A 72,089-nucleotide genomic window follows, 5' to 3' on the forward strand; every position below is an offset into this window, starting at 1 on the left:
AAGATGGACCCGAGATGGAGTCTGAGATGGAGTCCGAGATGGAGTCCGAGATGGAGTCCGAGATGGAGTCCGAAGTCGAGACCGAGACCGGGACCGAGACCGAGACCGAGACCGAGACCGAGACCGAGATCGGGACCGAGACCGAGACCGAGGCCGAGGCCGAGACCGAGCCCGAGCCCGAGTCCGAGTCCGAGTTCGAGTCCGAGTCCGAGTCCGAGTCCGAGTCCGAGTCCGGAGCCTGAGAGGGTGAAAGCCCAAAGCGTTCGTCTCCCAGACCCTGGGGGGTTTGGTGAGCTCCAAAAGTATAGTAGGGGGAGGACTGCAGTGGAGCCAGTTTGGCCAGGAAAGGCCAGTTTGGCCCAGGAAGGCCGGACCCAGTGTTGGGTGATGAGCTGCCCACTGGGAAGTCCAAGACTAGAGTGAACACAGACCGACAAGCGGGGTAGCTTGGTGAAGTGTTCAAGAGCCGGCTCTAGTTCCCCCGGGAGATCGACTGGCCGATGCTCCCAGTCCAAGTGTGGGTGGCACTACCTACTTGGATACCTGTCGTGGCTCAACGGAACCCGCTCTAAGCCCATGGCTAGAGCACCCAAGGACAGAAGGCGAGGAGAGTACCCAGGTGGCTCGCGTAAGGCCACGGTGTTCCGAAATGTTGTCCCAAAGGCCCAGACTGTGGAAAGGAAGAGGAGCAGTCCTCTGGGGTAGTGACCAAGGACACAGTCGTGTGGTGAGGAAGTCCCAGAGGGCCGTGGGACTTAGTGGTCGGGCCTGTGGGTCTCGATCCAGTGGCAGTGTTGGCAAACACGGCCAGGGGCAGGAAGGGACTTAGTGGGGACTGACAGAGGGATATTGGGGAAGGCTATTCCCCTTGTCGGTGGGCATCCTAAGGATGCTAAGGAGTGGATCTGAGATCACCACTCACGGATGGTTTGCCTAGTCTTGGAGAGCCAAGACGGTGATGCAAGTGGTATTGGACTACCAGTGTGGCAAAGGTGATTGGGCATGGCCTTAGCGTAACGGGCTGCTATGTCGGTGGTACCTTTGAGTGTCGGTCATGGGATCGGACACGTGGAGCACTTGGACCAAGTGCAAATGTTGAGTGGCATGGATGCCATTCTCGGGGCTAGCAAGTCCCAAGTCCTGGATTGGACTTATGGAGGTTGTGAATGAGACTCCTCCAAGTGGTCAGAGGAGTGGTTAAGTGACTAAAGTAGAATGGAAAATTTAGTCGTTTACACTATGATAATGACGTTATTGAAGTTCAACAACTAAACACAAGAGTCCAGACTCAGGAAACCATTTAGGAGATGCCAAATCCAAATACTGTTGAACCAGAGGAAATTGTACAGGAAATTCCAGCATAAGAAATTCCATTACCTGCTCCTCACAACCCTCGAAGGGGCCGTTGTGAAGCCTTTCATGAGAGTAAGGACTTTGATTTAGAACATTCTTTTATTCATTCTTGACTTCACTTTTTTTTTAATAGATGTTGTAGAGAGCAGCTATCAATCTTCTTGGCGGACTAAGACATTCTTCCCATCCCTCCCTATGGCTACAGATGATGACCTGGAAGAGCTCTCCTTTGCAGCTATGCATAAACAAGTTAGTAAGCATGAATTTTATCTCCAACTTTTAGTTCTAGTAATTGATTTTCCGATTCGCCCTCTATCCCCAACGGCCAATGTTAGGGAAGTTGCTATTCTCATTGGGGATTACATGCAGCTTTTAGATGCTACTAGTCAAGAGCTTTACATGCTTGATCGGTGGATCCATGGTCTGGGTCAACTCACACCTTATGGGAAGATCGGTTTCATCTTTTTCGATCTTAAGCTCTATTTCGTTAAAGTGGGATTTATTCAGTAAAATGGGACTAGGTACAAATTTTCAAGTATTTGAAAATGACGTGAAATTATATGTTTTCTATCCAAGGGCTAGACATATCTGGGGCATGGTGACTAGCGCGGTGACTTTGTGTCCAGACTGAGTCCATCTGGTTGTATAATAAATCTCATTGTCAAGGTGAACAAGCCGAATCTAAAGCTAAAGAAGAGCGATGGCATGCGCGCACACACTATTTGTTTGTTCATTGAGCGTGTGGTGAGCTTTCCAAGATGAATGTCATTCCTATTAGCTAGACATATAACTTAATGGTGAGAACATTTAGATATTATTCAATGTTATCTTTTTCTAACGAATCAAATTGTGAAGGTGTAGCAAGAGGCATTGCTAGTCTGGAGAAGTCATTTAACTCATTTGACCTTTAGTGTATTTTCATAAAACTAAATAACATTCATATTATTAAGGAATTTCTCTAGTACCTTTTTTTTACGACATAGAGGCTTGCATTTCTTTCAAAGGTGATTTAGTAAAAGGCCTGAGGGCACATGCCATTCTATTTCTCAGACCGGTATTAAAATATACTAGTGCAAAGGGAAAAAGGTATTTGGTGATCAAGTAAATGGCATGAGGGCACACGCCATTATAAGCCTAAGCGCTAGTGGACACCTCCTTTTTGGTACTCTCAGCGGTACTATCATCCTTCTCCGGGTCAGTTGTTTTGCTTTGGATTGTTGTCTCTGACGTTACTGGGGCGTTCTCGATAGTTGTTAATATTGCCGTTTGTTCAAAAAAATAATCACCTGGAGTATAGTACGGGGAGTTTGGAAGACTTATATATTCTACATCTTCACCTATCTCCTTCTCCGTTTCCTTTTCTGCCTCACTTACAGATTTTGTGCTTGCCTTGAGAACGCTCTTCACCCTAAAATATGGAGTTCATTGTGTTATAAAAGGAAACCAACACACACGCTGCAAGGGAATGATGGTACATAAAGCACGTAAGCCCACAATATGGGTTTATGTGCCATTAATATGGGCCACACGCCATATTATTAGATTTATGCACGTGTGATTGGTAAATGCATATGTCACATCATCTTTGTTTTACCTCACACATTATATCAGGCCTAATGAACCATATCACATATGCGCACATGCTATATATATGGAGAAGTATTATGCAAGGATAGAAAAATTCAATGCATGATTGTGGAGAGCAATGGCATGAAGCCACATGCTAAATAACATTTTAGAGAAAGAATTAAAATAAAAACATGCAAACAGTACTGAGTGGACCAAGACTTAGAAGTGCACAATTGAATGAGGTATTTCTAATAAATATTTCACTCACCTCATATAGGAATGGCTACCACTCTCAAATGGCGTATTGCCTCATGCTATCACCTCGCAATTTGTTATAACAATCTGATGAATTCATATTCGGCTTGTTCACCTTGAACTTTAAGTAAGATTTGCTAGAACAACTAAGAATTTATACTTGTTATTTGTATCATCTCACCTAGGAATGGCGTAAGGCCACATGCCATCACACCTCCTCTGATTCAGATTCGGATTGTTCACCTTGAAATAAAATACATTAGAAACTTAGTAAAGGAATATTAATGAATCTCACCTTGAACCCGGGTTATGAATGCTCTTGCTGCATCTCTTGCATGGTCTGGCAAGGTGATGGTGGCACTCTGCTTCCGCATCCAACCATGCACAACATTATCCACCGATATGCTCATGTTGGGATCCCTTGGATTCAGCACCCATCTCTTTTCTAGGCAATCCTTCGTATATCCGGAACTTGGCTTGAACCACTCCACAGTTACATTGAAGGAGTTAGTTTCCACATCCTCCTCTGCATCAGTGATGCAGCGCCCCACCCATATCATTTGTTTTTTATTACTAGGTCTGACAAGCACGACCATTCCTTTGCAGACCTGTACTGGATTGAATGCTGAATCCGGCTTCTTGTTCCTCGGCCCACAATAGTGATCCTCAACATCGTTATCTGTCACTGCATTTCCAGAGGACATTGTTCCGCTACTATCTGGTGCTCTGGGTTCTGGCCAAAAGGACTCTTCCAATTCTTCATATACAACCGGCCCATTTTGGATAGCAGATATAATCTTCTCCCAGTATTTGAGCAAAGGCTTGCACCTCTGAAAATAGGATTCTCCACCAAACACCAACCCCCTCTTCCAGAAGGCAATATGCTGTCTAATCCTGGCCACTATACTTTCCTGGTCTTTGAGTCCATCCGGGTGCATCGGCCGTGGGGAACCCTGAGGAATCATAGGTTCCCCAGTTATGGGATCTCTCTTGAAGAGTTCAATGTCGTCCACTGGCAGCCACACTGTATCCCATTCTCTCATCTTGTACCTCATCACTGGAGCACTGTCACGCATGCTGAAATGAAACTGAAGAGGCTTGGAGTGGCCAATCAGCGTTTCGGATCCGTCCCTGATGTAGCCTCTTACAAACCCCTTAAAGTCTTGAACCTCTGTCAGAAGTGCAGCTTCAATAGTGCCTTTGATGCAATTTTGGAATTCATCGTAGAGTTGTGGGAGGGTGAGGACATTGGATCGCCGGAGGGACTCTGCCAGGTGACTGAACATGGCATCGACGTCTTCATGAGTGTGCCGAACCATGAGAAAGCCAAGTGTAACCGTTTCAAATATGCATTTGGCAACAAGCATCGCCAAGTACGCGAAGACGTACATGTTTTTGTTCTCACTGCCAGCATTGTCTGTTTGGAGCAGAAGATGGGGTGGAAGGCCACATCGGCCGCAAGAACTTCCTTGAGATTCTGCTTCGTTTGGATGAGGCTGTGCATTCACCGGGCGACCAGCCTCGTCGGAATGGCATGAGGCCTCACGTGATAACCCTACAATCTGACGGCCAACATATTCACTGGGATGGCATGGGGCCTCACGCGATACTGCAAGCCTTTGCTCCTCCTCCAGCTGAACCCTGTATGGGGTTTGATCGACAAGGGCCTTATGCAAGGGTTGGCCGTTCAGCTCAGTCTGCGCACTTTGCAGAGACCTTAAGTATTTTGCTAGGGACGCAATCATCATGTTTGCACCCCCGCCACCCCATAGAGGTACAAAGAAGTTCCCATAGTTCTGGGCACCATGCCCATGAGCGATTATGCCAAACAGAGACACAGGCAGCTGCATGGATGAAGAGATTGCCTTGGGGGCAGGATTGAGTCGAGGTAAGCACGTCTTTTTCTGGTCTATTTTGTCGTGGATGATGCAGAGGTAAGAGTCAGGTCTCTCCATGGAGAGAATCCTGTTATGATAATATGCAGTCCTGCAGCTTCTTTGCTCGATGTTGTGGTCGAGCCGCCTTCTAACCAACGTCTCTCGCTCTTGAGCGATGCAAGAATTCTTCGACAAAGCCATTTTGATAGCAGTGCACTCGTCACACTTTGAAAAGCTGGAGTACTTTCCTATACTCACATTCCTGAACCTGTTGCTCCACAATCTACTAAATCTAGATTGGCTCAGCTTCCTGTAGCCATTACTCTGGAGTTCCCGATTCACATCTTCCAATATGGCCCTCTTGGTATACATGGAAGGGAGAACTCGTTGGGTGTCTCGTGTTCCATCTTCCAAGAGGCGGGTTTTATGTGGTTGCTGCTTGCTACATGTCTAGACAAACCTCTTGAAGATTGCCTCTCCATATACAACATGACCCCTGGTTTTGTGAGTACCGTCGTTTCCATGGACTGCCTGTTGAACCCTTTGTTCCTCGAACTCAGTTTTGATTCTGTAGAATGTGGTTCGAGGGACTCCATAAATGATTCTCCATGCCTTCATGCAGACCAAACCCTTCTGGAAGACCATGCCCCCCACCTGATGTTCTGAAGCATCAACAGATGACCGTAATGCCTCATACACAAAATTGCAAGCTGCCTTCCAGGACAATGTCTTGTATCTTGCTCTCTCCTCTTCAATAGCATCCCAATTAGCATGTTGACAGCACCTCCTCTTGCAACAAGCAACTGTCGAGACCATTCAAACCTCTATCGCCATTTTCTGCCTTTTCGGTTCGTTGCTCAGATCCCTTTGGCTGCGCTTTAGGAAGGTGTACTTTCTTTTCCCATGAAGAGATGTTCTGTCATTAGTTGTAGTGGTGTTTGATTGTGAATCCTTCACATTCTCAAACACTAAGTGCCTCAATTTCCACCGCACAATGCTTCCAATAGTCAGACTATTTTCTTCTGTGTCAACAACCTCTAAAATCGCAACTCCAATATCATCCCAGCCCAATTCTTGATTAGCAACCACATCTCTTGGATCGACAACTGTGGCTAAGCCCTCAGCTACCACCTCCCCCTCGTGGTTGTTTAGAAACACCTTTGCCTGAATCCATATAGCACGGTTCTTAAGATCCACGGAGGGAAGATGTGTCGCACTTGCAGAGGCCATTCTGAAAGTGCAGAAAAGAAGTTAAGACCATACAAAAAATGATTGGAGAATGGCCTAAATCATAACATACCAAACAACCTCAATAGCATGAGGCCACATGCCATTATTCAAACATGCTATTGACACCCACATGAAATTTTGCATTCACAAAATTGGCATGAGCCCTCATGCCATTAGTGGTACCACTAATGGCATGAGGCCTCACGCTATCTTTGGCCCCTACTAGCCTATTGCTATATTCCTTTCGCCTTGCTGCAACTGTATATATTTTTGTGTGCGTGATTAGTCACCCATACAAAAATATATACAGTTGCAGCAAGGCAAAAGGAATATGGCAATAGGCTAGCAGGGGCCAAAGATGGCATGAGGCCTCATGCCATCTTGATATACACACAGCTGCAGGCAAGTAAAAACATACATGACAATACGCTAGCCATGAAATTGCAAGGGCCCAAGATGGCATGTGGCCTCATGCCATTTCTAAATGTGGTCCTAAGCCATTCCATGGTGAACATACCAGGAAGCACAAGTGCCGAATATCAAGAGGAAGCGGTAGCCACACCAAAGACAGTGCCGCTCGCAACACCGCAACTGCTCGTAGCGCCGCTCGCAAAAATTGCCACTCGCATATACTGCCGCTTGCAATGGCGCTCGCAATGCCGCAACCGCTCGTAGACGCATAAACCACAGCTCACAACGCTGCTTACACAAGCAGCGCTCACTGCGCTCAGCGGAACCAAGAACACAGCGCACAAAAATGATAGACCTAGGAATGAGTTCGAGAATTCAAAAATAACACACGCTTGAACGTCACATCAAATCCTCTGACAAACCAGATCTTATAATTCCTCTGACAAATTTCAAACTGAGTAGCTTCTAGACTTTGCTGTCGGAGGTTGAACTTTGTCACATCATGTCCTTGCCTCGATCCAGCTGTGCATGTCAGTGATTCGAACTTTGCCATGCCATGTCAGCGATCCGTGCCAAGATTATTCGCCGTGTAAAGGAATAATTATGTTGTGTGTGTACGTCCATTTATGGCAATATAAGGCCACACGCCATTCAAAGAATAATGCTAGTCGAGCATTTTTTGGTGCATTTTTGGGTTCAAAATTGCATGAGCCCACACGCTACAAAGTTTACCTGTACCAAAAATAGAAACAGCTTTATTTACTTGGGAATTTAAGTGGTTGAGGCATAAACCATAAACCATAAACCATAGGACCATAAACACATTTCAATAGAGAGGGTCCTTTTATTTCATACCTCGTTACGTAGATCTTGGTGAAACCAGAGTTAGTGAAGTTGGTTTCTTGTGATCCCGCATGTGATTGTGATGTCCCTTTGCAGTGTCGATGGAAAGGTCAATGCACACCAAACTGTAGAATTTTGGAGCAAAATAACGGTCGGATCTATGGCAAATGCCCCTGAAACATTGTAAGGCTCGTGTGGTCTCATGTGGTGTCCGATCGAGATGCTTCTTTGCAGGGTTATCAAGAAGGACATTATATACCATTCTTTATTTAGCTGAACATCTGGCATTTTTGGAAATACAAGATGCTTTGGAATATCCAATCATGCATGGTATAAATATAGCGAGGGTATTAAATGATATCCCAATCATGATCTTTCTTTTGGATTTCGTGTGCATGCAGTCCGAGGAATGATGACGTTGCGGATTTCTTTTGGATTTCACGTGCATGCATGCGCGCGGCGATCTAGAAATTAATGGTGGCGCCCAAGTCTGAGGAATGATGACGTTGCGGGATTACCAACCGTCGTGACATTTCGTGCGTGTGAGGTTAGGTTTTGCATTTTGCTTCGTACTCGCGCTCGCACACTCGCGCGTGTGAGGTTAGGTTTTGCATCGTACTCGCGCTCCCACTCGCGATCACGCTCACATTCGCGCTCATCTACCTTCTCTACAGGTTTCTCGTGTGCATCGGCGTCCACTCGCGCTTGCATCACACTCGCGCTCGCATCGCGCTCCTGTGCATCGGCGTCCACTTCAAGACACACCCAGTTTGTAACTTCGCCGCCAACTCCGCCGCCCACTCTGCCACCCACACGCAGCCCACTTGGCATCCCGGGAGATTTCAGCGCCACTCTCCAACTATAAGTGGCAGAGTAGCCTTGCTGCTACGATCCGCTGCACACACAGTGCACATTTGCTAGCGAGTCCGGCCTCGATTGTCACGGCCTCCATTCGGCTTCAAATGGTAAATCTTTTAGGCCAAGTAGAAAATGGCATGAGGCCACATGCCATTCAGTAGCAACATTGGCATGCACCGATTGGGCTCTCGAGTGCAGTCCGGTTACAGATGGCGTGTAGCCTCACGCCATCTTAGGATGCAGCCTCAAGACATCTGATGCAGTGGTGAATGGCGTGTGGCCTCACGTTATTTCCAGCTACTAGCTTTTCATTTGTCAGCTCTAATTGTTGTGCATTTCTGAACAGGCGAGGAATTGCGTTCTTCTTCCAGCCACTGTCAATGTGGATGCAGAGAAGGGGGAGGAGCTCACCAGTTGGACTTTCGGGATGGAAGGCGAGGATCTGAGGCTGTACAACACAGATGGTGGGAGAAAAGAATGCATGGGGATCCTCATCCAAGTGACAGACACTCCATGCAGTTCCATGCAAGAATATGGATTGGCACTTGTGGTACAGACAACGTCCGCCTTCAATATCCACCTTGCACATTCTAGCGGCTTCCCGGAGGGGGGCAGCGGCTATGAGGAATTCCTAGAGGGAGCTAGGGAGAGGTTGTCCAAGAGGCCCACAATTTCAAAGACGCTGCGGGTCTATGAAGATCACATGGAATCCACGGACCTCACCTACGGCGATGTTCAAAAACTATATTCCAACATTGAGCCGTTGAGAGTGCCTCCAGTTTGCGAAGCGAAGGGGAAGGGGGTCGATCTGGAAACTACCCCGAAGCAGAAAAGGGTGGTCAAGCTCAAGCCGACGTCTGACTCTCCTGCTCCAAAAAAGAAGCTACTTGGTGATGCCATTGCCTCGGGTTCGAACACTACACCCACCAAAAAGAAGAGCCGCAAAGAGCAAAAAGAGCAAGAAGAGGCAGCAAAAATCGTCGCAGATAATAGTACTTGTTACTATTCCAACAAAGTATATACAATCGACGTGAGCCATATCGACATCCAAAGCAAATACAACCACAGGCTAGTATCTGATGAGTGGGTGGAGAAACTGAAGCAGAAGATGCTGGCAAGTCCAGTAAAACCCGACATCGCAGACGTGATCCCCTACTACCGAACAATGAAGGGCGAGACGAGGTTTCCAGACTTGATCAATAGGAAGGTGTTGGACGATCAAAACATCCGGTTCTATGCCGACTCTAGGCAACATTCTAGCTTGGCGATGCAAGAGATAGTTGTGGATATTATGGTGGGCGAGGAGGTGAAGAAAGTCTTCAAGACAAGAGTTGTCCGCCTGATAAAAGGCAACTCGCCCCTCCGATCTATCATATACATCTCCCACGCGCAGAATGTCAAGCAAGAAACATGCTACAAATCAGGTCTGCACGAGACATTGGCACAAACACGGAAGCTCTGGGTTCAACTGAAGAAGCCACAAAAACCAGGACAAGGACATGCACTATCAACTAGCGCCTGGCAGGTAAGCCTCGTTGCATGTGGCATAGCATGTGGCCTCACGCCATTTCCATTGCAGGAATTCTCGAGTCTTCTCTCGAAAACACTGGGGGTCAATGACACACTTAGCATCCATAACATTCTACTCGCGACAAAAGTTGTTTTTGACAAATGGGTAGATGTGCTGAGGAGGTACCATGACGGGGAGTTGCTAAACTCAATGGGTGTGGAGGATGGCCGAAAGCCCAATGATTTGAAGCTCAACGCCTTGCGTTTCTCGCGGTCTCTAGACGACGACGACCTTCTGACAGTGGCTAATGCTCTTCTACGTGGTGAAGTAGTCTTCAACAAGACCAAAATGACTCCCGGCCATATTATGACATACGAGGACTTGTGCACGACTCTGAGAGCTCGTGCGCTATTGAAGGATTGGATCTTCGAGCAAGTGGCCATGGAGAGGGTGAGCATCGACACCACACAAGAGATGATGGAAGAGCTGGAGTTGTCAAATGAAGACATCGACGACTACGTGAAGGGGGCCCCCAAGTTCATCGATCTGCTGCGGGATGCCACGAAAAGTAAAGCTGAGAAGTTGGATCAGTATCCAAATTTCATTAAGAGGGATGTCGACCGCCGGCTTCAGAAACAGCTCGACCCCGCAGCAGAGGCCTATCGAGAACCTTACCGGGTATACGTGAATTCGGATGAGGATCAAAGGTGGAGGAGCATCGTTTCCCGCGGAGATGAGCAGGTCAAGAACATCTTTTGTGTGATGGACTTCACAAACGAGGAGATCACTCATGCAGACGAAGTCAGCTCCATCATTGACTTAATGGTGGGACTTGCAGAGGTGGAATCTTCAGTCCACTATATGATCTACGACTCCGAATCCTATCACAAGTTCTGGAAGGCCTTGAACGAGGTGAAGGCTCGGTTGAAAGGCAAGAAGATGCAAGAGATCCATGGGATAATGGCTAAGAAGAAGATACCGACGAATGTCCACATCTTCACACTCGCCCTTGTTATTGGTCCTGCAGCAAAGTGGGACTGGAGTGACTTCCCAGCTTTGTTCGACAAGGCCGATCGAATTGATCTGAGGGAGGTCAGTTTACCCGTGCCTGAGGAACTGAAGACGGCTATAGAGCTTTCGAATCCAGAGAAAGCTCCAGGTGCAGCATGGAAAATGCTCAGCTGGGTCTTCAACGCAATAGCGGGTGGGTCACCTGCTTCCGACTCCAAGGGCAAATGCGTTGTCGAGTACAACTGCGGCGGACTATTATTTCGAGCCGCACTACTCAAGGGTGTCCCGTATGTTGCGGTGACAAACTCCATTGAAGAAGTGACTTCAATGGAGCATATAATTACAGTTGCCAAAGAAAAACAGTATCTTCTTTGCGAACCTGGTGAGTACGCACTTTAAGTTTAAATGTTATCTCACAAGCTCTGTATGCAGGAGCGTGGCCACCCCCAGATGCTGAAACGGCGTTAACAGCTACTGTTGAAGATACCCATGTTGGGCCGAGCTCACAACCTGCACAAGGTAAGGTCACGTGAGGCCTCACGCCATTTTGATTATAAATCGTTGTTAATATTCAGACACGAGGACTGAAAAGCGCACTGGTGGCGCGTAGAAGAAGGACAAACAAACAAGCAATAGGAAAAAAGGAGGTACAAATTATATTTGCAATGGTGTGTGGTCTCATGCCATTCCTTGCAGGAGACACTTCTTCAAAGGCAAAACAGGCAAGCACCAGCCAAGCTCAAACTGACAGTGGTCATAAAAAGCGAAAGCACGTTGGACAGTCATCGGGATCAGAGGCATTTGATTCGAAAAGGAAGAAGGGCAACGAAAAGATGATAGGTAATGCCTCGCGGTTATGGCGTGTGTGCTCATGCCATTCATTGCAGATCAAGGGCTGAGTGAAAGCAGCCAGTCACCACCTCCTGACTCAGATTCCTATGGCGGACTCCCCTTCCCCAATCTCAATGGAGAGGTACAATGAATGAAGGATGCTTTTCAAGTCAGGGCCACGTTTTTCTCATCTCGTCGTCTTCGAAGGGTGCAAGAACGTGCAGAAACCATGTTAAGACAGTCGGGTGAGGATACGGTCCTAGGTTAGGCACTAAAACAGGCTATGGATGTCTTGTATTTTGAGATGGAGACTCGGCCAGATGATTTTCCCAAGATGGTCCTGGAAGAACAAGCCATCCAGCCTGAGCAGCCTATGGAAGAAATGCAGGAGGGGGATGAGGAGCCAGAGAAAGATAATGAGCAGGAAGAGCAGAAAAACGAAGAGGAGGACAAAGAAGAGGAGGACGAAGAAGAGGAGGACAAAGAGGACTTGGATGGTCCTCACAATGGTGACGATCACAATAACGACGACGACGATGATGACGACGATGGCCAGCCTGAGGTGGCCAAAGAGCAGCGGAGGAAGGTCATACAAGACAAACCATCAGGTAAATAATAGTACATCCATTCCTAACCTTTTACCATTTCTAACATTGTCCATGTAGATCGCAAAGCAAATGGTAAGTAGAGATTATTCAGTTGAATTAAGATACAAACTCTAGCCTTTAGTGTCGAGGAAGGATAGTGCCAAGCAAGGGTCGAAACGTATGTCCAATCCTTCAGAATCAACAGTGCGCCCAAGTGATATCGGTCCTAGTTCCTCAATAGCAGTTGATGGTAAATACAATATAGTCGATTCAATGTGCTAATGAGTTTGTTTTTAGTAGCCAGTAGGGAGGATACCATCTCAATCGAAGGGAGATATTTGGACATGCATATGGATCCGCCAGTGGACTCTACTTGCCTGCAAGAGTCATCAGAGCTGGTGGAGGCTACTATCCATATCAACGCCAAGCAAGCTGACCACGCTCCACTTGATGCTGCCCATACCACTGAGTCAATCTTGTCCACGTATCCAACTGACGGTGACCAGGCGCCATTGGACCCGCATAAGGCCGCCCCAACCGCCGAGCCGGTCGTATCCTCATTTCCAACGGACTCAACGTGTGCCCAATCGTCTGACTACGCGCCGTTGGAACCTCCCTACACCGCCCCTACTGCTTGTTTGGTCATGTCCACTTTGCCAACGGAGGCACCAGCTGAAATGGCGTGTGATCACACACCATCAGAACCACCCCATGCCATTGTTGAGCCAGTTGTACCAGAGTCTACAGCTGAAATGGCATGTGCCCACACGCCATCGGATGTGATTGACCCCACATTGCAGAGGAGAGTATTTCCACCCTTCACGTTTCCTCGACCAAAACCCTCTCAATGACCATCGGGAGCACCATTCGCTAATATTGTAGATGGTAAAATTGACTTGTACCATTTTTTATGTTGACGCATTTCATTTCAGAGTCACGGCGAAGGTACTGTATCGTTTTTGATCTGAACGGTGTCCTTTTCTCCCATGAGCGTGGCTCGTCCTCGAATGTCACTTCACCCTCCAAAGCCTGCGGTCGCAAGTTGGTCAAAAGAGACAGATTCACATTAATCACACGGGAGAAACTGCGGGATCTAATAATGACCATGCGACACTTAAAACAGAGGGCCGGGTTCAATTTGCAATTGGGAGTTTGGACATCCATGATGCACCACAATGCATTAACGTTGCTACAGATGATGCACGATCAAATGCGAGTAATATTACCATTTGACTTTCTCCTAACACAGGAGGATTGCTTGACTATGGTCCATGTGAGGGGTAGCAAGCCCATCTTCGTCAAGCCAGAGGCTGTAGTGATGAACTGGACTGCTAGGTCAAGTGAAATCCTCATCATTGATGACTCGCCGATTAAAACTGCAGCGAACATGCACACATATGCAGTGCACCCCATCTCTTGCAGTATGGAAACTAGGGAGAAGAAACCATATGTTCTGGGGGACCTTGCAAAACGGCTTGGAGCGATGGTGATAGAGAACCAGCCAGTCCAGGAGGTGGCTGCAGAAATCAACCAAATGGCAGATGGAACGGTATATCAGAAGCCATTTGATCGGACAGACACCAATCATCATTTATGGCATGTATATTGTCTAGCCAAGCACTATCCGCATCTCCATAATCTGCTCAACCGGATGGGTTCTTCGACCACTGAACATGAGCGTGGACGTATTAGAGAAGAGATGGCATTACTATTGGGTTTAAATCCTGATAGTGTGGAGAGTGATGAAATTCCAAGATTATTGTATAGGCGTTGGAGGCAAAAAATAACAGTCTGAGATGGCATGTATTTATTTTAAAATGTAACTTATTATGGCATGGGGTTCCATGCCATTGTATTAATATTAAAAGACAATTCTTTGAGAGGATTTGCATTATACTAGAAGTGTTACAGCATGTTATTGGAAGTCTACGAAGTTGTTTTATTAATAAGGGGAAAGTAAAGATTGAATGGGGACTTGGGCTCCACCTAGACTCGGAGCAACTGAGCCAATATTAAAAGGATGGAAAGAAATTGGACGACGATGACAAAGAGAAGAGAGAGGTGAAGCAGTGGCAGGGGGAGGAGAAGTGATTGAGTAGACATTTCCTTGTTTAAAATAAAATGGCATGTGCCTCAATGCAGTTGAATTTTGTTATATTTATATACTATATAAAGGTTTGGAAACCTTATTTTACAAGTGGGATAATGACAATTCCCACTTTAATGAAATAGAGCTTTCTTCCCGATAGGATGCCACCACCGCAAGGGGATACTCTATCATGGAGTGTGTTGTAAGCCCAACACATTTCCCAAGCCTTAAAGGTTGCGAGCAGCTTCATGACTTTTGAGGGTGTGGTTGTCATGATCCTTCCCCGCTCTCTAATATGGAAAGGCCTTCTCGCACACTTGGCTGACAACAATGATGGATTTATCGAGTTTTCATCTAGTTGCCTTCTTTCGAGTATGGTGGTGGACACAAAAGACACTAGTGGGCAAAAGCAAAAGGTGTGTGACTTCTTTATTTAGAAATTAACTCTATTCTTTTTTTTTTTTTTCCAGGTTTATTCCTGGAACTACCATGCTCTATGCCACATTGGGAACCGGCGTAATACCATACAAGCTGATGAGTGTGCTGCTCTTGCTTTACTAGGATATGACAGCTCTATAGACATCATCCCAAATGTGATTGACTTGGACATTCTTCACCCAGCATTCCTTGGTTATCGACATCGTTCGGTCACGGCCATGCAGATCTTGTTGGAGTTATTCTGTCCACCAAAGGGGATTGTACTTGATGCTACAGTAGGATTTGGGTCAATGGTACAGGCAGCGAAAGAGACAGGCCGAGAAGCAGAAAAAGATTGAATATATTCTGATTTTAATATAAGTTATGTGGTTTAATATATTATTTTCTTTCTTTGTAGACTAAAAGATTAGTTCATGTCGAACTAATAATCTACATGAGCTTATGGAATACCTTAAACACCTAGATTTTATGTTAAAAATTCTTGGTTCGAAACAAACTAAGGTAGTGCCATTAAACTTTCACTTGTTAGGGGATTGTATTGACTTCTTTTGACTTTTGTTGACTTTTATTGACTTGAGCTCAGCTCAAAAACTACCCAGCCCCTGCCATTGCTAACGAATCTCACCACCTCCCATTCTGCCGAAGCATCTAGACCTCCACTCCTCTAGCTGCCTCAATTTCACTTGCTCCTTCAGGATGGTGTAATGAAGCTGCACTACTACAAGAGTGAGTCTCCACCACAATGCCACCACCATCGATATCCTTGCTTGTTGCCCATAAAAGTGGCAATGGTTTTGTGCCTCCTAGAGTGCTTGCACTTCTGTCACTCTCCAGATGGACCAGCGCTCATGGCCCATCGCCTCCCAAACTAACATCCCGACTTCAGCCCCTATTGCGTCCCACTAGACCCAACTTCAACCCCTATCGTACTACTTGAATCCTGCCCTTGACTTCATCATCCGTCACTATCGGCATGACCTGTTTATCTCCTGCTGGCAGCTGCATGTCGCCTCTCATAACCCGACAAGGACGCCCAACATTCTGTTTTGGGGACACAATGAACCACACCTCCACATCACCATCCTCCCAAGTTGGTGTTGGGGCTGCAAACACCCGTGTCTAGGCCCCCAAGCTGATGCGTTCCCTGTTTGGCTCCACGTCCCATTATAGAGCCACAACGTCTCCAGGTTTGAGACAATGCCTAGGCCAGAGCTGCCCTTTCTTCACCTCACTCACTGCTTTGATGATGCGAAGAAGATTGAGGTGGACTTTCCTCCACCATCCTTGGTTAAAGACTTGCATATGCCTTGTAGTCTTCCTCCTATCCTTGTCTAGAACTCCCACCAGTTGCTTGAGGGTTCTGAAGCCTTCGCCATGCAGCTTTCTCCAGATTGTGTAGTGGTCTTCCCTACCCAATGTCTTGTCATCCACTTTGAAGAGGTCATTGAAGAATAGGGGTTGGTTCAGCCAGTCCTCCACTCGCCCTGGCATTTCCCTACTGACTAGAAACTTGCTCCATAACCTGAGAAACCCTTGAACCAGTGTGCCCCCCTTGACTACTTGCTTCGGCCCTTCAACAAACAGCCAACGTGGATCCTTCTCCCATGGTGCCTAGTGTTGTGCCTAGGTCGAATTGCCAACAAACTCTGCCTAAACATGAGTCTTTACCTAGTTGAAGGCCCATAAGGAGGATTTTGTACCGTAGTGCCTTTGCCATGTTGCTCGGATCAATAACTCCAAGTCCTCCCAAGACTCGTGGACGTGTTGTGGATTGCCATGCAACCTTGGCCATGATCCTTCCTGTGACAAGCGCACCCCACCACACATACTTACGAACCATCATGCGTACCTTTTTAAGAGTGCATTCAAGGACATGCCAGATTGAGAGGTGGTACCAAATGTTGGGCAGAATGATGCTCCTAGCTACAACCACTCTCACTAGCAAACCAAGTTTCTGAGGAGCCCACTTCTGGATTAACATTTGTATCCTTCGGAGCAAGGTGTCATCTTGAAGTGTTGCATTAAACTGGGTACCAACCTGAATCCCCAAGTACCTAGTGTCCTCTCTTGGTTTGAGCTACTGGAAGTCGATGTCTTGGCCCCATGACTCAATGCTTGGCTGCCCCTAGTTGATGCCCACTGATTTGTTCCAGTTGATTGCTGCGCCAACTGCGAGGTTGAAAGTCTCCAGTGCCTTCTTAGCTGCATCTAGGTTCTCCTTTGTTGCGAGGAGGAACAAGGCCGTGTCATCTACAAATGCTCCATCCAGGAGTTCCTGAGTCACCCTTGCTATTCTTGGAAGTTGCTGTCTCACAGCTGGTAGGGTGAGTTCTTTGATGCACCCACCTTCTGCTAGAAAAGTGCCTAGGGCCTTAACCACAAACCACTCGTGGGGGACACACTAGGGAAGGGATGCACGCACTTCCACTGCCGCATTTTCCCTCTCTGCAGTCCACTACTGGGCTGTGTACAGCAGTTGGTAGAACTCCTAGGTGAGCTGCTGCATCCCTTGTTGATCCTCGATGACCCTCCCATCATTGTGCTTCAGTCCCAGGATGGGAGGACAGTCAGTCATTGGCCTGATTCCCCTAAAGAAAGACTTGTTGAGAAGGCATTCATTTAGGGCCCATTCATCTTCCATGGCCCAGACACCCTTGCTCCACGCTACATACTCCAGGTCATGTAGCTTGGCTTCCTGTTCATCCAATACTACTTGCCACTTGTTCTCATTTTGTGTGTTCAGCAACATCCTATGCACTGCTGCCACCTTCTACCTGGCCAATCTCACGTCCTTCATCACTGCTCCTTTGAGATCCTTTTGGCATGCCCGGAGCTTCTGGGAGCAAGACAAGAGCATTGGGATCAGTCCCATCTTGTCTTGCACGAGGGTGTCATGTATTAGCCCAATCGTCACTAAGTCTCGCACGTTGCTCTTGTGATTGAGTGCTGGACTGTTGTCCCTTTGTTCCTTTGAAGCTTGATCACACTGCAGAGGGGGTCGTGATCAGAGAAGGAGGTGAAACCGAGCCACGTCTTAAGGCTTCCACCATCCTACCATATGCGAGTTGAGGCATAAATCCGGTCTAGTCTCAATTGGGAGGTCACTGACTACCGCCTCGTAAAGGGGTGAGCATGAGATGCAAACCCCATTGCATGTTGGAGGTCCATGATCCCTAGTGCATCCACAAGCTGACTCCACTGCTCCCACTCACAAAGTAGAATTATTTCCTGCATTCCCTTGCAATTGCAGATGTCCTTAACCATGTTGAAGTCTCCTAGAACCAGCCATTCATTTGCTTGCCCTTGGGTGGATTGCAATATGCTCAGCCAGAATTCTGCACATCTCCCTTTCCTCATTGGTGCATAGATGTTGATTATCCCCACCCGTCTGAAGTGGAGATGAAGGACAAGCAACTGAGCCTTCCCCGGAACCAGGACAATGTGGTTTCGTACCTGAGCAGACCATTTGGTTGAGACTACCACTGCTGTGCCACCTCCTGATCTGGCCACCACTTGCGTGGCTGGGTTCCACCAGAGCCATCCCCTCATGCCAAAGGTGTAGTCTGGGGCTTCGATCATTTTGTGCTCTTGCAAACATAGGATGTTGATGCCTCCTAAGCTGATCTCGCGGATGTGGGACTTGAGTTGCACCCTTTTGTTGAGTCAACTGCTGGTCCAGCTGAGTCCCCGACAGTTCCAAGTGACAGTCATAAGTGTTGTCATGGAGCCATGTACTTCCAATAAAATGAGGTGTTGTGGGGTCTTGCCCTCCATTCTGTGGAGATGGTCCACACCATAGTCATCTTCCCTCTATACTTTGTCCATGAGAAGCCTTGGACAATGTATCTCGCAAAGCTTGTCCACTTCATGATGGCACTCTCCATGCATTTCTAGTAGTCGCCAATGGTGACAACCTCCGGGAAGGCTGTGTCCCGCAGCACATCAGCCAGTCTCCTACCTCTATGGAACTTAATTCCCACTTAGGTGGAATCCACCTGATTGCCATTCCTACTGTCTAAGGGAGGACCGGCTGGAAGCCATCCCCTTCAATGTCAATGATAGGTCCCTCAAACAGTTTGGGCTGCAAGGAAGAGCCCAAGAGTGGTGGGGGCGACCGGGAAGCGAATGTGTGGCATTTGGTCAGGAGGGCGTGCCTTCAAGATCTTCTCTTGCTTTTCTGGTAACTCAAACGGCTTCTGGGAGGCTAGCCTGTTCCACTTGACTGAGCAGGCCTCCTCCCGGTATCCAGTACTCTAACAAAAGTTACATCTAGGTTCCGAGTTCTCCATTTGGATCCTGATATACTAGCCCAGCACTACACTCTCTACCAGGATTTCAGCCGGGGCTGAGACAAAAACCTTGAGTTGGATGGGGCCAAGGACACCCTCTGCTTCTACAGTATCAAGACCAAGCACCATCTGGCTGATACTCCCTTCAACCAGCTCCTGGATCACCATTGTGATCCGCATTTCATGGGAATGTCCCACAATGAAATGTTCACTGGAAAGCTCCCACGCTTGAGGCGTGCCTAGTCCTCGCTGTGAACCTCGGGATCCATGGGTGGAATGACACCACCCAATGCTCTTGTCAATGAGGCCATGCATGGCCTCCTTTTGAGACTGTGCCTCCTCTGTCTCAAAGACAACTGTGTAACAGCCCTTCCCATGTGGTAGCATCTTCTTCATGAGGATCCCCTGTCCCAACGTTGTATTGATCAAGTTGTTAGCCATGCAACCTATTGGGAACTTCCCTCTGAAAATTGCAATCAATGCCTTCTTACGGAGTTCCTCTTCCTTCTCTACCACTGCTCTTTGCATAGCCTCAGCTAGCTTCACAGGAATAGCCTTTCCTCTCGTGTCAACATGGACCAAGTCACTTTCACCTTCTCCTGCTGCTGCCACCTTGGGCACTTCTGCATGTCCAAATGTTTCCCCGTTCATGTTATGGGAGGCGTTCTTCTTGTTGCCATCACTATTCCCGTCCGAGGAGTGTAGTGCTTCTGCCACCTTTCCCTGGCCCCAAGTCTTCCCTGCTCTTGACTAGGCCTTTGCCACTCACTCAGACGTGTCAACCTCTTGGCACTTGTTCTCTTGCATACCTGTACTCTTATCAGTGGGGGCCTACTCCTCCTCGAGAAAGGCTTCAACTGTGTTTGTCCAGGATAGGCCCTCCTTGACAAGTCTCAGAGTTTTAAGTTTCTGCCATGTTGCTCGCTTCACTTTCTTCTTCTTGCATTTGGTCTTCCTCTTGTTGAAGATATCCCATTCCTGGAATTGAAGTGTCCCATCTGACTTTTCATCCAATGAGTGCTCGGTCTCTGGCTTTGTTTCTGGCTCTCCAAGTCTCACATCCTTTGTTGGTGTTGGTGCAACATCCAACTTGCCATCTTGCTCTTGTGCCCATGCATCAAACAGATCCACTTGCTGTGTGACCACTACCTTCGTGATTAATTCCTGTGCTTCTCACAGTGCAGGTCCCAACACAAGGTCTTCTCCCAAAGGATTCAGGTCCAACTCTCTAGTCATGGACAGTAGAGTTGATTGGAGTTCTTTGGTCGAGCGGAGACCTTTGGATCCTTCCCTCAAAGTGGCAAGGGTCCCAGACCAACATCTCGGCCTCGTCAAGTCTTGGAAATGGAGAGGGGAGCAACACCTTCTGCCCCTCATATAGCACTGTGGGAGAGTCTAGGTCTGATTTCCTCTCTTGTGGCTGGTGTGCAAGGTCCACCTAGCATGCTTCCTCTTGCCTTCTTGCATGTACTGGGTCAGGGATGGGCCCATCCTTGTCTACAGGAGTCTCTGGGTGATATGGGGGGTTCCCACCAGCTGATGGCATGAGCTTGATGCATTCCCATGAGTAGGGAGTGTGCCAGTTGCCCAGTCCTTCTGTGTCTTGAGGTCCTTCGTTAGAATTCCAAGAGCTGCTTAACATGCATCCCACAGAGAGACGTTCCCCATGTCTTCCATGTCATCCATTTGGTGAGTTAGCTGCATGACTTCCTAATAGATTCGTTGTGTTGGATCACGATGCACCTGTTCCATGAACCTCTCACTATTCCAAAAGACTATACCACCACCTGCAAGCTTCAGCAAGAACAAGTGTAGACAATCTGTGTTGTCTCCAACCTGTCTTGCATTAGTGTAGAGCCTCGCCACTAGGGGCTGTGAGCTGGATCTTGGCCTCACACTTGAGGAACGAGCTGGTGAAGATGGGAGTGAAGCCCTGGGCTTGTTCGTAAGGTCTGACAAGCATTTGTGGGCAAACTTCAATGTCCGGAGTGGTTGTTCCTTGCTCGGCCCTAGGGCCACAACTGAACGGTCAATCTCCTTGGAGATCTCCTGGCCTTGGTTGTGTCTTTGAGTGAGGGATTGTGAACTCACCTTCTAATGAGACCTTCATATTGATCCTGCAGGACAGAAGCGCATCCACACTCGGGCCCTGTTCCTCCCTGTTTTTGGTCGTTCTGAGTGGGGGAGACTTGAGTTCTCCTGTCCCATGCCCTAGCTCTGCTGCTGCTGCATGTGCTGCTGCTCTGGTGGTGACTCCTAACCTAATCCTGGTGCACCGCTGCTGCACTTCTATGAGACATCCATCCCTATGAATCCCCTCAACTACAAAAGTGCTTGGGATGATTCCCCACAAGCCTTCCTAACTTGTGACTGGCCTGAGACTCTCACAAAGCTCCTGCACTCCAGCCAGTGACCATGCTAGTGGGTGAGGGGAGGTAGCTTTGTCCTCTCCTCCACTCTCAATGGCCAATTCGCCTCTAGCATGGCTTACACTTCCAGCTTTTTCCAGGACCTGGCCATCTCCCAACCTAGAAACGTCCACCACTTCTATCTCATAGTTCTTATCCTGTTGGGCTGCTACTTTGTGCGGCTCACTTGCTGCCTTGCACAGCAGTGTTCTGGCCGTTGATATAGAGGGCCCTTTCCCATCCTAGCTTACTGCTGTGCATGTTCCAGGACCCCAACCTTGTAACAGTCCTCCTTGTGGGAGCCAAATGCTGTGGCCCCTACCTCACACTCCACAACCTTGAGAGCTTAGATTGATGGGCGTGGATGTTATGACTCCCTTGCAGCTGTTCTCCATGCTGCTGACAAGAGAGTGAATACACAACAGAACCAAAAAAAGGAGTACAATGTTTTGCCTAGGTATAATAGTTCCACTAACATCATACCCAACCTTATGGATGAGTAGATCTGTAACACGTTTCTAGGGTACTGATTTTGAACTTCATCGGCGATGCAAGTCTTGCTTGAGCTCTATTGCCCACCAGATGGTGTTGTGATTGATTGCACAGTAGGTAGCGGTTCTATAGTGAAGGTAGCATGTGACTCTAGTAGGTCGGTGTTTGCTTTTGAAGAACATCATTTCTTCAAACACTGTATTAAAGGATTTTGTGAGTTCCCTCCATCCTCAAGGAGGTAAATTATGTTAATTAAAATTTCAATATATGTTTAATTCTATTTTATAGATCACAGTCACCTAGAGTTTTTAGAATTGGAGGCTTTGAAAGTCTCCCCAACTATGCAAAAACTTTAGCTCAACATATGCAAAGTGAATCTTCCCCACAATACCAATATAGGAGGAAGGATAAAAGAAATCAATATGTTGATAATGAGGTAGAAGAAAATTAATTGCATCCTTACATAAAATGAAAAACTTATTATATGTTAGATGTTTATGAAGGTGTCAAATATCAATGAAGGTGTCAAATGTCAGTGAAAGTGTCAGTGTCAGATATCATAATTGTAAATTATCATTCTCACATATCACCATCACTTTGTAGCACTTGTGTGTTGCCATCTCCTCCTTCAACATTTTATAAACAATTGTATGTGATATGATAACATCTTCTAAAACAAAGTATGTTACCTACAACTAATATCATTTTATTATATTTTTTCGTTTAAAAGTAACAATACTATAGTATAGTAAAGTAGTTCTAAATCTTACATTCCACTATAGGGTGGCCTAAAAACCCCATATTTTGCATTAGCTGATACAATGTTTCCCAAGGGGATGTTATTTCCCACAATGAAGTGATAGTAGGTATGTGTTTGTAACTCATTCTTGAATTTATTGTACATCCACATGTGCATATTTTTCAGACCCACCATTAGGCAATTGCTACAGTGCTCAAGAAAAATTTATAAACTTATAGAGCCATTTGTCTTATCCAAGAAAAAGTAGCATATTGAACACCGAATGTAATAACATTCTGTGCTTTTAAGTAGTCCTGCCATATCAGAAGCAAGATCTTGCAAAAATATGTGACATTACTCTTGAAACACTAGAGGCAATCCCTCTCTAGTAGAAAAATCCAGAATTTTATATATAGGGAGCTCTAATTTAGCTTTACTAGAGCCCTCAGCAAAAAAAAGATTGTTATGTGGAGGTGAAGGTAGAATGTTGGTAGAACTTAGGGATGGAGATTGATATGAAATGCTAGGGGGCCAAGTACAAATAACAATGACTTTCCTTCGAGCTATTTCAAAACAAAATTCCAAGGAGCTCAAGGAAAACAAAAAAACTATGATGATTATAAATTTTCTAGATAGTTTATATACCAAGTTTTAGTCTTGGGAATGAGGTTTATTTATTATGACACTGACAATACTTAGATTCTTTAAATGTTAGTCTTGGAAATGGGGCTTCATAATCATAGCTTGCTTGTAAATATAAGAGAGTCTAAAATTTTAGATTATCATGTATACACATGCTCTATCATTATGATGAAATCCTACTTTGCTACATATATATTCTTTTCTACACATGTCAAATGTCTAGAGAAATAGACTGCAAGGAAATATAGACTATATTATAGTGGCAGAGCACGTTAGCATGTTACCATTCTCTCATGTGAGATTGCCTTTCAGTCTTGGAAATGTAGATAAAGTTGATTCTTTGATATGATATTACTTTTGAGTCTTTTGAAAGATTTCGATTTCTTTTATTATTATTCACAAACAACTCCCAAAAACTTTTAATGAGGATTCACTACAAAAATAGACCTTAGTCTTATCATATGAGAGGATTGCGATATAGGTAGGAAACAGAGTTTTTGATATGAATTAATATGTAAATTACAAATGTCATGGAAAGTTTAATGAAGTAGATTTCTTGGTGCTTTTTACCGTGTTATTCATTTCTTCATTTCTTTAACTTTGGACTATTGTTTCAGAAGTAACAAAAGCATTTTTATCAATCGTAATAGTGGTCTCCACATTCCTAAATAGGTAATAAGTACCAGGAGTGTAATATAGAGATTGTGGTAGTGAAACAAAATTAACATTTTCACATTCCTTTGCATTACAACTTTTACTCATAGATCTTGTATTTTCCTTGCTTCCCATCTTCTCAAGAGCCCTAAAAAATCTTCTGAATAAAGGAATAGTATCTACAACTATAAAAGTATTCAAAATATTAGCTGTAACAGTAGTTATAATTAAATAATATAGCTTTACAAAAGATAGGTTCTCATGAATTTTGTATTTTTTAAACAATTCAACCTTATAGAAACTTTTAACTCAGATATTTATATATTTAAATATTTTAAAGTTTGCTAGAACCTTCATTGTTGACTTTTAGTTGACTGTGTTGATTTGAGTTGACTTGTGTTGAATTGAGCTCAACTCAACTTTAGACCATCCCCATGGGAGCTTGTTTATTGGCCAAGTGATTTCAAATAGTCAACGCACTTTCATCTTCAAGATGTCAACTCTAGTGTGGACCTTATATAATAAATGGATATAGATGGAGGTGGGGACTTAGATAATTCCTAGATCTATTTTGACCATATGAAATGAGTTTTAGGCTGGTCAACTATGAGAGCATGTTTATGATCACAAATAAGTGGTTTTTCATTTTATAAAGATTCCATACTATTTTACATTCTACCTATTCCTTCTATAGGTTGTAGTGCAATCTGACTATAGCTATAGCTGAATTCAAGTTCCAGGATTTCCAAGTTCAAATTATCTTTTGGACATGTATGTCTGAGGTTTTTGAACAACGAACTAGGAAGAAACCCAACTTCCATGGTTTTATGGCAGATGCTATGGTGCTAATTGGTTGACTATGCGGCAAGTGTTTGGAGGTGATAAAAGTCAACTGTTATAAGGTAGAGAGAAGAGTTATAAGTTTCATTAGGCAAGGAGTATCAACAAATATTGCTAATGCAACAAATTTGACTTCCATCATAAGTTCAAGTAACTTTATCAAGAATGGATGGATGCACCAACTAAAGAAGAGCATGAGGCAAAGGCAAATAAGATGTGCATATAGTGGTGTGAAGGAGATAAAGTGCCAATTGAACACCTTCCATAGATGGAATGTTAGCTTGTATGGTGAGAAGTTTGAATGTTTCAATAGGGCCATTATATTCTCCATGTAAGCTTTCTCCCATTTCTTTTGTTGCCACATTCAAATGTTGCATTTTTCCTAGGATCAACCACTTGATGACATTGAACATACACTAACAATTAATCTTTTTAAGAGTAAACATTGGAGTTGGAAAGCTTCTGAAGCAAAGAAAGGAAAAGTGTCCCTCTATGAAGTTATGCTCTCCAACCTCACTAAATCTCTTGAGCAGTCATCAAAAGCTTTGGCTACATAGGAAGCGAGGTTTGTTAGTACAAGTCCAAATTTAGATAGGCTTCAAGAGTGGGTTGATAGAAAGATAACACTAGTAGTAGGGTTAATATCTAAGATAGTGGAGGAAGTTGTTGTTGGAACTCCTATAGAATTAAGTTATAAACCACTTGGGGTCATGAGGACAGCCTGTATGAAGTGTCTACAGATATTTGATAGGCATAACATCACTCCTTCCAACTCTCATTGCCTAGAGTTTGACTACCATTCTGTTCTATGACACTGGAAAAGAACTAAGGAATATAGAGTGGAGGAGGTGTCAGTTGTTACACAAGTAAATCTAGTGCCAAAGGTTAAGAAGGTTATTAATAGCTCGTGAACTAGTTTTTTGTATCAACTGGGCAATTCAAAGAGTCAGTACCAAGAGCAATGCACGTTGCTCCAGAATGATTGGGAGTTGAGGTCAGTGTCTTGCATGTATACGTTTAGATTCAAGTTCTTCAGCAGTGCCATGTTTCTAAAGCTGTCAAGATCTAGGGGTAAAGGGCTGCTAATCAAGCTAGAGTTACTATTGTGGAATTGATGTTACTCATACAAGCCAAATCCACAACTCAATTATTTTGAAGCCAGATTCTATGCTAGAAGAGTGGCTAGTTGAGCAAAGCTGCAATCTTTTGAAAGAAGAGATTGAAAGTTTGGAGTAAGCAAGTTTCAAGCTAAAGACTTCCTTAAATGTTACCAATGTCAATACTAAACTGGCCTACATGACCAACTAGAAATAGAAAAGCTGTATAATATAAGTCTTCCATTTCAAAAAGGTGCACAAGAGAAGATCAAGTTAGCAAAAGAGTTGAAGTGCACAATCACAAAGATAAACTACATTAGTACCATAGCTAAGGAGTTTGTTGTTGTGATTGAGTCATCAAAAGGTACGAACTACATTGTTAGAATCTACAAAAATCCATCTTATATCTACCTAGATTTTACATATAGGGAGAATAAGGGAAAGGTATATTTAGCCTACAAACACATTTGTTACATTTTTATGTAGAAACTAAACCAAGATCCTCCACCAGGTAAGCCTTACAATTGCAGATCTTGAGAAGTGTTTTTAGATTGCTTTTAGTGTTCAGATCTATATTTATATTTGTATTTTATTGGTCTAATTTATAGATTAAATCAAAATGTGAAAGATGAAAAAATGTTGGTTCAAGTTGAACCAATGTTTTTCTTGTGTTTGAGAAGTCATGAGCTCAGCTCATGAGCTTAAAACCTACCCGAACTCATTTGAATTGGCATAAAGTGTCTAATATGCACTAGATGCTAATTTCTCACAAAGAAAAGAGAAATTTAGCCAGAAAGAGGGGAAAAACACAAAGAATGTTGTGAAAATCACTTAGTAGGATGTGGATATTGTAAGACACAAAATCCCTAGGCCCTAAAGTGGAGCCGGAAGGGCGCCATGTGGTAGTGGCCGAAGCGAAAGCCAAACAAATGTAACACGTTTGGACTAAAAAGCTTTGACTTGAAAGGTCAAAAGCAAGAGTGGAACTCTCAACAAAGTGCTTGAAGAAAGAGCATGAAATAAGTGAGGCTCTAAAAAGGGACCCAAAAAGACCGAGACGGAGTCCAAGATGGAGTTCGAGACGGAGTCTAAGATGGAGTCCGAGATGGAGTCCAAGATGGAGTCCGAGATGGACTGAGACGGAGTCCGAGATGGACTGAGACGGAGTCCGAGATGGAGTCCGAGATGGACCGAGACGGAGTCCGAGATGGACCCGAGATGGAGTCCGAGATGGACCCGAGATGGAGTCCGAGTTGGACCCAAGATGGAGTCCGAGATGGACCCGAGATGGAGTCCGAGATGGAGTCCAAGATGGACCCGAGATGGAATCCAAGATGGAGTCCAAGAAGGACCCGAGATGGAGTCTGAGGTCGAGACCGAGACCGGGACCGAGACCGAAATCGGGACCGAGACCAAGACCGAGGCCGAGGCCGAGTCCGAGCCTGAGCCCAAGTCCGAATCCGAGTCCAAGTCCCAGTCCCAGTTCGAGTCCAAGTCCAAGTCCGAGTCCTAGTCCGAGTTTGAGTTCGAGTCTGAGAGGGTGAAAGCCCAAAGCATTCGTCTCCCAAACCCTGGGGGGTTTGGTGAATTCCAAAAGTATAGTGAGGGGGAGGACTGTAGTGGAGCCAGTTTGGCCAGGAAAGGCCAGTATGGCCCAGGAAGGCTGTACCCAGTGTTGGGTGATGAGCTGCCCACTGGGAAGTCCAAGACTAGAGTGAATACAGACCGACAAGCGGGGTAGTTTGGTGAAGTGTTCAAGAGCCGGCTCTAGTTCCCTCAGGAGATCGATTGGATCTCAACGGAACCTCGCTCTAAGCCCATGGCTAGAGCACCTAAAGGCGGAAGGCGGGGAGAGTACCCATGAGGCCCACGTAGGGCCACAGTGTTCCGAAATGTTGTCCCAAAGTCCCAGACTGTGGAAAGGAAGAGGAGTGGCCCTCTAGTGTTGTGACCAAGGACACAGTCACACAATGAGGAAGTCCTAGAGGACAGTGGGACTTAGTGGTTGGTCCCATAGGCCTTGGTCCAGTGGCAGTGTTGGCAAACTCAGCCAAGGATAAAAAGGGACTTGGTGGGGACTGGAACGGAGATATTGGGGAAGGTTATTCCCCATGTTTGCAAGCATCCTAAGGATGGTAAAGAGTGGATTTGGGACGACCACTCATGGACGAATAGCCCAGTCTTGGAGAGATGGGATTGCAATGCAGGTGGTGTTAGACCACCGATGTGACCAAGGTGAATGAGCATGGCCTAGCGTAACAGGCTCATATGTCAGTGGTACTTTGGGGTGTCAGTCATGGGATCGGACACGTGGAGCACTTGGACCAAGTGCAAAGGTTGAGTGGCATGGATGCCATTCTCGGGGCTAGCAAGCCCCAAGTCCTGAATGGGACTTATAAAGGTTGTGAATGAGACTCCTTCAAGTGGTCGGAGGTGTGGTTAAGTGACTAAAGTAGAATGGAAAAATTAGTCGTTTACAGATATAAAATGCCACTTAAAAATGATGTAGAAAAGAAAAGAAATCAAGCTCCAATACTCATAACTAATCAAGGGGAATATGTTTCCATAGAAATCTCTTGACTTTACACACGAAATTGAGTATGGATAGATTCATTGGAAAGCCTAGGCTTAAACCAAGAGAATGACTAAAATCATGAGTTAAAATTACCAAAAGCTCAAAAACAAATTAACTCAAACATCAAATTTTTAATAAAAAGAAGAACAAAACAAATGCACTCCTTAGTATAAGAAATATTCATATTTTCTATGTTGGTCTTGGCATTGGGATACTTGATACTATAAGACTATTCCAATGTCACTTCATGCTCCTTCCCCTTCACTCCTTAGGCTGTATGATAGAGAGTTATTCCATGCTCTAGTTTCTTATGCTCTTTAGTTATATATTTAGGAGTTTGGCTCCATACCTTTATTCAATGGCTTAAGGCCTTAAACTTGGGTTCCAACCTTGGCCCACATGTCTAAGGGTTAAGGTTCCACTCCAAGGTTAACTTATGGTAAATCACATAGGGTAAAGGGTGAAAACCATATTTGTTACACTTATGCTCTAGATTTATAGAAGTAAAGACCTTTATGAATATGAATTTAGCCTAAACTCTTCATTCTTTAAAGAAAGCTAAGCTAGCTCATTATGTCAGGTTCACCAACTATTGGGGCATCTCTCAACCCTACCCATGGATCCATCCTTTACGAACATGCTCACAAACTCATAGTTCTGAGCTCAAGTGCAAGAACAATATAGGGTGGAACCCTATACTCAATCCTCTTATGTACAAGGATGAGGGAATATTCCAAGAACATATAATATTTTCTATGCTTTATTAAGCCAGAATTTAAACCATGATATGAGGAGAATGTGGCAATGAGCTAGTGCCGCAAAAACTCCTATATTTGCTCTCGGAGAGATTAATTGTTAGTGTAATATCAAGTGTTAATTTTTTTTTCAGTCTTATAATTGCCCTAGACAAATCTCAAGTATGGAATGTACCTTGAATTTTGGTCATAGAATGGCCCCATTGAAGCATTTAAACTTCCCACCATGTAAGTTAACACTCCATTTGTGGAAAGTGTTTTATTAGCACTTTGTCTCCTTCATGCTATCATAAGCACATCTCATTTGCCTGTCCCTCATAGTCCTCTTATTTGGTGTGCCCATCCACTTTCGACAAAGCCACTTGAACTCATTATGAAAGTCACATTTAATGCAATAACAATGTTCGTTAACACTCTTTGCCCAATGAAACTCACAACTCTTCTCTCTACCTTATAATGGCTAATGTTTATCACCTCCAAAAAATTGTCATATACCCAACCAATTACCACCATTAGTATTTGCCAGATTCTTAACCTTGAATTTGGCTATAGCTATGGCCAAGTTGTATAGCAATCTATAGAAGGAATGGGTATAGTGGAAATTGGTATGAATTCCTAAAAAATGAAAAGCCACTTCCTTGTGATCATAAACATAGGCTCCTATAATTGACCAGCTTAAAACTCGTTTCATGTGGTCAAAATGGATCTAGGGATTAGCTAAATCCCCATCTCCATCCATATCCATTTAACATATAAGATTCATACTAAAGGTAGGACCAAGAATCAACATCTTGAAAATGAAAGTGCATTGACTATTTGAAATCACTTGGCCAACAAATAAGTTTCCATAAATAAATTCATAGAGACATTTTCTCTTCACTTCCAAAATTACATCCAATCTAGATTGAAACTTCCGATTTCACCATTCTTGCATCCAGTTCTTTATTCAACTAAAGAAAGAGTATTATTAGAGATGAAGTAGAGTTAAATATTAATCTTTTATCTATGTAAATTTATAATATATTTATGGGTTTTATATTTCAAAGCAGGTCCTTCAAGCTCACTTTGAAGTTGTGGCACTTTTCTTTTTAACCTCTACAACAACAATAGCTTTCAAATTGTGAAAAGAATCATGGCAAATTCCATTCTTTATTGTGTGTTGGTGGTGTCTAATATGCATTGCTGCTCTATCTAAATAGCCATCCCACAACAAAAAGTAGTGCATCCTTGCATCAAAACATGCTCGACACATAGATATCACCTTGCATTTGAAATATTTAAACCCTATAGCAACCTTGTCATGCCTAGAGGGATTGATCATTGAGCCTTCAAAGAAATATATATTCCTAGTCATTTAATGCTTTAAATATTAAGATATTAATATATGCATAATTGATTGTAAGAAAAATAATACTACTGAGATGAATGGGGTTATGAGCAAAAGGCACTAACCAATTATAACAGTTGTAACACTAATAGCTTGTTCTCCCTCTCATCTCCATGTTGTTTCCCTAAGAGAGAGTTTCATTCTTTTGTAAGAAGTGAGAGTCAAGCTTAGAGAAGTTAGTTCACACATAAAACCAATTAGATATAGCTTCTTAGACAAAGAGGTGTGTTGCTTTTGGACTAGTTTTTGAAATGGTGGATAAGGCATTTCAGAAATCTCAATCATTACAGATGGAATTGAAGGAAATTGAGTACATAAGAGATGAGGAACTTCTGTCTTCTTACAATGGGAATATATATTCTTCAAATTTTCACTATGTCCTTGTAAAGAACACATTAAATCTTTGTTCATAGAAGATTTATCCAATAAATATATCCTACCATTTATAAAATTAAAGTCACTAGAATCTAGGAAGCAATTGCCATCAAAGAAAATAAAAATTGTGACCATTCATTGTGACTATTGATTGTGTTAGGCACCAAGTCAAAATAATAGGATAAAGAAAGGGCCCTACAATGAAGTGATCACCCCTTTAGTTAATTAGCTTAGGGTGTAAGGGATAGGGGATAGGATCCTAACATTGGTATCGGAGCCTAATTCGATTCTCGTGGCTGATGAGTGGGGCAAAAATATTCTGAAGGAATATTCAACATGGTGGATCTAGAGAGAGAACCAAAGTTTAGTAGACTCTAAAAGAAGAAATACCTAAGTATGTGTTAGGATCCTATCCCTTACACCCTAAGCCAATTGACTAAAGGGGTGATCACTTGATTGCAGGGCCCTTTCTTTATCCTATTATCCTGACCTGGTGCCTAACAATCCTCCCCCTCGTCAGGAAATGATCGTCCGCGATCATACTTAGGCCACCATCCGGTCACCATGGTCCTTCTCTTAGGGTCTACCAAACCTTGGTTCTCCCTCTAGATTCACCATGTTGAATATTCCTTCAAAATATTCCTGCCCCACTCGTTAGCCACAAGAATCGAATTGGGCTCCGATACCAATGTTATGATCCGGCGCAAAAAGACAAAGATCTAGTTGCCCTAGACTATGTTACGCCACCTCTTGAGGTTCCTCACCACCCAACCACCCCCGAGCTACCTCAAAAGCTCCACTGCACCGCCGCTCCATTGTGAGCCCTAGGGTAGGTTAAGTCCCTTACCCTAACATGCCTTAATATACCCTTGAGCCTCCCTTTGACCGATGTTGACCATGTAGTCAAAGCTGGCACCTAACAATTCTTCCCCCCCAACAAAGTCCTTGTCCCAAGGACGAGTTGTACCGGTGATCACCCTTTCTGGGGAATCCTGCTCAAGCTCCTGATCCATCTTCCACAGCCGTATACATCAAGGAGGCATTGGGCCCGTCACTCTGAGATAGTACACCTTTCAATTGGCTGACATAAAATACCGGATGAATTTTCACCTCAGCTGGCAGCCGCACCCGATAAGCCGCTTTACCAATGTGCTCCAGCACTTCATATGGACCAGCATATCGATGGGAAAGTTTATCACTCTTCCCTGTCCGTAAAGGCACCAAGGTGTTCTGCCGGACGGCACTTGACGGAAAGATCACTCGCACAAAGACGAGATCACCCACCTTATATTCCTGGAATTGGCGATGCTCATTGGCAAACTTCTCCGCTCTATCCTGAGCTGCTTGCAAATTCCGTTTGCACACCACCAGAATCTCATCAAGTTCTGTGGCCCGATCAGTTGCCTCGGAATCAAGCTTTTCTTGAACGTCCTTACTCAAATGCAATCCCAACTCCACCGCTATTCAAGGATGCCTTCTAAACATCGCAAAATAAGGACTTAGCTTGGTTCCACTGTGTTGGCTATTGTTGTAAGCAAATTGCACCAACAGAAGATATAAATCCCACTGTCCTTGCCTTTGACCAATACTACAATGTAACATATCCTCCACCACCTGATTCACACGCTCGGTTTGCCCATCTGTCTGAGAATGATCTCCACTCGAGAGTTTCAAAGTCACTTGCATAGCCTTTGCAAAGCTTTTCCAAAATCCACTGGTGAACTTTGAATCTCGATCACTAATGATGTCCTCCGGCAAACCAAAATCAGGAAAAACCTTCTCCAAGTAAACCGCAGCCAAGTCTGAGGCAGTGACAGTCTTCCGAAGAGCCAACAACCGCACATAATTCGTCAACCGATCCACTATGACCCATACTTGCTCCTTTTGCCTCTGTGTTTGTGGCAAACAAGTGATGAAGTCCATAGAGATACTACACCAACGGCTCTGAGGAATAGGTAAAGGTTGCAAAAGTCCCCCCGGCTTCTCCCGTGGCACCTTAACCCACTGACAAAGTTCGCCTGATTTACAATACTTGAGGATATCAGCTTTCATATTCCTTCAATAAAAGTTGCGCTTAATCAACTCATACGTCTTCTTCCCCCCAAAATGACCGGCCTCTGGACGATTATGATAGTGGAATAAAACTTGAGTAATTAACGCATCCACCCGTGGCAAATATACACGGCCATTATAGTAGAGAATCCCATCCACCAATGAGAAAGGGTCTTCCATTTGGTCTCGCAAAGAGGCCACCTCAGCATCTTGAGCCTGAGCATGCTCAACCAACTGCCCAAACTCGCTGACCACCTTACTCAAATGATGACAAAATCGTGTTCGTAACGTCGTCACATGACGAACACGAGATAAAGCATCTGCCACCACATTTGATTTTCCCGGACGATGCTCAATAGGAAACTCCCCAAACTCCATGAGTTTGACCATCCAACGAGTTTGCCTAGTGTTCAACTCCTTCTGTGTGAAAAGATACACAAGTGGTTTGTGATCTGTCAACACCACAAACACTGCACCATAAAGATAGTGCCGCCACGTCTGTAAAGCATGAACAATAGAGAGTAACTCTTGCTCATATGTGGAATAACGTTGCTCCACGAAATTCAAAGTTCGACTCTCATATGCAATAGGCTGTCCCTCTTGCATGAGAACGCCTCCCAGTGCATAACCACTCGCATCGCATGTCACCTCGTAAGGTTTCGATGGATCAGCAATGCGAAGCACTGGAGTCTCGCTCAACAATCGTTTCAACGCCACAAAACTCTCTTCTTGTGGCTTCTTCCACTCAAATGGCACATTCTTGCGTAACAACCGTGTCAAAGGAATAGCCACCTCTGCAAACTTATGCTGGAAACATCGGTAGTAACTAGCCATACCAAGAAAACTGCGCAACTCAACTGTAAGCAACCAAAGGGAACGACTCTAGAGATGATCCATAGGGGTTCAAATATAAAGGGAAAGGGCCCATGAATAAGAGTGCACCCCCTTTTCCAATCGGTCAAGGGTCTTGGGATAGTTGGAGTTAAGCGTCCTTGGGTTTGAATAGTACTGGGCTGGGTGACCTCCCGGGAAGTCCAAACTCAGGAGCTTACATTTGGTATCAGAGGGGTCTCGGGTCCGACTCTGTTGGTTGGCTAAGGGAATCACACCACATGTTGATTGACATCTGGCTGGTCCAGTTTGCTCCCGCTGGGCTCGACCTGAGGGGTAGGGTGTCAAGAGAGCGAGGCTCTCGGGAGAGCTGCGGCTCTCAGCTTCCGTTCACGAGGGCATGAACTTGCAGGGAAGCGTGGTGGATTGTAAGCAACCAAAGGGAACGATTCGAGAGACGATCCATTGGGGTTCAAATATAGAGGGAAAGGGCCCATGAACAATAGTGCACCCCTTTTTCCAATCGGTTAAGGGTCTTGGGATATTTGGGGTTAAGCGTCCTTGGGTTTGAATAGTACTGGGCTGGGTGACCTCCCGGGAAGTCCAAATTCAGGAGTTTACATTTGGTATCAGAGAGGTCTCGGGTCCGACTCTGTTGGTTGGCTTAGGGGAATCGCACCACATGTTGATTGACATCTGGCTGGTCCAATTTGCTCCCACTGGGCTCGACCCGAGGGGTAGGGTGTCAAAAGAGCGAGGCTCTCGGGAGAGCTGCGGCTCTCAGCTTCCGTTCACGAGGGCGTGAACTTGCAGGGAAGCGTGGTGGATTGTAAGCAACCAAAGGGAACGACTCTAGAGATGATCTATAGGGGTTCAAATATAGAGGGAAAGGGCCCATGAATAAGAGTGCACCCCCTTTTCCAATCGGTTAAGGGTCTTGGGATAGTTGGGGTTAAGCGTCCTTGGGTGTGAATAGTACTGGGTTGGGTGACCTCCCGGGAAGTCCAAACTCAGGAGCTTACATCAACCACTGTAGTCAGTGTAGGCCAGTTTTCCACCACAGCCACCTTCCTTAGATCCGTCTTGACACCCTTAGATGTCACAATATGGCCTAGATATTCCACCTCTGACTTTGCAAATTCACATTTGCTCTTCTTCGCATAAAGTTTGCTGTCACGAAGTAACAAAAGAACCTTGCGCAAATGCACCCTATGCTCCTCCATATTTTTGCTAAAAACAAGAATATCATCCAAGAAAATCTCCACAAAGTCATGAAGATAACGCCCAAATACCTTCGTCATCAACCGAGTAAATGTGGCCGGTGCATTTGTCAAACCAAACGGCATAATTGTAAACTCAAAATGTCCGAAGCTTGTGTTGAATGCCGTCTTGGAGATAGATGCATCATCCATTGCAATCTGATGATATCCACTCCTGAGATCAATCTTGGTAAACACTCGTGCTTCACCAAGTTTGTCCAGGATATCATCCACACGTGGCATCGGCATCTTGTCCTTCACTGTCTTCTTGTTTAAAGCACGGTAGTCAATACACATCCGCATTGAACCATCTTTCTTCTTCACAAGCAAGACTGGAGCACCAAACGGAGACTTACTTAGCTGAATAAATCCAAACTCAAGTAACTCCTTGACTTGTCGTTGAACTTCTTGCTCCTCCGCATAACTTAACCGGAATGGACGCCAGTAAATGGGCTGTGTCCCCGGCTGCAATGTAATCCCATGCTCCACACCTCGTAATGGAGGCAATCCATGAGGAAGTTCAGATGGAAAAACATCAGAAAACTCATCAAGTACATCCCGTACTGCTGCTTCTCCCCCATACGTGCCTTGGTCCCCCAAGTCACGAACAAACAGCAAGTAACTTGAAAGTGCTTTTCCATTACGACAAGCCCACTTCAAAGATGTAGCAGAGAGCATAACAACTGGTGGTTGAACACCCTCGCCAAACCACACATCTTTAACGCCACCGTACTCCAGCGAGATATGCTTAATGCTCCACTTTATCTCTAGATCCACCTTCACCAACCATGGCATCCCAAGAATGAGATCCACACGATGGATATCTGCGAGATAAAAAGTCTCCACAAGTGTGGTTTTGCCAACGAACACTTCCAGCCCCTCGACACAAGCATCGAAATGCTGAGCAGAGGTAGCCGCACCTTCCACTGTGTATGGAAGAACTCCACGTGTGTTCAGGCAATGCTCCGCAACAAACTTTGCCGAAACAAAGTTGTCATCGCTCCCACTATCCAGTAAAATCCGCACTGGATCGCCACGGAACACGCCCTCCAGCATTAAAGCTGATTCACGCGTATCCTCAAGCTCCATCTTGTTCCACACATAGTTGAGTTGACGAGCAACGATCGAAAGTCGCTTCCTCCGACCGGAATGGTCATTCTCCTCATCCTCACGCTGCAAAGTTTGCAACTTTTTAGTAACTGACTTACCGTGAGAAGATGATTGGCCATTCTTCTTGTCCTGCTGCTTGTTCTTCAACTACGGACAATCAGCCTTGTAGTGTCCAAGTTCGCCGCAATGATGACAACCCTGTCTATAATTCTTCACAAATAACTTCTGCTTCTTGGACCAGCATCTAAAGTAGTCACCACCGACTTCAACTTGTGATGCTTGTTCCCATCCTTGTGTCCACGGTGATCATCACGACGATTCTCGACAGAAGGACTCCGCGAACGCTTGCAAGACTTGTGCTTGTCATTGTCAAGTCAACGAGCCATCAAAGAGCTCCTCCAAACTCTTTGTAGGCTGAGAATGACACAAGTGTTGCTGCATGCTCTCACTATGTAGGCCATCAATGAAGTAGGACTTGTTCTGATCTGGATCCTTCGTTGGAACACGACTAATCAAGCGAGTAAGCTTCTCAATATAATCCCCAAGCATCATTTTCCCTTGCTGGAAATGGTGAAGTTCTGTATGAGCATTCTCCACATCGTAATGAGGGGCAAAATGTAAACGGAAAGCAGCCTCAAACTCATCCATGGTAGACACTGGTGGTTTCTTATCCGCAACACGGGACTCCTCAAGCCAATTCCACCATTGAAGACCTGCATCACGCAAAACCATCGGAATAGCCACTAAAGCCTCTGCATCTGGAGTTCCTCTAGCAGCCAAGAACTTCTTCACATTGGCTAGCCAAGCGAGACACTCGTCCACACCACCATCACCGGAAAAAGTTGGAATCTTGAGTCGATCTACCAAAGAAGGCTTACTTGGAGCGCTACCCCATCCAGCCTCGAGTGCCTCAACCTGCCCATGCATGGTATCCATCATGCCATGCATCTCGTCTTGTATCTCTTGCTGATTTCAGTTAAGGGCTCGCAACTCATGAACCACATCTTGAATGGTCCAAATCTCCGTAGGATTCCAGCGTTCAGCTTGGTCGGCCATTGCAACCAACTGCTCCGATACCAATGTTAGGATCCTATCCCTTACACCCTAAGCCAATGGACTAAAGGGGTGATCACTTGATTGCAGGGCCCTTTCTTTATCCTATTATCCTGACCTGGTGCCTAACAATATGATCGCAGACAATCATTCCCTAATAAAGGGAGAATTGTTAGGCACCAGATTAAGATAATAAAATAAAGAAAGGGCCTTGCAATCAAGTGATCACCCCTTTAGCCAATTGGCTTAAGGTGTAAGAGATAGGATCTTAACAGATTGTGACTATTGATTTTTAGGGTTTTACAGTTAGGGTTTGAACAGGGAAAGGCAAGAGAAAAGTGTTTCAATCTCACAATGCACTTCAAGACACTCCTCAATCAATATGATAGACACTCTCCAAGACACTCCTTAATCAATTGCTCCCAATGAATTGCCATCTCCTTGCTTTATTTCTTTCATTAGAGAAATAATGTTTTTTTTCTTGATTTTTGTTTTCTCTTGAACAATAGAAAGGATGGAGATGTCAGTTCTTGTATAAACTTACATCTCCTAGCATTCTATTTTGTTTTTTATTCAGTTTTTTACCCATCTTGGTCTTATTATTTCTTTTTATTTTCTTGTTGAAACATTGATTCACAAGTGAACCAATATCTCCCTATCATTGTTTTTCCTATAGGTGAACTTTCCTTGTTTTTATCTTATATCTGGGGGTGAGATTCTTATATTTTAAAAAATAGGGAGAGATAGAGACATCAATTCTTGTGTGAACCAACATCTTCAAGGATATTGTGATGTTTTTTTCATGATTTTAAAGACTTGACAGTACATTTCTCATGGAAATGGGAGGGTGGAAGATCTCAATTCTCATGCGAACCAACTTCTCTCATATGTTTGTCATTTTTTCTTTTTCTTCGAGGCATCCCCGATCTCAAGAATTTTTTCTTTTTGAATATTAGAGAGGTAGGGTAAGGTTGGTTCTTATATGAACCTACCTCTCTTGGTGACTTGCATTTTTTTTCATTGTATTTCTTGTAGTTTACAATTGATTTTTAACTTCTTTTATTTATAAACGTTTCTTGTGAGAGCAGATATAAATCAAGCTTAATTGGCTAGAACTTCTAAGAGGGGACTTGAATTTATAATGAGACAAGTTTGCTTTACTTTACAAGCTAGACATTATAGTATTTTAATTTTTATTTTAGAGGAAGCATCAGACCATAACAATGAGATGGATACTGAGACAAACAATCAAACTGGTTTTAATGATATTGTTATTAAGGTTGTTGGTACTAGTGCTCTTAATGCTGTGACTGCTAGTGGTAGGGTACTTATGCCTGATGGTGGTGGTGGTGGGGGAGCTGTGCCTTTGGCTGCTGAGGTTACTTATGGTGGGGTAAATAAGCCTATTGTAGGATATTGGTAGTGTGGTAGCTATATCTACTGTAAAGGCTATTAGAGGTGAAATTGTTTCTCGTATTCATAAATTTTAAAAATTTGTGAAACATTTCATAAATCCCTCTCTATATAGGAACTAGTAAAGCATTGGAGGAGTTCATTTACAACATCTCCAAAAGAAAAATATCCTTTGCCAAACAAAGCTTTTACTTGGAACTTTTCAACACTTAGCTGCAAAATAATGAAAAATGTTGCAAGACAAGGATAAAGAAGGTAATGAAGGAGAAGGTATACATTTCTTAAAGTATTCTACTAGTGAGGAGATGTTGCAAGTCTAGAATGAGAAGTTTCTTTCTTACACTTGCATAGATATCACCCTCAAGAAATATATTCATGTTTGTCTTGTAGAGAGAAATAAGGAAGGTTGGCTTCCTTATGGTGGGATGAGTTTAGCCAAGTTCAAGAACTAATTAGGACAACCATTTCTTATGAGGTGCATAGTTCAAGTATTTTCTTAATTCTTGTTTATATACTTATATTATTGTTTCACTTTATAGATATTTAAAATAATACCACAATGCACCCGTATACATGGCTAATGTTTTGCATAGGCTCTTAACTAGAGGCAAGAATCTTATGATGTATAAGATAGAGTTCTATTATCCTTATATATATGAGAGGGAGTTATGCCTATGGTCCCTTCAACTTGTGGAGCAGATGTCAACATTAAACTTTAAGTTGGATCTCTATCTCAAATGTCATCTAGGTTTGCTTGAATCTCAGCGCTTAGCTAGGAAATATTAACCTTGAGTTATATTCTTCTTTTCTAAAGGCTCTTTTTAACCATGACGACAATGTTGTTGAAGTTCAACAACAAAACCAAGAATCCACACTTAGGAAATTGTTTAGGAGATGCCAAATCCAAATACCATTGAACTAAAGGAAATTGTACAAGAGATTCTAGCATAAGAGATTCCAGTGCATGCTCCTCACAAGCTCCAAAAGGGCCATCATGAAACTTTCATAAGAGCAAGGACTTTGATTTAGAACTTTTTTTGTTATTATTCTTGACTTTGCTTTTTTTTTCATAGATGTAGAGAATAGCCACAAGTCTTCTTGGTAGACTAGAACATTCTTTCCATCCCTCCTTATGGCTATAGACAACAACCTAAAAGAGCTCTCTTTCACAGCTATGCACAAAAGGGTTAGTAAGCATGAATTTTATCTCCAACTTCTAACTCTAATAATTTTTTTTTTAGGTTTGCCCTCTATCCCTAACAGCCAATGCTGGGGAAGTTGCTATTCTCATTGGGGATTACATGTGACTTCTAGATGCTATTAATCAAGAGCTCTACATGCTTGATTAGTGGATCCATGGTCTAGGTCAACTCACACTTTATAAGAAGATTGATTTCATCTTCTTCAATCTTTTTAATAGGATGCACCACCCCATGGGGATACTCTTTCATAGAATGTGTTGCAAGCTCAATACATTTCCCAAATCTTATAGGTTGCAAGCAGCTTCATGACACACAAGGGTGTGATTGTCATAATCCTTAATGTGGGAAAGCCTTCTTAAATAGCCATGTTGAGGACATAGGCTAAACGCACCTAGTGACTCTGCATAAGATGGCAAACTGGAATATGAAGATTTTCTTGCACACTTGGTTAACAATGATTACAAATGTGACTTCTTTATTTACAAATTAACTCTTTTCTATTTGTTTTGCTAGGTTTATTCTTGGGATTACCATGCTCTATGCCATATTGGGAACTGTCAGAAGGCCACATGAGCTGACAAGTGTGTTGCTCTTTCTTTATTAGGACATAACAGCTCTATAGACATAATCCTGAAATTGATTGACTCAGAGGTTCTTCATCCATCATTCCCTTGCTATCAACACTGTTCGGTCATGACCATGCAGATCTTGTTGGAGTTCCAAATGAGATTGTGCTTGAGAAGGAGAGTGCCTTTGAGGATATTCTTAGGAGATTTTGCAATAGGTGATATTAGTGTTTGAAATAATCTATAATATTTATTCTAAAATATTTCTATGTTATTAGATCCACCCTTATCACATGTCTTGATGATGTGGAAGTTCATATGGACCAAAGTCAATTCCACTTACCTATTTATGCTGAATGCATGGCACAACATTTTATGCAACATGAGCCAATAGTAAAGGAGCATTCCGCTATACCCATTCCTGCATTTTTGGACATAGAAGCAAAAAAAGACTAAATATTTCTGATTTTAATAATAATTATATTGTTTAATAAATTATTTTCTTTCTTTGTAGACAAAAAGACTAGTTAGTGTCAAACCAATAACCTGTGTAAGCTTTTGGAATACCTTAAACACATAAATTTTAACCTAAAAAATCTTGGTTTACGATGAACTAAGTGCGTAACTTTAGCTAATTAGGGGACTGTATTAACTTCCTTTAACTTTCATTGACTTGAGCTCAACTCAAAAACTACTCAGCCCCCCCCAACCCCAACCCCAAAATGGTTCAATAACACCTTAGGGAATTCCTTCAAAATTGGATCCTAAACTTCAATATCTTTCTTATACTTCCCCCCAAGAGATGCACTTTAGACTTCATTTGTATTAGTAATCTTGGGAAGAATGGTTTTATGATAGGAAGCCAAGGATGGATTGAGAGTGCAATGTTTTGCATATCGAAGTTTGTGGCATTGTGAAAGAGATTGTCCAAACATACAATAATAGTGATACTCCATTGATTAATGTTTTTGAGTTGGTGAAGTGCACACATAAAATAGTTACGCATTTCTTTCTAATATGATCATGTCTCATTTGGTGTACGTTTATGGTGGGGTTTATATGAAGTGCATTCAAGAGGAGTTCCATGACATTTTTCTGGGTGAGTTGCATGATGATTTACCCTCAGAACATAGAATTCAACATGAGATCAACTTTGTTCCTAGAGCTATTCCTTATTATTGATAGCCAGACTTATACTATTCTTGCTAAAAATAAGGAGATCAATAGGCAACTTATTGAGTAACTTTGGAAATAGTGGTTATGGATAAGTAAGTTTCCTTGGGCTTCTTTAGTGGTGAAGGGATTGAATGATGAAGAACATATTACTAATCCCTCGTATTGATTATTTTCTTATTTGTCTTCATAGTGCTCAATACTTTATAAAGATTCATTTGAGGCAACATATCATCATATTTCTGTTAAGCTGAAAGATGTTCCAAAGACTACATTCTGAACAAGGACAGGTCACTACAAGTTTTTGTAATGCTGTTTGGTTTGACAAAAGTTTCTAAAACTTTTCAAAGGTGATGAATCAAATTTTACAACCTTACTTGAGGATGTTTACTATTGATTTCTTGATGATATTCTTGTGTTCAGCTTTATAGTGGAGGAATATGACATGCATATGTAAAAGTTTTTTGCAACATTTGAGGGACAACAAACTCTACTTAAAGTTATCCCAAGTGCAAGTTTTTCTTAGAGAAAATTGGATATCTTGGGCATTTGATTTAGTACATAGTGTGAGAGTTAATCCCACAAAAATTCAAGTTATGCTTGATTGGCCTATACCTTTAATAGTGCATGATCTCTTTGGTATGGCTAGAGTTTTTCGACAATTTGTGAAAGACTTCTCAAAAATATCTACTCTTTTGGTCAATCTTTTTTAGAACATATTGAAATTCATAGTTGGGATGAGAAGTGTCAAATATCATTTTAGTGATTGAAGCAATGTTGAGTCTTTTGAAGATTTTTAATCCTAAAAACTCTTTTGTGATCGAGACAAATTAAAGTGACATTGCTATTAGAGACATATTGCTTCAAGTTGGGCATCCTCTCACATACATAAGCCATAATTCTGATGCCACATAGTGAAATTGGCCTACTTGAAATAAGGAGTTGTATGCCGTGATTGTTATTTTGAAGAAATAGTGATATTATATGTATGGATGTGGACTCAAACCATCAATCTCTCCAATATTTCAGTCATCAAAAAGATCTTCAAGGCCAATTTACTTATTGACAAGAGTTCTTGTAGAAGATATTTGTTAAGATCTAGTGGTGCTAACATATTATCCAAGATGATGAATTCTATCTCATTTAAAAAGCTATCCAACAATCTCTTAGATGAGTTTAAAGAGTTTGTTAACTTTAACTCTTTTATCACTTTATTGAGGGACACCTCTACAAATTTGAAGGGTGATAAGTTTGTGTCATTTGAGGTACAAAATAGAATCTTGGTAAAGAAAGGATGTGTAGTGGTTCTTTATGTTAACAAACTCATCAAATGGATCTTAGTTTAGTGTCATGCAATGGTACTGAAGACATATATATTGGTGAAGAGGCATTTTTTTGGCTTGGGATGAAGTCAAGTGTTGAGAAGTACATACATAGTTATTTGACTTACCAGGAAATCAAAGTTGATCATCAAAAGTTCACAAGCCTCTATTATCCTCCACATCTACCCAAAAAAAAATAGGATAACATCTCAATGGACTTTATCATTAGTTTGTCCTTAGTCCTTTCAAAGAAATGATGTTATTTAGGCTATTATTGATTATTTGATGAATATGGCTACCTACTCCCCAAAACCCAAAGCCAAAACCCTATCTCCCCAACTTATCACCCTAGTGGTCAAGTTGGCCAAAACCCAAATAAAGAGGAGTAAACAAAGGTTTATTTTGTGGCAATATCTACTGCTGCCATTGCTGTTGGTATTGCCATATCACTACCCCATGCTTGAGACCAAATAATCTGTGCCACATTACTTAGCACTGCATTGTGTTTGGTGCTTGTGGCTTTGGCTTTAGGGAGAGCAAGTTAGCTGTAGATGGGTGGCAATCAGTGGGAAACATGGCTCACTTCTTCCCAATGAAGATAAAAATTAAAACTTCTAAACTTATTTAGGTATTTGTAGACTGATTATTCAATCTCTAAGGCAAACCTTAATGGTCCCACTCTCTAGGAAAATACAACAGCCTTGATTGCTATAGGCTTAGTTGATGGAGTGGAGATCCATCCTAAGTATCCAATGAAGTTTCTGCTGGTTGTGTTGAAGGAGGCAATGAGGTTTACTCCTAAGTCACATCTAAGTTTTAGAAAATGGTTTTTGATAAGCTATAAACTAAGCTAAGCATGAGCATGGTGAGCATCTATAATCAGATGGGTAGATAGAGCTTATAAATCAATTGTTGGAAGATATGCTTATGAGAAACTTGAGTCAATAAGGAGTATGGAAAAAATACTTGCCTTTACTCCAGTTTATTCATAATAGCGCTCATCAATCAGCTATTGGCATGTTTCTATTCATGTATGTATCCCATGAGTTTGAGTTTGGCTATGGTTCAAATGCCTCATACTTGTGATTTCTTAGAGGATATGGAAAACAAACTTGAGTTGGCAAAGTTGATTGTGAGATAAGCTCAAGAATGAGAGAAGAGACTGATTCATAAACATCATCTTCATAGGAGTATAAAATTGGTGACAAGGTCTTCCTTAAGCTATTGCATGCACAATAATCTTTGAAAGGAGGTGGCAGTGTTAAATTATCTCCATACTATTGTGAGCACTAGATAATTTCATAGCCATTTATCACAATATCGGTGTTGTTGTTTGTACATCTTTTCTCCATGGTTATATTGCTTTGGATTCCCATCACATAAGGCTTATTTAGCTTCTAAAGGCTACTATATGTAGCTTTTTCATAAGGGATAGAAGAATGACACAAAAAACAATAATATTGGCCTAGGGGATTTAAGGCAACACCTTAAGAGTTGGGAGGTTGGAGCTTGTAAAGAATTTATTTGGTTTGCAGCAACCCTATAGTCGTTTTGAGGAAATGTCCTATAGGGACTAATACAAATAAATTGCTATGCGTTGCATGTAGCAACGCTTGGTTTGCTTAATGGTAGTTTTATTATTACTTATTAATCTAATTGATCAAATAAAGTTTATAATTATAAGCATGTTTATAATTTATAAACACAAGATTAATCTTATTGCATATCAACCATTAGATGATAGAATAAAAAAGAATATACTAGAAAGGGTTTAAGAAAATTTATAATTTATAAACATGTTTATAAATTATAAATACCAGATTAATCTAAATGAATACCAACCGTTAGATGGTAGAATATCCTAGAATATCCAAGCATATTCTAGATATATTCAGTCCCAGCAAACCAAAAACCAGATGTACTGCCCTCTGGAGAGAACTACCTAGTGAAGCAAAAGCAGGCCTAAACTTGCAATGAGAATGGCTGTAGTACTGTGTCCAGGACGACATCCCATCTATGCAGACCTGTGAACACTCTGGCTGTTTTGACCTGGCAAAGTCTGAGCCAAAACCAAAGGTAGGAGGTCCTATGTCTCATAGATTCCTCCAATCAAGAACCTAGTGAGCTAAACAGATTGTTTAGGGATGCGCTGTTTCCAGAGGTCAGCTGTGAGCTACAATCAAAGCTCTATAAATCACTCTGAGTGCAACACTCATCTACACAATTAAACATTTTAAACATTCCTAAATGCTTCAAGAGGCATGAGACTACTGTTGTCATCCTCTTCCTTTTATAGCCGTCTCTCAACATATCTCATTTGTCTCTTATTGAGGATTCTTCCTGCCTGGATCAAGGGAATATGTGTGCATCTCCATGTCATGCCATAAATACTGCATCGATCAAAACTCAACTTCAACTATTTCCAGTCTAGATGGTAAATGCTAGCTGGGGCAAGAGATCATCACCTAGTGGATAATAAATCTGGGAATTGAAGCACAGAATCTGTATAGACATTGGCCATGAAACCCTCTCTTGTTCTTAGGTTTTGAGACTGATTTAAAAGGCCTTTTCTTATGTGCATTGAGGCTAGGTAAAGATAACTCCTCAAACATTAAAGACAATACAATAAAGTTGTGGTATGAAGCTAATCCTGATTTAATCAATGAGTAAGAGCCAATTTAGAGCCTCAGCTTTTTCCTATTCGGTTCCATATAGTCATCATCATCATCATCATCATCATCATCATCATCATCATCCTCATCATCATCCTCTTTCTCTTCCACTTTGATTTGCTTAGCCTGTGGAAGTCCCAGAAGATATTTGTCATGCTCTTGCAGCATCCGCAGCCCTTCCCCAACACCCAGTGACCAGTTGACACCTTCATGGTTGATGAAACTGGGATACAACGACCCAGGCAAGCCTTCCTCCTTGGCCCAGTCGAAATCTATGAAACGCACCTCAAGCTGCCCATTCGTCATCTTCACCATGACATTGCTGTCCCGCATGTCACCATGAACGCCATAAGTCGTTCCACCCTTCCACTTCCGCACTTCAACCTTGTGTGCCTTTGCCAGATTGGAAACAACTTCGTCTCTGAGGTTATCCGCCTCCGGGAGGCCATACAAGAGCTTCCAACCGTCTTCTTCCGGGAGCCATTCCATCCTCACTTCAAGCCAGCCTCCCCCAACCTGTTTTAAGGAGAGAAGCTTTGGCGCAAGTCCTGCCTCACCCCACGCCCTATGAACATCAGCCCCGTAGTCCTGCTGACAATACTTGATGACACAATCTTCTCCAGGCTTCTTCAGAATGTAGACCCGCTTGTGCTCACATGCCAGATCCACCCTGACCCCCGGCTTCACTGCTTCACGATGCAGCAGCCCTGGAATCCTCCTCCTAAACAGCTCACGCCTCTTGGAGGACGGTCCTTTCTTGCAATTTCGATCGCCCCAATTCCCGTAGAAAGTTATCAGCCTTGCGACTGCAGCTTTGATTGCCATGCAAGTCCTCACACCATCCATCGCTAGCGACACATCATGTCCGTGGAGCAGAGCGAGATAAGCGGACGCCAATGGCTGATAGCAAATCTTGTCCTTTTTCTCACCACCATCACCTGAATATTCAAAGTAAAAGTATATGAAAACCGCATGAATGGAATGCTCACCTGCTGGCAACGTGATAACCCCTCCAACTAAGAGCAGCTGACCAATGTGTTGAACGATGAGAGCTGGTAAGCAGGTGTCAGACATAAGCGCCTTCACACCCCTCCGTGCTGCGTTCCAGTTGAGCTCGTAGTTGGTGACAGCCTGCATCAGTGGTTCAGTGTGGCTCGTCGATGTTCCTCGCTTCACTTCTTTAAGTAGCACGAGAGCATCGTGAAGAGGATCCCAAGTCCAAAGATCTGTCGTGTGCTTATTACAAGAACCTGTGTACATCTCGTCGACAACGTTCACCTCGAGGTACCCCCGCCATATTTGCCGCAGTTCGGTCCTCAGGTCGCTCTCGTGGTCGTAGAAAGTGGAGCAGGCAGTTACCAAGTCATTGAAGTGCATGTAGTCGGCCATGGTGGGATCAGGCAATTCTCCCCTCAAGTCGCTGATAAAACGTCCAAAGACTTTGTGCATCAGCTGTAACGGTAATGGGGGTACCGCAGTGGCAGGCATGAAGCTGAGAACCTGCGGATCTGGCACCATCTGTCTTGCCATGACAACGTTGTAGCCCTGGCTTGAAGGAGAGCAACACGGATTTGACAAACTTGTATTGCCAATGTATGTGTAATCCCCATCAGGGAGAAGTTCATCAGGGGCAAGGAAGATCTTGCCACTAGAGGAATACACACATGGGGGGCTTTCGTTGCATTCCCCGAACTTACGGCCTAGAACCTGCAGAATCGCTCCAAGCGTACAGCCGCTGCCGAATTCGAGCGCCTTCCCTTTGCAAGTGATTGTCGCCATGACTGCCCTAAACCTAATTGTGCGGTGGTGATTAAAAGGAATATGCCTCAACGTTTCTTTTCGTCACCTAATCAGTCAACTATGGTATAAAGGTTTTCACAAAAAAAAAGAAAATATTTTGTGATGGCTATCCATAGTGGTTTATAAAAACAAAGTTCATTAGAACAAAAGCAAAGTTCATCGTTGTGACTGCCAAGGTGGAGCTGTCGACCTGAATTGCCAGGGAGCTGGTACTCTGTACTAGGAAGGAGGTGCTAAAAGTACTTCCTTTCCTTCAACCTCGTGGATTAAAATAATTTCCAGCTTTGTAAAAGGTTGGAAACACTGGAAGTGCACCAGAAAACATGATGTACTTCCAGTTTTTTGCAAAAACCCATATTAATAAACCCTAGACTATGGCTTCTTCTTTCATGGCAAGATGGGTGCAGGTTTGAGTGCAGCGACCCGGGCATCTGGATCACAGCCTCCTTGAAGTAGCATCTTCCCGAACAGCTCCAGAGCCATTCTAGCGTCCCCACCTCATGGCAGTATGGCTACATGTTAGGCACCAGGTCAGGATAATAGGACCACTTGTGTATCTTTTCACACAGAAGGAGTTGAACACTAGGCAAACTCGTTGGATGGTCAAACTCATGAAGTTTGGGGAGTTTCCTATTGAGCATCGTCCGGGAAAATCAAATGTGGTGGCGGATGCTTTATTTCGTGTTCGTCATGTGACGATGTTACGAACACGATTTTGTCATTAGTTGAGTAAGGTGGTCAGCGAGTTTGGGCAGTTGGTTGAGCATGCTCAGGCTCAGGATGCTGAGGTGGCCTCTTTGCGAGACCAGATGGACGCTCCTTTCTCATTGGTGGATGGGATTTTCTACTACAATGGCCGTGTCTATTTGCCACGGGTGGATGCGTTAATTACTCAAGTTTTATTCCACTATCATGATCGTCCAGAGGCCGGTCATTTTGGGGGGAAGAAGACGTATGAGTTGATTAAGCGCAACTTTTATTGGAGGAATATGAAGGCTGATATCCTCAAGTGTTGTAAATCATGCGAGCTTTGTCAGCGGGTTAAGGTGCCACGGGAGAAGCCGGGGGGACTTTTGCAACCTTTACCTATTCCTCAGAGCCGTTGGTGTAGTATCTCTATGGACTTCATCACTTGTTTGCCACGAACACAGAGGCAAAAGGAGCAAGTATGGGTCATAGTAGATCGGTTGACGAAGTATGTGCGGTTGTTGGCTCTTCGGAAGACTGTCACTGCCTCAGACTTGGCTGCGGTTTACTTGGAGAAGGTTTTTCCTGATTTTGGTTTGCCGGAGGACATCATTAGTGATCGAGATTCAAAGTTCACCAGTGGATTTTGGAAAAGCTTTGCAAAGGCTATGCAAGTGACTTTGAAACTCTCAAGTGGAGATCATCCTCAGACGGATGGGCAAACTGAGCGTGTGAATCAGGTGGTGGAGGATATGCTACGTTGTAGCATTGGTCAAAGGCAAGGACAGTGGGATTTATATCTTCCGTTGGTGCAATTTGCTTACAACAATAGCCAACACAGTGGAACCAAGCTAAGTCCTTACTTTGCGATGTTTGGAAGGCATCCTCGAACAGTGGTGGAGTTGGGATTGCATTTGAGTAAGGACGTTCAAGAAAAGCTTGATTCCAAGGCAACTGATCTGGCCACAGAACTTGATGAGATTCTGGTGGTATGCAAACGGAATTTGCAAGCAGCTCAGGATAGAGCGGAGAAGTTTGCTAATGAGCATCGCCAATTCCGGGAATATAAGGTGGGTGATCTCGTCTTCGTGTGAGTGATCTTTCCGTCAAGTGAGCGGCGGAACACCTTGGTGCCTTTACGGATAGGGAAGAGTGATAAACTCTCCCATCGATATGCTGGTCCATATGAAGTGCTGGAGCGCATTGGTAAAGCGGCTTATCGGGTGCGGCTGCCAGCTGGGGTGAAAATTCATCCGGTATTTTATGTCAGCCAGTTGAAAGGTGTACTATCTCGGAGTGACGGGCCCAATGCCTCCTTGATGTATACGGCTGTGGAAGATGGACCAGGAGCTTGAGCAGGATTCCCCAGAACGGGTGATCACCGGTACAACTCGTCCTTGGGACAAGGACTTTGTTGGGGGGGAAGAATTGTTAGGCGCCAGCTTTGACTACGTGGTCAACGTCGGTCAAAGGGAGGCTCAAGGGTATATTAAGGCATGTTAGGGTAAGGGACTTAACCTACCCTAGGGCTCACAGTGGAGCGGCGGCGCAGTGGAGCTTTTGAGGTAGCTCGGGGGTGGTTGGGTGGTGAGGAACCTCAAGAGGTGGCGTAGCATAGTCTAGGGCAACGAGATCTTTGTCTTTTTGCGCCGGATCATAACACAGATCACAAACCACTTGTGTATCTTTTCACACAGAAGGAGTTGAACACTAGGCAAGCTCGTTGGATGGTCAAACTCATGGAGTTTGGGGAGTTTCCTATTGAGCATCGTCCGGGAAAATCAAATGTGGTGGCGGATGCTTTATCTCATGTTCGTCATGTGACGATGTTACGAACACGATTTTGTCATCATTTGAGTAAGGTGGTCAGCGAGTTTGGGCAGTTGGTTGAGCATGCTCAGGCTCAGGATGCTGAGGTGGCCTCTTTGCGAGACCAAATGGAAGCTCCTTTCTCATTGGTGGATGGGATTCTCTACTACAAGGGCCGTGTCTATTTGCCACGGGTGGATGCATTAATTACTCAAGTTTTATTCCACTATCATGATCGTCTAGAGGCCGGTTATTTTGGGGGGAAGAAGACGTATGAGTTGATTAAGCGCAACTTTTATTGGAGGAATATGAAGGCTGATATCCTCAAGTATTGTAAATCATGCGAGCTTTGTTAGCGGGTTAAAGTGCCACGGGAGAAGCCGGGGGGACTTTTGCAACCTTTACCTATTCCTCAGAGCCGTTGGTGTAGTATCTCTATGGACTTCATCACTTGTTTGCCACGAACACAGAAGCAAAAGGAGTAAGTATGGGTCATAGTAGATCGGTTGATGAAGTATGTGCGGTTGTTGGCTCTTCGGAAGACTGTCACTGCCTCAGACTTGGCTGCAGTTTACTTGGAGAAGGTTTTTCCTAATTTTGGTTTGCCGGAGGACATCATTAGTGATCGAGATTCAAAGTTCACCAGTGGATTTTGGAAAAGCTTTGCAAAGGCTATGCAAGTGACTTTGAAACTCTCAAGTGGAGATCATCCTCAGACGGATGGGCAAACTAAGCATGTGAATCAGGTGGTGGAGGATATGCTACGTTGTAGCATTGGTCAAAGGCAAGGACAGTGGGATCTATATCTTCCGTTGGTGCAATTTGCTTACAACAATAGCCAACACAGTGGAACCAAGTTAAGTCCTTACTTTGCGATGTTTGGAAGGCATCCTCGAACAGCGGTGGAGTTGGGATTGCATTTGAGTAAGGACGTTCAAGAAAAGCTTGATTCCGAGGCAACTGATCTGGCCACAGAACTTGATGAGATTCTGGTGGTATGCAAACGGAATTTGCAAGCAGCTCAGGATAGAGCGGAGAAGTTTGCTAATGAGCATCGCCAATTCCGGGAATATAAGGTGGGTGATCTCGTCTTCGTGCGAGTGATCTTTCCGTCAAGTGAGCGGCGGAACACCTTGGTGCCTTTACGGATAGGGAAGAGTGATAAACTCTCCCATCGATATGCTGGTCCATATGAAGTGCTGGAGCGCATTGGTAAAGCGGCTTATCGGGTGCGGCTGTCGGCTGGGGTGAAAATTCATCCGGTATTTTATGTCAGCCAGTTGAAAGGTGTACTATCTCGGAGTGACAGGCCCAATGCCTCCTTGATGTATACGGCTGTGGAAGATGGACCAGGAGCTTGAGCAGGATTCCCCAGAAAGGGTGATCACCGGTACAACTCGTCCTTGGGACAAGGACTTTGTTGGGGGGGAAGAATTGTTGGGCGCCAGCTTTGACTACGTGGTCAACGTTGGTCAAAGGGAGGCTCAAGGGTATATTAAGGCATATTAGGGTAAGGGACTTAACCTACCCTAGGGCTCACAGTGGAGCGGCGGCGCAGTGGAGCGGCGGCGCAGTGGAGCTTTTGAGGTAGCTCGGGGGTGGTTGGGTGGTGAGGAACCTCAAGAGGTGGCATAGCATAGTCTAGGGCAACGAGATCTTTGTCTTTTTGCGCCGGATCATAACATTGGTATCAGAGGATTGGTTGCGATGGCCGACCAAGCTGAACGCTGGAATCCTATCATCGATGGTGGTGCCGACGATGGTGCCGACGTAGCTGCGGAGATTTGGACCATTCAAGATGTGGTTCATGAGCTGCGAGCCCTTAATAAAAATCAGCAAGAGATGCAAGACGAGATGCATGGCATGATGGATACCATGCGTGGGCGTGTTGAGGCACTCGAGGCTGGACGGGGTAGCGCTCCAAGTAAGCCTTCTTTGGTAGATCGACTCAAGATTCCAACCTTTTCCAGTGATGGTGGTGTGGATGAGTGTCTCGCTTGGCTAGCCAATGTGAAGAAGTTCTTGGCTGCTAGAGGAACTCCAGATGCAGAGGCTTTAATGGCTATTCCGATGGTTTTGCGTGATGCGGGTCTTCGATGGTGGAATTGGCTTGAGGAGTCCCGTGTTGCGGATAAGAAATCACCAGTATCTACCATGGATGAGTTTGAGGCTGCTTTTCGTTTACGTTTTGCCCCTCATTACGACGTGGAGAATGCTCGTACAGAACTTCGCCATTTCCAGCAAGGGAAAATGACGCTTGGGGATTATATTGAGAAGCTTACTCGCTTGATTAGTCGTGTTCCAACGAAGGATCCAGATCAGAACAAGTCCTACTTCATTGATGGCCTACATAGTGAGAGCATGCGGCAACACTTGCGTCATTCTCAGCCTACAAAGAGTTTGGAGGAGCTCTTTGATGCGGCTCGTCGACTTGATAATGACAAGCACAAGTCTCACAAGCGTTCGCGGAGTCCTTCTGTCGAGAATCGTCGTGATGATCGCCATGGACACAAGGATGGGAACAAGCATCACAAGTTGAAGTCGGTGGTGACTACCTCGGATGCAAAGGGGTCCAAGAAGCAGAAGTTCTTTGTGAAGAATTATAGACAGGGTTGTCATCATTGCGGCGAACTTGGACACTACAAGGCTGATTGTCCGCAGTTGAAGAACAAGCAGCAGGACAAGAAGAATGGCCAATCTTCTTCTCACGGTAAGTCCGATACTAAAAAGTTGCAAACTTTGCAGCGTGAGGAGGAGGAGAACGACCATTCCGGTCGGAGGAAGCGACTTTCGATCGTTGCTCGTCAGCTCAACTGTGTGTGGAACAAGATGGAGCTTGAGGATACGCGTGAATCAGCTTTAATGCTGGAGGGCTCCGTGGCGATCCAGTGCGGATTTTACTGGATAGTGGGAGCGATAACAACTTTGTTTCGGCAAAGTTTGTTGCGGAGCATCGCCTGAACACATGTGGAGTTCTTCCATACACAGTGGAAGGTGCAGCTACCTCTGCTCAGCATTTCGATGCTTGTGTTGAGGGGCTGGAAGTGTTGGTTGGCAAAACCACACTTGTGGAGACTTTTTATGTCGCGGATATCCATCGTGTGGATCTCATTCTTGGGATGCCATGGTTGGTGAAGGTGGATCCAGAGATAAAGTGGAGCATTAAGCGTATCTCGCTAGAGTATGGTGGCGTTAAAGATGTGTGGTTTGGCGAGGGCGTTCAACCACCAGTTGTTATGCTCTCTGCTACATCTTTGAAGCGGGCTTGTCGTAATGGAAAAGCACTTTCAAGTTACTTGCTGTTTGTTCGTGACTTGGGCGACCAAGGCACATGTGGGGGAGAAGCAGCAGTACGGGATGTACTCGACGAGTTTTCTGATGTTTTTCCATCTGAACTTCCTCATGGATTGCCTCCATTACGAGGTGTGGAGCATGGGATTACATTGGAGCCGGGGACACGGCCAATTTACCGGCATCCATTTCGGTTAAGTTATGCGGAGGAGCAAGAAGTTCAGCGACAAGTCAAGGAGTTACTTGAGTTTGGATTTATTCAGCCAAGTAAGTCTCTGTTTGGTGCTCCAGTCTTGCTTGTGAAGAAGAAGGACGGTTCAATGCGGATGTGTATTGACTACCATGCTTTAAACAAGAAGACAGTGAAGGACAAGATGCCGATGCCACGTGTGGATGATATCCTAGACAAGCTTGGTGAAGCACGAGTGTTTACCAAGATTGATCTGAGGAGTGGATATCATCAGATTGCAATGGATGATGCATCTATCTCTAAGACGGCATTCAACACAAGCTTCGGACATTTTGAGTTTACCATTATGCCGTTTGGTTTGACGAATGCACCAGCCACATTTACTCGGTTGATGACGGAGGTATTTGGGCGTTATCTTCACGAGTTTGTGGAGATTTTCTTGGACGATATTCTTGTTTTTAGCAAGAATATGGAGGAGCATAGGGTGCATTTGCGCAAGGTTCTTTTGTTACTTCGAGACAGCAAACTTTATGCGAAGAAGAGCAAATGTGAATTTGCAAAGTCGGAGGTGGAATATCTAGGCCATATTGTGACATCTAAGGGTGTCAAGACGGATCCAAGGAAGGTGGCTGTGGTGGAAAACTGGCCTACATCGACTACAGTGGCCGAGTTGTGCAGTTTTCTTGGTATGGCTAGTTACTACCAACGTTTCCAGCATAAGTTTGCAGAGGTGGCTATTCTGTTGACGCGGTTGTTACGCAAGAATGTGCCATTCGAGTGGAAGACGCCACAAGAGGAGAGTTTTGTGGCGCTGAAACGATTGTTGATCGAGGCTCCAGTGCTTCGCATTGCTGATCCATCGAAACCTTACGAGGTGACATGTGACTAAGTATGATCGCGGACGATCATTCCCTGACGAGGGGGAGGATTGTTAGGCACCAGGTCAGGATAATAGGATAAGGAAAGGGCCCTGCAATCAAGTGATCACCCCTTTAGCCAGTTGGCTTAGGGTGTAAGGGATAGGATCCTAACAATGGTATCGGAGCCCAGTTCGATTCTCGTGGCTGACGAGTGGGGCAAGAATATTCTGAAGGAATATTCAACATGGTGGATCTAGAGGGAGAACCAAGGTTTGGTAGACCCTAAGAGAAGGACCATGGTGACCGGAGGGTGGCCTAAGTATGATCGCGGACGATCATTCCCTGACGAGGGGGAGGATTGTTAGGCACCAGGTCAGGATAATAGGATAAGGAAAGGGCCCTGCAATCAAGTGATCACCCCTTTAGCCAGTTGGCTTAGGGTGTAAGGGATAGGATCCTAACACTACATAAGGGCCAAGCAAGCAAAAAAAAGGGTGTCATGGCAGCCATGGCTATGTGCCAGCAGTGCCAGATGCCACAGCCAAACTGCTATGGCCTAGTGCTCCTTGGTTGTCCTATCCTCACCATAGAAATGCTCCTAATTCGCTGATCCCTGTTCAGCCCCCAATCCTAAATGCTCTCATGAATTATTTTGTAAACTATGCTTGTCTGCTAACACTTAAGTGATACAAGCTGCTCATATTTTAATGCTAGAGTAAAGAAAATACCAAGTCTTGGATTTTATAGCAAATTATTAATAATTAAAGATCATTAAATTTTGAGATAAATTGAACTCGTAGTTAATAATTACTGATGATTTGTATAAATAAACTGTAATAATTCAAAACCATAACTAAATAAAATAAATTATTAATATAATATAATCTGAATAACACTTTTTATAGCAAATAATACTTTAAAACATATTTTTCAGCTAATTATATATAAAACCATTGAAAAAAATTGTAAAAATAGTATTTACTAAATAATATTCTATTTAATCTTATTTTAGGGATGATACCGAGAGTGTCTTGGAAGACATGGTAAACTATCATCTAATAAATATTGAGGGAGTAGACTCAATATCTCAAGGGATCCCAACATTAGCGAATACAAGCTAACAACATATGTCATATGTTAAGAGTCATTTTATATATGACGAACACAAGAGTGATATAAGATGGGTGTGTATGGACTTAGGGCATGTTATCATTTTGGATCTTCTCCTCTTCCTGGTTTCTCTTCCTCCTGTCCTTTTCCTACTTCTCCATGTGTAGCATATGTGATCATTGTAGTGCATGTGGTCTTTACCTTGTATTTTATAGTGATTTACCATAGAATAACCACAAAGTGGTACCTAAACCATCAATGTGCCACATGCCACATCCCACGTGTCCATAGACCTGAGTTTTAGGGCATTGGGCCACTGCATGAAGGAATAGAGCCAAACTCCCAAGTATGGAGCTAAGGAGTGACGAAACTAGAGCACAGAGCAACTCTCGACCATACAACCCAAGAAGCATAGGGACAAAAGCATGGAATGATTTGAAATAGTCCTAGAGCATCCAACATCCTATAGCACACAAAACGGAGTGGTTTAGGGTTTAAGGTTCCCCCAGTATCCTTCCGGTGCTCGCGGCCTACCACACCCCAGGGAGATAAGCACTTTGGTCTTTCACCCCATGTGTCCATGTCCGAGCCGGAACCCGAGTTCGAGATGGTGCCCGAATCCGACTCTGACATGGTGCACACAGGGTGGAGCCCGGCAGCCCGCGCATGCACTGGAAGTCCAGCTGGGGGTGTGGAGCTGGGCACCCGAGGTCTGACCTCGGGCTGCCCAACACTCGCATTCCCCACTATCCTTTCGGTGTTCGCGGCCTACCATGCCCCAGGGAGACAAGCACTTTGGGCTTTCACCCCCACGTGTCCATGTCCGAGCTGGAACCCGAGTCCGAGATGGAGCCCGAGTCCGACTCCGACATGGTGCATGCGGGGTGGAGCCGGGCAGCCCGTGCATGCACTGGAAGTCTAGCTGGGGGTGTGGAGCCAGGCACCCGAGGCCTGACCTCGAGCTGCCCAACACTCGCATCCCCCACTATCCTTCCGGTGCTCGTGGCCTACCACACCCCAGGGAGACAAGTGCTTTGGGCTTTCACCCCCACATGTCCATGTCCGAGCCGGAACCCGAGTCCGAGATGGAGCCCGAGTCCGACTCCGACATGGTGCATGCGGGGTGGAGCCCGGCAGCCCGCGCATGCACTAGAAGTCCAACTGGGGGTGTGGAGCCGAGACACCCGAGGGCTAGCCTCAGCTGCCCAACACTCACATCCCCCACTATCCTTCCAGTGCTCGCAGCCTACCACACCTCAGGGAGACAAGCACTTCACCCCAGGGAGTCAACCACTTCACCCCACACGCTCAAGCCTGAGCCCAAGCCCATGTTGCCCGGGTCCATCGGGCTACTGTACCCTTTGGTTTTATTCCTTCTGTGGGTGGGACAAATCGGTGGGACAGAGGGATGAACCTCAGCGGATTGTAGCAGCAAGGCTACTTTGCCACTTACAGTACCCCGTCCCCTATTTAAGTCTTCTGCAAAGGATTTATCTCCTCGACCGTTCGAAATTGGATTTCCAAGCCGCGCCCCCGGGGCAGCATCGGCCCCGAGGGACGGCACTTGCGTCATGTGTTCTCGGGGGAGCACGGGGCCCCCCTAACCGTAATCAGGTAACAGCTGAGGAGGTAGAGAGCACCGCATCTAGCACGGATTCTCACTTAGAGGCGTTCAGTCATAATCCCATGCATGGTAGCTTCGTGCCACTGGCTTTTCAACCAAGCGCAATTACCAATTGTGCGAATCAACGATTCCTCTCGTACTAAGTTGAATTACTATTGCGGCACAGCTCATTAGTAGGGTAAAACGAACCTATCTCACGACAGTCTAAACCTAGCTCACGTTCCCTATTGGTGGGTGAACAATCCAACGCTTGGTGAATTCTGCTTCACAATGATAGGAACAGCCGACATCGAAGGATCAAAAAGCAACGTCGCTATGAACGCTTGGCTGCCACAAGCCAGTTATCCCTGTGGTAACTTCCAGACAGCCTTTTTAGCAGCCAAACACGCATGCCTTGAACGACTAAACCTGCAAGAAGATCAGCACCATCGTTGGTGGAAGGTGGATGAATCGATCATATGCACCCTCCCCAACATGGCATCGGGACTAGTCTTCGAGGCAGGACAGGCTGGACGCTTGTACCCCATCGTTACCCCCGAGTACGAGGACCTCCCCGACATGAGCAGAGCTAAACCGATCAGAGTGATTCAAATGGAGAAAAAAACTGCCAACGTTGATCCTTTGATCCCAGAAAACCAATATGCTCGCCTCTACTGGTTCCGCCAACAAACCTTGGACGAACTCAAGTGGGATCCCGCAGAGTGGCATTGGAGGGGAACCACGTGCAAGGACTTCTTCCAGTACGAGATCAAGCCAGGCCGCAAACTGATCAGGGTGCCGACTCGATCCTCCCTCATCCGGAAAGCAAAGGCCCAACAGATCCATTCCAGGAACCACTCACACAGCATCAACAAGATCTGGAAGGGGCGCTGGTCAGCTAAGAACCGCTACTTAATGTGGCTGGCCCAACAAGAACGTCTCCCATCTCTGGTCACCATACATCTTCCGAACACAGCCTGCAAGACCTGTGGCGCCACAGAAACACAGCGACACATCTTATGGGAATGTCCGGCAGCACAGAAAGTATGGGAAGGTGCAGCAGTGGTACTAAAACGAACGTCAACCGGAGGAGCTGCAATCACATACGAATCGGCGCTCTGGGGTAGCTTCATCTAGGGAGCAGATGAGAACCTTCGCAGAGGCAGGGATGAGAACCTTCGCAGAGGCAGACACCATGATCCAGCCCAACCAGACGGCCAACAACTGTGACCGAATCAGTGCCTTCTACGGAATAACCATCTCAGAACACAGGATGCGTAAATTCTAGACAGCCTTTTTAGCAGCCAAACATGCATGCCTTGAACGACTAAACCTACAAGAAGACCAATACCATCGATGGTGGCAGGTGGACGAGTCGATCGTATGTGCCTTCCCCAACATGGCATCGGGACTCATCTTTGAGGCAGGACAGGGTGGACGCTTGTACCCCATCGTCACCCCTGAGTACGAGGACCTCCCTGATATGAGCAGAGCTAAACCGATTAGAGTGATTCAAATAGAGAAAAAAACTGCCAACGTTGATCCATGATCCCAGAAAAACAATATGCTTGCCTCTACTGGTTCCGCCAACAAACCCTAGATGAACTCAAGTGGGATCCTGCAGAGTGGCATTGGAGAGGAACCAGGTGCAAGGGCTTCTTCCAGTACGAGACCAAGCTGGGCCGAAAACTGATCAGCGTGCTAACTCGATCCTCCCTCATCCGGAAAGGAAAGGCCCAACAGATCCACTCCAGGAACCACTCACGCTGCATCAACAAGATCTGGAAGGGGTGCTGGTCAGCTAAGAACCGCTACTTCATGTGGCTGGCCCAACAAGAACGTTGTTAGGCGCCAGCTTTGACTACGTGGTCAACGTCAGTCAAAGGGAGGCTCAAGGGTATATTAAGGCATGTTAGGGGAAGGGACTTAACCTACCCTAGGGCTCACAGTGGAGCGGCGGCGCAGTGGAGCTTTTGAGGTAGTTCGGGGGTGGTTGGGTGGTGAGGAACCTCAAACGGTGGCGTAGCATAGTCTAGGGCAACTAGATCTTTGTCTTTTTGCGCCGGATCATAACATTGGTATCAGAGGATTGGTTGCGATGGCCGACCAAGCTGAACGCTGGAATCCTATTGTCGATGGTGGTGCTGACGATGGTGCCGACAAAGCTGCGGAGATTTGGACCATTCAAGATGTGGTTCATGAGCTGCGAGCCCTTAATAAAAATCAGCAAGAGATGCAAGACGAGATGCATGGCATGATGGATACCATGCGTGGGCGTGTTGAGGCACTCGAGGCTGGACGGGGTAGTGCTCCAAGTAAGCCTTCTTTGGTAGATCGACTCAAGATTCCAACCTTTTCCGGTGATGGTGGTGTGGACAAGTGTCTTGCTTGGCTAGCTAATGTGAAGAAGTTCTTGGCTGCTAGAGGAACTCCAAATGCAGAGGCTTTAGTGGCTATTCCAATGGTTTTGTGTGATGTGGGTCTTCGATGGTGGAATTGGCTTGAGGAGTCCCGTGTTGCGGATAAGAAACCACCAGTGTCTACCATGGATGAGTTTGAGGCTGCTTTCCGTTTATGTTTTGCCCCTCATTACGACGTGGAGAATGCTCGTATAGAACTTTGCCATTTCCAGCAAGGGAAAATGACACTCGGGGATTATATTGAAAAGCTTACTCGCTTGATTAGTCGTGTTCCAACAAAGGATCCAGATCAGAACAAGTCCTACTTCATTGATGGCCTACATAGTGAGAGCATGCGGCAACACTTGCGTCATTCTCAGCCTACAAAGAGTTTGGAGGAGCTCTTTGATGCAGCTCGTCGACTTGACAATGACAAGCACAAGTCTCGCAAGCGGTCACGGAGTCCTTCTGTCGAGAATCGTCGTGATGATGGCCGTGGACATAAGGATGGGAACAAGCATCACAAGTTGAAGTCAGTGGTGACTACCTCGGATGCAAAGGGGTCCAAGAAGCAGAAGTTCTTTGTGAAGAATTATAGACAGGGTTGTCATCATTGCGGCGAACTTGGACACTATAAGGCTGATTGTCCACAGTTGAAGAACAAGCAGCAGGACAAGAAGAATGGCCAATCTTCTTCTCACGGTAAGTCCGATACTAAAAAGTTGCAAACTTTGCAGCGTGAGGATGAGGAGAACGACCATTCCGGTCGGAGGAAGCGACTTTCGATCGTTGCTCGTCAGCTCAACTGTGTGTGGAACAAGATGGAGCTCGAGGATAAGCGTGAATCAGCTTTAATGCTGGAGGGCGTGTTCCGTGGCGATCCAGTGCGGATTTTACTGGATAGTGGGAGCGATGACAACTTTGTTTCGGCAAAGTTTGTTGCGGAGCATGGCCTGGTCACACGTGGAGTTCTTCCATACACAGTGGAAGGTGCAGCCACCTCTACTCAACATTTCGATGCTTGTGTCGAGGGGCTGGAAGTGTTGGTTGGCAAAACCACACTTGTGAAGACTTTTTATCTCGCGGATATCCATCGTGTGGATCTCATTCTTGGGATGCCATGGTTGGTGAAGGTGGATCCAAAGATAAAGTGGAGCATTAAGCGTATCTCGCTGGAGTATGGTGGCGTTAAAGATGTGTGGTTTGGCGAGGGCGTTCAACCACCAGTTGTTATGCTCTCTGCTACATCTTTGAAGCGGGCTTGTCGTAATGGAAAAGCACTTTCAAGTTACTTGCTGTTTATTCGTGACTTGGGGGAGAAGTAGTACCGGTCTACCAAACCTTGGTTCTCCCTCTAGATCCACCATGTTGAATATTCCTTTAGAATATTCTTGCCCCACTCGTCAGCCACGAGAATCGAACTGGGCTCCGATACCATTGTTAGGATCCTATCCCTTACACCCTAAGCCAACTGGCTAAAGAGGTGATCACTTGATTGCAGGGCCCTTTCCTTACCCTATTATCTTGACCTGGTGCCTAACAAACGTCTTCCTTCTCTAGCGGCCATACATCTCCCGAACACAGCCTGCAAGACCTGTGGCGCCATAGAAACACAGTGACACATCTTATGGGAGTGCCCGGCAGCACAGGAAGTATGGGAATGTGCAGTAGCTGTACTCAAAAGAACATCAACCGGAGGAGCTGCAATCACATACGAATCAGCACTTTGGGGTAGCTTCATCCAGGGAAAAACAAAGAATCCTGATGGTTGGAAGTGGAGACACATAGGGTTTAGGGTTTAGGGTTTAGGGTTTAGACCAGACCTCCAACATGGGGCACAGAGCTGGGTTTCAAATGGCTGAACACGGAGGAGACCACCCGCTACCTTGGCTTCCAAGTCGGATGCCAGTATGATCAAGAACCTCAGAACCAAAAAGTAGTTACAAAACTAAGGGATCAACTCAAGTTCTGGGCGAGCAGAAAACTATCATTCTCAGCACGCTGTGTGGTGGCTAACAGCATCCTGCTTGGAGCGATATGGTTCCTGGCAGCATGCTTGGTTTGGTCCAGATTGATCGTCTCACTCGCGGCCCGCCTGGACACGCTGATCAAAGGAGGCGTGGAAGGGAAGATAGCGAAGGAGAAGGAGCAGCATAGGAAGTATGGGAAGGTGCAGCAGCGGTACTCAAACAAACAACAACCGGAGGAGCGGCAATCACATACGAATCAGCACTCTGGGGTAGCGTCATCCAGGGAAAAACAAAGAATCCTGATGCTTGGAAGTGGAGACACAACGAGGCCCCACACTTTGATCAACTCAACCAAACTCGGACACACATTAAGCATCTCTACCAGGAGCTCTTTGACGCGCTTCGGGGATGTACACTAGCAGAGATATGGAAGGCTCGCTGTGCCAGGCTGTTCGAAGACACGGACCCCTCGGCTCGAGCAACTATCTCAAAGGTTTGGTCCAGATTGATCGTCTCACTCGCGGCCCACCTGGACACGCTGATCAAATGAGGCGTGGAAGGGAAGATAGCGAAGGAGAAGGAGCTGTGGCCGTTTTTTAGAGAAAGAAGCAAGGCTGGAGAAGAAGAATGGTTGTGGAAGCCACCATTATGGATTTGGCAGCACATGTTCAGGAACAACAGTACGTGTAGCTCTCTGAGTCGACAGAGTTCCACACCAGGAACTTCGGAAGTTTGGAGATCAGACATCACGGGCTCGAGTGCCAATTCTACTTTGTCCCCCTCGTCCCACCCCCCCTAAAAATCTTGAAGAGCTCTTTCCCGGTTTCAAGCATGTCGAAATCGGACTCTATGGTTTATAGAGGATAAAATAAAAAACCCCATTGACAAAGTCAGCCATTTTTGTGGATCCACCATGATCAAGGCACTCAGAGCAATGCCATTTGATGTATGGGATGTTTCGAGGGGCACGGCTCGTGTCAGAAGCTGCATCAGGCTAGCTTGTTGGAGTGCAGAAACGTAGCTTCAACCCAGATCCGAAAGGAGCAGCTCACCTTTGGTCGTGATTCCAAATGGATAGCGCCAAGGGTACGGCTACACTGGTATGAGGCTGTGGGACTGGCATGGTGGCACTACACTTGCACGGCCTGATGGGAGGCTGGAAACAGCAATCCCAGTTGGAGGGGATCAGTCACACAGCAGCGAGGAGAGGACTTCCAGGCAGCAGCAGCATCACCATTACCGGAGACGGCACACTCCTCCTCAGTTCACCGCACTGTGGGATCCAGGACAGTACATCTCCAGGGGCTTCTTATATCTCTGGAAAACTGTAGGTGTCATACAGATGGAGATCAAGCAAGGGTGGTGTACCTTCACTGATCTCACGATCGACTCAAGTCCTTCACATCAGTAGATGCAATCACATGGGAGAGATGAGGCTGGGGACCATGGATAAGGCGCGAAGTTCACCACCAGTACGGATAGGGAGCACGCGTTTGCGGAGTGAGTGGCACGGCTTTGGGCAGCACAGAACCGAACACTAGTTCCTTGATCTGATCTGCACAGAACCGAACCGAACTCTAGTTCCAAGGATCCTCCCTTCATCACAACCCCCCCATATGCTCTTTGCCAGTTTCGAGCATGTCGAAACTGGACCTCTATGGTTTTCAAGAGGATAAATATGAAAAGCCCCATTGACAAAGGCGGACTAGATTCTGATTGATTGATCATCTCACTCGCGGCCCGCCTGGACATGCTGATCAAATGAGGCATGGAAGGGAAGATAGTGAAGGAGAAGGAGTTGTGGCCATTTTTTAGAGGAAGAAGCGAGGCTGGAGAAGAAGAATGGACGTGGAAGCCACCATTATGGATTTGGCAGCACATGTTCAGGAATGAAGGCACGTGTACCTCCCCGAGTCGACAGAGTTCCACACCAGGAACTTCGGAAGTTTTGAGATCGGACATCACAGGCTCGAGTATCAGTTCTACTTTGTCCCCCTCGTCCCACCCCCCCTAAAAATCTTGAAGAGCTCTTTCCCGGTTTCGAGCATGTCGAAATCGGACTCTATCTATGCCCTGGCATCCCGCTCCACCTCATGAGCACACTTCTTCCGAATTCTGCAGCGCCGTCTTCCAACTGGAATTGATGATTGGATCCTGGCTGGTGACTTCAATTTCGTGGACCACGAGGAGGACAAAAGGGGAGGCATAATCCAGGACAGACGTACACGTGTGGAACGCCTTGCATGGAACTCGTTCCTCCTAGAAATTGCCACCTGTGACACCTACGAGATCCCAGGGTTTGTAACACATGAACCGCGCTTCACATGGCAAGAACATCAACACAGAGGCATACAATGTCGTCTGGACCGCTTCTACGTCACCATGGACCTGTGCATGCAAGGAGGGAAGTTGGACATCGACAACACCTACACAGACTTCTCAGACCACCATCCGATTAGACTCACACTTCCCTTTCGAATATCGAGAGGTCCAAGAAAGCCAGTTGCCATACCCAAGAAGTTCTTTGAGGAACAGACCAACAATAACTGGGCACACGAGCAATGGGAAAAACACAAGGGGAACCTACACTCCACCCTTCGAATCGCACAAGAGGCTCAAGCCAAGATCCAGAAAGATAAGAGAGGTGTCTTTAACACAGTCCAAAAGGTTCGGAGAATCCTGACCTCGATCAACACCAACCTTCGCAGCAATCCGGATGACCCATGGCTACAAGCACAAAAAATCCAGGTTAAGTGCCAACTGGAAAGGATAGAGGCCGACAAAATGGAAGCCTTCCTAAAAGTAGGACACATTAGATGGCACGCAAGCGAGCTTGCGCTGAATAGGGAGTTCTATCGATCCATAAGATCCAAAGTGGTTTCCCCGCCAATGTTCGGACTGAAGGATGAACAAAGGCATCTACACACAAAGATTGATGACATGCACAACATGGCAGAACACTACTACTCTCAGTTTTTCAAGGAGGAACCATGGGATGAGGTTAGACAAGACAAACTTGAGCAAGTGCTAGAGCATATACCAACCAAGTACACCCCAGCAATGAACATCAGACTAACAAGACTTTTCACGCTGCGTGAACTAAAGGACGCCCTGGATGACCTCAAGGACGACAAGATGCCAGGGGAGGATGGCATGCCACCAGCCTTCTACAAACAAAACTGGGAATGGATCAGACCAGAAGTTCTCAAGATGTGGCAAGAAACCATGCGAGCTGGGAAGTGGCCAGAAGGAGCTATGGATGGGATCATAGCACTAATACCAAAAAAAGGAGATATGTCCCACCTCAAGAACTGGAGGCCCATTTCTATGCTCAACACCAGGTACAAAATTGTAGCAAAAGTCTTGGCATCACGTCTCAAGCCTCTGCTCCCAGAAACGATTAAGGAGACACAGAACAGATTTGTGGAGGGCAGACAAATCGTGGACAATCTCCTAACAGTCCTTCTGGTGCAAGTACACACCAAAGACATGGTGGAGTAGATCGCAATCATTCTCTTGGACTTCGAAAAAGCTTATGACCGGGAGGATTGGAAAGTTCTCCAGGCCATAATGATCAAGCAAGGAGTTGCTCAGCAGTTCGTGGAATGGACAGCATACCACTTGGCATCAAGCAGGGTTACAATCAACGGAACTATGGGACAGTCCTTCAAACTTGAAAGATTGGTCCGCCAAGGATGCCCCCTCGCACCAGGAAAACTGTTTTTTGCTTTCGACAAACACACTCCCGAACACTCCCTCCTTCGCCACTTTCGCTGGATCTGCTCCGGGTCCCCCTACTTCAAGCTCGCTCCACCCAACAGTCGGTCTAAACGGATCCATTTGGGTAGTGAAGGGATCGTCTCAGGACCTCCAGGGCCGATAGGAATGATGGCCGCACAGCCCACAATCCTCTTTGCACCACTGCAAGGTTAAAAAAGAGGCCCCCGGTGGGGAAACAGCGAAAGTTCCCCTCTGCTCCCCCCACCTCAAGAACAAAAATGAAAACGTGCCAAGCCGGATCAGGGGAAGGAAGCTCGAAGCACTGAAAAGGGATAGATGCACATGAGAAGCAAACTGAGCGTGTACCGCCACGTACTCTCCACTTCCCGGACATGAGCGCCCTCAGCAAGCACATCCAGAGGAGCCGGAGTAAAGAACGTCCCTTGGACCAGCGGCGAACATGCCTGCTTTCCTCTTTGAGCACCCCCTCATCTCAACACCATGGCTGCAAAATGTGGACGTTGCCAGTGAGATGGTGTATGCCTTCAAAACGTTTGGTAAGGGGAGCGCTTTGAAAGTAGTTCAAATTGATGGTAGTGGCCATTGTGTACCCATTGAAAGCCCATTGCTGCTTGTTCAAGCTCTACACAGTTTTATGCTTGGAGTTGGATTGAATTGAGTATTGCAATGCTATTTATGCCAAAGAAGTGGCAAGAACTTTCATTATGATAGTCTTCTTTTCATACTTCTGTAGAAAAAAGTTAGAATAAATTGAAACTAAAAGTTAATGACATTTCAAATGGTCTGGTTTCAAATGTATAGTAGGGATAGTGATTCATTTGTTTTGCATCTGATTTGGCTAATTTCTATACCATATTAACTAGTGGAGTATTTATATTTTTGTATTAAGTGCTGAAATAATGCCAAACTATGTTTGGCTCTGTTTTACATATTAATCTTGGTGTTTGGGATGCATTTCAATGAGTATTATCTAGTGTATACACAAAGAACCAAGTGGGTACACATTTGGTTATTATAACTTCACATATATATGGTTGGCAAGTATCATTTTGTATCACCTTGTTAAGCATGTCTATATTCAGTTGAAGTTTAATCCTAAATTTCATACTATTAGAATTTTGTGTTAGGCCAACATTATGTTAAAATTATGTTAAACTATATTTGGCTTTGTTTTATGTACATGCCCTAAACCCTAAACTCCAAACCTTAAACCCTACACTCACAAGTTTAGTCTATACATTAGTTTGGGCTGTACACTTAGGAATATTTTTATTGGAAATGGTCACTTCAAATCTGGCATAGATGGCAACATTGAGTAATTAGAGGTTATTTTTTGTATACTTAATAATGATATAGTATTTAATTAAAAAATAATTATAAGTGGTATTATTATAAATAAAATATGAAGAGGCATAGTATAATCTAGGGAGATTAGATCTTTGTCTTTTAGCACTGGATCTTAATATTGATAAAGAAAAGGCCCTGTAATAAAGTGATCACCCCTTTAGCCAATTGGCTTAGGGTGTAAGTGATAGAATTCTAACATTAGTATTGGAGTAGTTCCATTTTCGTGACTGACAAATAAAGTAAGAATATTCTAAAGGGATATTTAACATGGTGGATATAAAGGGAGAACCATGGTTTGGTAGACCCTAAACAAAGGACAATGATGACCAAAGGGTAGCCTAGGTATGATTGTGGATGATCATTCCCTAGTGAGGGAAGGATTGTTAGGCACCAAGTCAAAATAATATAATAGAAAAAAGGCCTTGCAATAAAGTAATCACTCTTTTAACCAATTGGCTTAGGGTGTAAGGGATAGAATCTTAGCATCTTCTAGACCAGTTTTTAAAGCTATGGATAAAGCATTTTGACAGTCTTTATCATTATAGCTGGAACTAAAAGAATTTAAGTACATGAAAGGTGAGGAGCTTCTGTTTTCCTATAATGGGAATATATTCTTTAAATTTCCACTAGACAGTTTGTCAAGACAACCTTTTGCAGACAGTGTATGAGAATGATGGTCTAGCACAAAAAGTGTTGCTAAGGAACCAAAAGGCATGGGATGCTCACCAAAAAAGTGAGTTGCCTACAAAAGAGAAAACAGGTTATATGGAACATAGTGGACTTATCGATTATAAACAGATAAGAGTGTATGTTCCACAAAAGGAACTAAGGAAAGTAGCCTTAAAAGAGTGTTATGATAGATCTTTTGCAAGACATGGTGGAGTTCTTAAGATAATGAGTTTATTTAAGAGAAAGTATCACTAGCCAAACATGGCTAAGAACATCCAAGACTATGTAAAGATATATCCAACATATTAACAAATCAAAGCCATGACTAAGGCTAGTGGGGGCTTGTTACAAAGCCCCTTAATTCCAGATTATCTATGGAAATGTTTTACAATAGACATTATTATAAGACTCCCCCCAAGTAAGAGGTTTGATACAATATTTGTAATGGTGGATTGGTTTTCAAAGATGGCATATTTCAAATTCACCATGATGGAAATGGATGTGGAAAGTGTGGCAAATTTGTTCTTCGAACAAATGGTTCAAATGTGGGGAAGGCTAGAGGAAATTATCTTAGATCGAGATAAAACCTTCATTAGTAGGTTTTGAAGAACTCTCCTAGAATAATATTGCACCAAGTTGAAATTCAACATAATTTATCACTCATAGACAAGTATTAAGTATTGAGTTAAGTTTAATGGTAATGACACTTTTTGACAGACGGACAAACAGAAAAGGTAAATAAGCAACTAAAGCATTATTTACGATGCTATGTCTCTAGAGACCAAATTAATTGAATAAATCATTTAGGACTTGCAAAAATGTGTTATGACAACTCACCACATTCAAGTATTGGGGTGAGTCCATGGGAAGTCATCAATAAGTGAGCTATTAAAGGCCTTATAGAACTTGGCGTGGCTGAGTATTATAAAGAGTTACCTGTAATGGAAGCATTTATGGCAGAAAGACCCAATACTTGGAATCTATTGAGGGATTCTTTGGAACTGGCTCAACAAAAACAAATTAAATACACAAACTAGAAATGTCAAGATGTAGAGTTCCAATCTAGGGAGAAGGTGTGGTTGAACACCAAAAACCTAAAGTTATCAAGTGGAATCAGTTGCAAGTTGACTCAAAGGTAAAATGCATATATTCTTGGAAATGAATTGATATTGTCTTTATCCTTGTCTTTGCACTCAGGTAGTAGCAGCATCAACCTTCATTAGAATAAGACCATCTCCCATAGGAAATGGAGTTGAAGGACGTGTAGCGAAGGACATGGAGTGGAAGAGTGTAGTGCATGTGATCATGGGATGAGATTTGGATATACTGTCACCGTGGATCCTTGGAACCTTGGGGGATAAATGGGGATAAAATAGCCACTAAGGGCTCTCTCATCAAGCAATTGCCCCTTTTCCAGTTGGCTTAAGGGGAGAGAGATAAGGTGTGCTACAGTTGGTATTGGAGCAAATGGCACGGGTTTGATTCCCATTGATTAGTGGCTACTTAAAAGTATAATATACCCTTGAGCAAGGTATATTCCTACCCCTAAATTTGAAATCGTACATATTGAGCATCCATACATACATCCTTCCTCTTGTGTGGAGTATCCACGGACAAAGGTATCCACCATGGGACTGCGGTACGGGTGGATGACTAGTTGCCTCACATGGAATAGCTGGTCTACACAATGGAAGGATTGGTAGCTTGAGTGCAGAAATGGAAGTGTTGGTTCCCCTTGGCTCAGTAAGGGTTGTTAGTCAATAGTCAATGAGGACATTGACATTTTTGAAAGGGGGGTGAGTGTAACGCATGTGATAATGGGATGAGATTTGGATATACTGTCATCGTGGATCCTTAAACTCAGGAGATTACATTTGGTATCGGAGCGGTCTCGGGTCCGACTCTGTTGGTTGGCTAAGGGAATCACACCACATGTTGATTGACATCTGGCTGGTCTAGTTTGCTCCCGCTGGGCTCGACCCGAGGGGTAGGGTGTCAAGAGAGCGGGGCTCTTGGGAGAGTTGCGGCTCTCAGCTTTCGTTCACGAGGGCGTGAACTTGCAGGGAAGCGTGGTGGATTGTAAGCAACCAAAGAGAACGACTTGAGAGACGATCCGTTGGGGTTCAGATATAGAGGGAAAGGGCCCATGAATAAGAGTGCACCCCCTATTCCAATTGGTTAAGGGTCTTGGGATATTTGGGGTTAAGCGTCTTTGGGTGTGAATAGTACTGGCAAACTTGTTAAGGTGCCGAGGTGAGATCACTAGGTGATCTTGTGGCTAAATAAGGACAAGGTCCTTGTTTAGGTTAAGGAATAAGGTTCTTAGTTCAAAGTGTGATTTGAACTATTGATGATGGTGTGGCTTGGTCAAGGTGACCAAGTGGGAAAAGCACCTTAGGGAAATGAGCTATGTCATTGCGATGGCATAGTGTGTCCAAGGAAAGTAGTCTCTAGAGAGACCCATGGGAGGGTCACAAAGTTGGGCCGTGCATAGAGCCCACCGCAGAAGATGCTAAAGAGACTTACTAGGGGTGAACACCCTAGTCTTGGCAGAGCAGAGCCTTTGCTATGGAATCAAAAAAATACCTCAAGGAGGGAGGTAAAGATTCGATGTTGCTTGGTGCAACAATCAACGGATAGGAGCAAAAGATGAGTGGCCAAGATAGGGCCGTGGAATCCCTTGGAAGGAATCCAAGTGACAAAGTTAGGCGAGGAACACTAATGTGTTGGACGCTAACAAATTGCGGGAAAGGAAGTGTGTTTCCAAGGATGGATTCCGAATTGCTCCGATTTGGCGAAAGTGGAAGCTCCAAGGGAGGGAACAGTAAGGTAGCCAAATGATAGAGCCATGGACAGCCCTAGCACAAAGTATGATGAATGGAACTTAGTGCCCAAGGTGGCACGAAATAGAAGAGAGGATGATGGTGCCCTCAGGTAACGAACTTCCTAGGATGGGGAAGTGGAGTTGCACAATCTGTGCAATGCAAGGTGTTGGAGACACCTAGGAAATTGACTTCCAAAAGTCAAAAGAGTAAAAGTTCCAAGGTGCAAACGTTCAATAGATGGAAATTGAGACTACTCGAGAAGGAGTAGTGGGATTGACTTAGAGAAGGGTCTCTATGAAGTTTAGTGAGAACTAAACCAATAAAAGGAGAGAACCACTATATGTGGTCCAATCAGTCTCTAAGTTGGAGAGTACCCAGGTGGCTCACGTAAGGCCACGGTGTTCCAAAATGTTGTCCCAAAGGCCTAGACTGTAGAAAGGAAGAGGAGCAGTCCTCTGGGGTAGTGACCAAGGACACAGTCGTGTGGTGAGGAAGTCCCAGAGGACCGTGGGACTTAGTGGTCGAGCCTGTGGGCCTCGATCCAGTGGCAGTGTTGGCAAACCCGGCCAAGGGCAGAAAGGGACTTAGTGGAGACTGACAGAGGGATATTAGGGAAGGCTATTCCCCTTGCCGGTGGGCATCCTAAGGATGCTAAGGAGTGGATCTGAGATGACCACTCACGGAGGGATTGCAGCAGACTGGAACCATCTAGGAATATGTGAATGGGTTCATGGCAAAGAGGATACTTGTCACGGACATGGGGGATATGGATGCGTTCCATGCCTTTATATCAGGTTTGCAAACCTGGGCTCGCGGTGAGGTGATGCGCTGGAACCCGACCAACTACAAGGAAGCGTTGGATGCGGCCATCAAGGTGCATTTCAACGATAACCTGCGAAAGGAGAACACGACGGGGTCGGGATCCACGTTTAGCAAAGGCCAAACCAAGGGGAATGTATAGCAGGGGGAAATTCAAGAAGAGTTTCTCTAAGAATGAGTCCTCGGGGTTCCAGAAAGGCAAATCCAGTGGCCAGCGAGCAAGTACATGGGGGAGTCAAGCAAAAAAAGACAAACCCACGGATAAGAAGGTCAAGTCATATAGCAGCGTGGAAAACAACGTATGCTACAACTGCGGTGAAGCAAGACACTTTTCGAGGGAATGTCCCTACCCGAAGAAGACCAGAGCCAATATGGCCATCAAGTCGGGTGAAGTCCAAACTGAGGTATGTGATCTAGTCCCTAACTCAAAGTTACTCATTACACGAGCAACTTTGGTAGAGAGTCGTTCGCGACATCCACTAGCCCTCCGAGGGAAGCTCGGAGGTAGCTTTGTTAAGATCCTTATTGACACGGGTGCTTTGGATAATTTTGTGGCTGCAGACATAGTCTGGCAAGCCGGACTAACGGTGCAGCGGCTAGGCGAACCAAGGACTATAGAGTTTGTTCAAGGTAGCCAAAGCACCGATGAGGTACTTCGACAAGCGAGAGTCGAAGTAGGGACATGGAAAGTAGATATGGATTTTACCGTGTTGGACATGGCGGGATTTGACGTGATCTTCGGAATGGATTGGTTCAATCGGTTTGTGGTAGCCCTACATGGACAAGGTAGGAACCTTGTGGTACTGGCGAATGCCCAAGGAAGAAGATCTAGGGTGGAGGTCGAGGAACCAATTTTGAAGGGACTCTCCAGTTGGGCTTCCAAACCGACTTGAGGTTGAGACTGGGACCGAGGGGCCTTGGGTGGGAGTGAGCATGGACTTGGCTGGTGCCGGAGGGGCCATCCAAGGAAGTGCTCAAGAGCAGCTCCCACTCCCGAAAGGGAAACCGATTGCATCCCAGACGAAGGTATCCACGGTGGGACTGCGGTACGGGTGGATAACTAGTTACCTCACATGAAATAGCTAGTCTACATAATGGAAGGATTGGTAGATTGAGTGCGGAAATGGAGGTGTTGGTTCCCCTTGGCTCAGTAGGGGTTGCTAGTCAATGGTCAATGAGGACATTGACATCTCTAAAGGGG

The sequence above is a fragment of the Selaginella moellendorffii genome, unplaced genomic scaffold, assembly GCF_000143415.4.
Source record: "Selaginella moellendorffii unplaced genomic scaffold, v1.0 SELMOscaffold_22, whole genome shotgun sequence".
NCBI lineage: Eukaryota > Viridiplantae > Streptophyta > Lycopodiopsida > Selaginellales > Selaginellaceae > Selaginella > Selaginella moellendorffii.